The 72,089-nt window shown below is 32.9% G+C and overlaps 2 protein-coding genes across 2 annotated transcripts; one reads left to right on the top strand and one right to left on the bottom strand.

Moving 5' to 3' along the window:
• Nucleotides 1–41,297: 41,297 nt before the first annotated feature.
• On the bottom strand, nucleotides 41,298–54,411 carry LOC133200107 (uncharacterized). Its single transcript, XM_061335844.1, has 21 exons — nucleotides 54,406–54,411; nucleotides 51,288–51,405; nucleotides 50,919–51,113; nucleotides 50,526–50,659; nucleotides 48,282–48,390; nucleotides 47,754–47,914; nucleotides 47,478–47,597; nucleotides 47,167–47,278; nucleotides 46,100–46,281; nucleotides 45,799–45,903; nucleotides 45,329–45,415; nucleotides 44,805–44,928; nucleotides 44,530–44,703; nucleotides 44,107–44,331; nucleotides 43,671–43,783; nucleotides 43,512–43,581; nucleotides 43,072–43,308; nucleotides 42,721–42,963; nucleotides 42,384–42,626; nucleotides 42,195–42,287; nucleotides 41,298–41,597 (listed from the first exon to the last, which is right to left on the bottom strand). The coding sequence occupies exons 1-21, from the start codon at nucleotides 54,409–54,411 to the stop codon at nucleotides 41,455–41,457; spliced, it is 2,994 nt and encodes a 997-aa protein (XP_061191828.1). The 3' UTR covers nucleotides 41,298–41,454.
• LOC133200106 (uncharacterized) lies at nucleotides 54,410–71,868 on the top strand. The gene is made up of 21 exons (XM_061335843.1): nucleotides 54,410–54,427; nucleotides 55,795–55,915; nucleotides 56,379–56,579; nucleotides 56,716–56,849; nucleotides 56,992–57,100; nucleotides 57,475–57,632; nucleotides 57,763–57,882; nucleotides 58,009–58,120; nucleotides 58,232–58,410; nucleotides 59,191–59,295; nucleotides 59,590–59,676; nucleotides 59,946–60,069; nucleotides 60,228–60,401; nucleotides 61,638–61,862; nucleotides 62,183–62,295; nucleotides 64,271–64,340; nucleotides 68,336–68,572; nucleotides 68,799–69,041; nucleotides 69,171–69,410; nucleotides 69,669–69,755; nucleotides 71,670–71,868. The coding sequence occupies exons 1-21, from the start codon at nucleotides 54,410–54,412 to the stop codon at nucleotides 71,795–71,797; spliced, it is 2,985 nt and encodes a 994-aa protein (XP_061191827.1). The 3' UTR covers nucleotides 71,798–71,868.
• The last annotated feature ends 221 nt before the right edge of the window (nucleotides 71,869–72,089 follow it).

Below are 72,089 nucleotides of genomic sequence, written 5' to 3'. Positions count from 1 at the left end.
AGATTGTGAAATATATGGAGATAACGAGCAGTATTCAAGCTCAAAAGTCCATTATACAATACAAAATAGGAGCAGAGCAAACACGGACCTCCAAACACCAGAGGTGGGATCAGGTGCCATGGTATGAAACATGTGAGAAAATACGACACAACGATATGTTGTATTCACAAACAAGGCTATTTTAACGACTGCGAAAAGCTGACTATAAAGGGGGGAGGCTGTTAAAATCCTTGTAACAACAACTTATTTGTCAGAAGCTTGCCTCTGTTTAAATTCTAATCGTATTCAGAGCATGTTCTTGTGTATAGAACCAGTTTGGAGACATAAACACATGCAGGTGATATTTGAATATTGCTACATAAATAAGGGAAGGTGGCGATGGAACAGCTGACGTCTTCCCGTTTGTCATGCAGTTAAGTTGTCATATGGACGTTATCGTCTATAGTCAGTTTAATACCCAAATATGAAATATATGTGGCAGACTTTGTAATGTGTTTTATTTCGAGTTTACCGTGATATATAGAGTAAATATATGAATGAGAGTAATTACTGTTGATTGATAAAACATCGACAGTATATCTAAATGTTGAGTGGAGGTCCATAGCAAGAGTTTTTTTTATCTGAATAAAATCTGCTTCGTAGGAATATAAAATCAGGTCAGTTAGAAAGGTGCACAAGAAGTACTCATCGAAATTCCAACAGATGACCTGGACTTCAAAGACTACATACATGTAGATATTGTCAATAAGACACAACAGCATCTTTTTAATATCAACTTCAGAGTACTTGCATGTAAAATCAGAACGATATTTTACAAAGCACGTGTTTTTGTAAACGACCAATTACATTCTAATGAGGAAGCAGTTGTGTAAGAGTCAAAAAGCCTGCTCTTTAATTTGTAGTGAGGAATGGTTGTATAAAGCGTAGCAAAGTCATATGTTTTAATGCTATTGATGTTTGAAAAGCTCTAAGATATAAGATTTTCCAGAAGTTCTTTGAGGTTTTTTGGATTCCACATTTGTTGTAGAACAATACATCTGAAGTTTCTTCTTCACAGCGGTTAATACTTTGGCGAGGAGTAAGGATAGGGGCTTTGTTGAACATTTACTGGACCCTGCAATATAACCCTGTTTGTAAGGATTTTTAAGAAGTTTTTGAATCCAGTATAGGTACGGTAAATCACACTTAAAGTGACTGGAATGTAAACGGTTATTCTACTGATAAAACACCAGACTGCAGACACAGCATTAATAAATTGTAAATACAGTGTCTACGTTGATAAGCTAACAGAAAAAAAATATTTAGTTTTAAACTGACAAAAATTCAAGCCTCGGTTATGTTCACATACATGTACAACAATAAAACATAACTCAGATGTGGATAATAAATTCGATATCTTAATATTTTTTATTAGAGTCTCAACGAATTTATATTTGACAGAATACAATTTTACATTAAGCAGCAAGAATTCTTTTTTCCCGGGAATTAGGGTATTTCTGAGTAAATTGGTATAGGGGATATTTCTTTCTGAAAATAGTTATTGAATTTGGCAGTATTTATTGAAGTTGATGGCAATTCTTATAAAGGAAGTAACCATTTATGACTGAAATTTTTTTTAACTTTCACACAAATTACAAATAGATGTACAAACATATATATCGATATACAGACGTGTGCCATAATTTAACGGCAAAAATCCCAGATGGCGTCGCTCAAGCGTGAAGCGTAATGTAAACAAGCTCGGTATACATTATATTCTTGGGGAAAACACATTTCTATTTTTAGCTCCTGGTTATTCTTACTTCCGTTTTTAAATTCAAACCGGATGTTTGGTTGTCGTCTGCTTCTGGAAATTTTTACATAGTGTATTTAATCATGGCTGAAAACCGTAAACATTTGTCAAATGACATTAAAAATGTCATCGTAGATATGCAAGAAAAGGGATATAAGTTACAACAGATTGCTGATGATTTGAACATTCCCAGAGGAACTGTTACAGGAGTTATCTCTCGTTTTAAACAAAGAGGTGTAGTAGAGAATTTGTCTCAAACTGGACGTCCGCGTTTACTGTCAGTGAGGGATAGTCGTTCGCTTGTTCGGCTTGCTAGGACCAACAGGAAAACTCCACTGAAAGAAATTACCACCCAGTTTAATACCTTTAGACCTCGGGAAGTGTCTAAAAGAACTATCCAAAGATGTCTTTACCGGGAAGGTTACCATAGACGCATAGTAAAAAAGAAAGTCCGTGTGAAAGAGGTGAATCGTAAAAAGCGGTTAGCATGGTGTCGAGGAAAACTTTATTGGCGTGTGAATGGTCAGTGGGACAGAGTAATTTTCTCTGATGAAAGTCAAGTTGTTTTGGGTCAAAACAATAGGTTCTATATATGGCGCCGAAAGGATGAAGCGGAGTCCCCCGATTGTGCCTGCCCCCCGTCCCAACGAAGAATATCTGTTATGATTTGGGGATGTATAACATATTACGGTGTGGGTACAATTACAACCATAAATGGAACTGTGAATAGACACAAGTATATAGATATCCTTGAGGACAACTTCTGGCCCGTTATAGCTACACATTTTCCGAACCAAAACTTTTTATTTCAAGACGATAATGCCCCGATCCACCGAGCCCAAGATGTCGAAAATTACAAAGCAAGGAACAATATTAATTGTATCAGCTGGCCTGCACAGTCACCTGATTTAAATATTATTGAGAATGTGTGGCTAAAACTTAAACAGAGACTGCAACATCGTGTGGAAAATATCACTACCCCCGATGAACTTTCCAGGGCTATCGTAGACATATGGCAAAATCTCCCTTTGGAATATATACAGGGGCTATATAATTCCCTGCCGAGACGCATGAGGAAAGTTTTGAGGGTCAAAGGTGAAATGACAAAATATTAAACATCGGTAAGTTATTTTTTTTTACTTATTTTATGTTTATTGTTTACATTACGCTTCACGCTTGAGCGACGCCATCTTGGATTTTTGCCGTTAAATTATGGCACACGTCTGTACATGTAATTTAAAAAAATCACAATCCGTGTTAAAGTTTATTGGGAGAAAGAGAGAGAGAGAAAGAAAGAAGAGAGAGGGGAGGGGGATAAGGGAAGGAACAAGATATATTATACAGTTAAAGTATATCTTTGAGGGAGTTAGCAAGATTCCAGTTCCCCAAGGCAAGGACTGTTTCCCGAGGCGAGGCCGAAATCCCGGTCGAGGGGAACTGGAATCTTGCTAACTCCCGCAATGATATACTTTTAACTGTTTTATTATACCGATACAAACGTAAAATTTAGAGGATTCAGATAGCGTGATTTCATAGCAGGGTTTAGCTCACTGAACTAACACACGGGGATTAGTCCATTCACATATCATACCAATGTAAAAGTAAAATCTAAAGGATTACGGATAATCGGGAATTAGCTTTTGATGCAGGGATTAGCTCACTTGACTAACACACGGGGATAAGTCCATTCATAACGATTTCTAGGGAATTAGTCACATCTAACGATCTTATGTTATATAGGGAAAAAATCAGTAGAGGTATAATAAATATATCTAACCTCTTACCAAATTGGAAATGGACGAAAGTTAGTTCGAAGCGATTCCACTATTGCTTGCATCTAAGTCTCTAGTTTAATCTTTTTATTTGTATACATTATTGAACATCTATTGCGTAATGCCGTTAAGAAAACTACAGGAATAGATATTTGGAGATAAAAATTTGTCTAAATCGGAAAGCAGTTACTGTAAGAATGCAAAATAGAAGTATCCTAAATAGTTTTATATCCTTTTATATGACTGATGGCGGTAGCAAAAACAGAATATTGAATGATACAATACTCTGTAGGCGTTAAAAAGCATTAATGAGAGAAAATGCTGATTCATTATTTATAACTTTTTCTGGAAGCACAGTGACATGAATTTCAAGCTAGGAGTACATGTATTTACATATTCAAATTAGCAATTATTATTAATGAGAACCCCCACCCCTTAAAATTTAACTTAATATCAATGAGCAATTTTGAGTTTGTTGAAAGTCTTCGTTTTCTGTTTTATTGCACACTTTCTTTTCATTCCCTTTCAGTCTTAGACATATTTCTATGGACTAAGAGATTTTAATGGAAAGATGACTTAGCACTAACAACATTGTAAAAAGTATTATTCTTAAGAAATAATATTCATTTTAGTTGAATGTTCGATGTCAAATTGCCTTATTGGGCAGCGTGAGTAAAATGTTATTCCATAACTAGACATTTTCTTAACACTCAGAGCAGTCATATATACAGTTCTGAAGACAAGGATGACCAATGACAGAAGTGAAGTACATATATATAGGACACAAAGATGAATAACATTATCTGTATAGGGTAAATAAAAAAATGCGTAATGTAAATGTAAAAATTCTTAAGACTGTCAAAATAAAATATTTTGCGATTCTCTTTTTATTTACACTAAAACTATTGAAAACTTTAGGACCCCCCCCCCCCCTTCATTGGAAAAATTATTGATGAAATATATAGAGATAACGAACATTATTCAAGCTCAAAATTCCATTAAACACTACAAGTTTTGGAGCAGAGCAAACACGGACCTCTAAAACATCAGAGGTGGGATCAAGTGCCATGGAGGAGTTAGCATCCCCTGCCGACCAGTTACACCCGCCGTGTGCTCTGAGCAATATTATGAAATGGAATAAAAGGCAGAAAAGAGATCATTTGTTTCCTTTTGGAATTTACGTGTCCTTCACAAGATTTGAAAGGAATACACTGGGAAGCATTGGTTTTTTACAAGAAGTTTGTTTTATTTTACCATTAAGTGTTTGGATAGGCTCTAAACAGACTTAATTAACTGTTGACACACTCTTAGGACGTCATAGGAAAACAGATAACTATAAAGCACACAGGTGACTCTACAAATTACGCTTTATTTGACCCTGCAGATTACACTTCTTGATATCAAGAAGATTCAGATATTAAGCAATTTTTATCTGCGATGTAAATGACTCATTACTCTACCAATTAATATTAATTTAATGGAGGACAATCTCATTATTCTGAATAAAAATATCAACAAAGTGTGTTGTGATAAACTAATAGTTTTGTAAATAATGCAACTATATAAGGATACTCGCGCTGAAATGTCATAATTGCCCCAACCATTTACAGAAATACCTTGTACCTGCTCCAAGCTCATTTCACAGCAAACATTTGGCAAGGTTAAAAAAGGCAAAACAAAAAAAATCATTTATATGATGCTGGCAATATACTCGTGTTAGGGAAAAATTCCTGAAAGTTTTATAATTTTTTATTTGACTTTGATATCAAATGATTTCTGATTGAAAAAAGAAACAATCAACTGATGAACTTACATATTCTTGTCAATGAAGTCATTAAAATTTTATAAACGTGATTTTACTCTTCCTGTAGTAAAGTAAATATTCAGGTTACGAAATGGTTAAAAAGTCAAACGTTTGTGAAAACGCCATATTTTGGCATTGATTTATGAATTGTCAGTCTTCAAACATTTTACTTTCTTTGATTTAATGTTAGAAAATGATATTTGAATTTTTCTGCACTAGAATAAGATCGTAGAATTATAAACCTATCTCAGTTATTTAAAAGTTTAATTATAAATTGATGCATTTGATTGTACGATACGATTAAAACAATATTACCATGCATGTTAAAATTGAGTGAATACAACTGCATGTCTATACTTTCGAAGGTTTGTTTTTCTTTCTATTTTCTTTTCCTTTCTTTTTTTGATGAACAATAATCCATGAAGTAAAGATAAAGTGACATTCAACGTATATACAATCCACAGTAACTTAGATACCTTAAACAATCACAAATATAGATACAGAGGTATTGCTAAAACAGAAAATACGAAATAAAATTGTACTCTGTAGAAAATAGAAATAACAAAAAGACCTTTTACAGGGATGATTTCCCATATTTGTACTTAGAAAATGTCTTTGAAATGTTGGTATAATTATATAAAGAGGCCTTGTGTACTTTTATTTTTTAGGGTTTTGTTGCATGTGTTAAAATTTAATCACACAAATTCTGAGTTAGAGTTTGCATTTTTTAAAGCACTTTAGCACAGAGGTTACTTTACAAAGCTGAAAAATTATTTATCAACCTCACTTTGAAAAATACTTCATGTAATTACCTTTCTGACATTTATTTATTCTCAGCCACTCATCTGCATTATATACTTAAACCCATACCAATTAAAGAAAATTGTCTATTTTTCTCTTGTGAAAATTTCTTTATGTCTGACATCAATAATTCTAAAAGATCAAACAAAACATTTTTCAGGGTATTAAAAGATATTTAAAAAGCTATGATGTGAAAATGTTTCCTGGTACAAAAGATGTAAGTGCATTGAAAAATGCTTGATGAAATATGACTGTGTCATTTAAATGTTCTGGAGCACAGCAGGAAAGAAAGATCTTTTGCATATATTATGTATATAACAAAGTCTGTAGGGCTCCATTGTAATTTAGTACATCTGTTATAGATTGATTCTGGCAGTTAGTTTGTTTTACGATCAATAAATGAATCATGACGTCACAGAGAACAAATCTGTTACCCATGTAGTAACTTCCTACACTTTGAGAACATAGTCTATAAACTTAATTACATCATTAATCAAAATTAATATCAAATGACATCGAAATTAATAAAATTGTCAACGATTCCACAATGAAAGCTGAAATGACGAATTCTGAAAATGATTTAAAAATACTTTTAAAAGGATCATCTTTTCCCATCAAAGTACGTATGTTCAGGGGCCTGGCAATATTTATCACCCGAGTGGGACGGGTGCAAAAAAAAATTAACAAGAAGTCTGTGAACCAGTGCTCACTTATAATACCCCCGCTCTGATGTGAATACACAAGTTCAGTTATGGACAGACACGGTGATAATCAGGAAATTGACATCGTATTTGTACAAAAATGAATCCCATCATAAAGCATGCCTAACCAAAGAGTGTGTTAAAATTTCAAGCATCTGCGATGAATAGTTGCTGAGAAAAATGCCACCCAAATTTGTTATATATCGTACGGACAGATGCACAGATAAACAGGAAGTTGACATCGGATTCATACAAAAATGATTCCCACCATATGGCATGCCTAAACAAAAAATGTGCTAAACTTTTAAGCATCTACGATGAGTAGTTGCTGAGAAAACTGCGACCAAAATTTGTTATGTATGCTACGGACAGACGCACGGATAAACAGGAAGTTGACATCGGAATTGTTAAAAAAATGGATCTCCACCATATGGCATGCCTTAACAAAGAGTGTGCTAAAATTTCATGCATCTGCGATGAGTAGTTGCTGAGAAAACTGCGACCAAAATTTGTTACGGACAGACAGACACACAGACGGAGAGACAGTCAGACACACAAGGGTAAAACATTATACCCCCCCTCTCCTACGGAGCCGTGGTATAAAAAGTTTTGTCCTCATACATCACAGAATGAAAAAAGTATATATATTCTCCTCATTTTGTGTGAAAAAATTTTAATAACAATACAATTCAAAAACAACATAAACTTAAATAGCATCAACCATTTTGAGAGAGGTAGATGACTCCCATTTGTATGGTACAGAGTTCAGTCCAATAAATGCTGACATTTTTCCTTTTCAGAATATTTGGACATTTTAAGGACATACGCAACGTAGTTTGAACTTTATTGTCTTTTTCCCTGGAGTTGAAGAGTTCCAATACTTAAAGGAACTGTGTGCTACATTTAAATGTCTATATATGCTATTGTACACTTCTTCTAAAACAAGTTTGGATAAACAAAACATCTAGAATATATCCTTAGTAATTTTTGTATATTTTTTTTTGAATTATACAAGAATTTTCATCAATTGATATCTTTTCAAAACCCCTGGTAATGCATGCTGATTTTTTTTCTACGAACATCTGATGCCACTATAATCTTAAATTAAGAATATCTTGAAAAATTATCAGTAGGTAAGGTATGTTGCATATGTCCTTAAATGTGATGTTGGATTACAAGTACCTGAAAATGTATAGAAGTTTGGTTACATGAGTACAATATCAGCCATATTTCATTAAAAAGTTGCAAAAGATGAGGGATATCTCTGAACACTTTAGAATTGAACATAGATAGTATCATTATGGATTGGGCTGAAAAAAATCTGTTTAATAACTTTTTTCTGTATCTATTAGATGAACTGAAATATAAAGTGAAATTCTTTAAAATTACATTTTATCTTAAATATTTTTAACATTCCAGTAAACGAAAGCTTCATATACCTTACCTATACTGATTCCTAATCTACATAAAAATCCTTACAAACAAAGAGATATTGCATGGTCAAGTAATGCTGTACCAGGCCCCTAGCTATCTGTACTCCTAACAAAATATTATCTGTTGTGAAAGAGAAAATCAGACACACTGTACTACAGCATATTCTAAAAGTGGTGTCAATCAAAAATGTATTCTCAAGAACTCCAAACATCGGAGGGAAAATTTAAAATCACATTTTTTTCGATGACATCAAAATGTACAACTTTTCTACACTTTATACCATACCTCAGGATAAATTAAAGACTAGGCTTTTGATATAATAGATAACTGCTTCTTCAATGAAAATGGAACTCGGAAATTTTTGTATCTTTTGATTGGTCATCTTAAAAAATTGTTTTCTTAAAAATCATTCTGAATCTACACACAAATACGCTGAGGTTGAAATTAAAAGAATGCTTGAGTTTCTCACTGATATCAATGTAGTCTTTGGAGACCAGGTATTCCAACAATGTGGTGGAATTGCGATGGGCACTAATTGTGCTCCTTTACTAGACGACCTGTATTTATATTCATATGAAGCAGGGTTTATTCAAAAACTTCTACATGAGAATAAGAAAACTCTTGCTGTGGCCTTCAACTCAACATTTAGATATAACTATGACGGTTTATCAGTTAACAGTAGTTACTTTCATTCGTATGTCAACTCGATATATCCCAATGAATCGAAATAAAGATACACAAAGTCTGTCACATCTTTTTCCTATTTGGATGTTTTGCTGACTATAGTTGATAATGGCCAACTAAAACAAAACTGTATAACAAATGCGATGGCCTCAGCTGTATTATCGTCAATTTCCTTATTCATATAATAATATTCCACTATCACCTGCATACGATGATTATGTTTCCCAACTGATTCGATACACAAGAACATGTTCTGAGTACAATAAAATTTTGAACCGAGGCAGGCTACTGACAGATAAGTAATAAATAACAAAAACATTGCAAAGATTTAAACAACATCGTTTAAAGTCAGCATTTGAAAATTCTTTGGTAGTTATAATGAACTTGTTTGCAAATTCAGCCTATCATTAGGTCGAATTTTGACTGACATGTCTCATACCTATTGTAAAACGAAAGTGTTATACTAAATTTTACTACAAAATACTCTATCTACCTGATAAATACATAGGACTCACAGCGGATGTGACCGGTCGACAAGGGATGCTTACTCCTTCTAGTTACATGTACCTGATCCTTTTATGCCCTTATGTTCACAAATTTGTATTGTTTTTAAAGAATTTGGAGATCGATCACTGCTCGTTATCTCCACCTTTTTCATTCATATGATTTTTCCTTCGCAATTTACATGTTTTGGAAAAAGTTAATTAAATACATGTACATAGTATTTCTGAAATTGTAACATGCTAAAGCAATTGACATCAAAGGCAAATATTCTAATTTTGAACTCTGTATTGAACGTCATTTAGAGAAAAGTTTGTAATCATTTAATCAGAATCATTATTATTATAGAAACATTCAGTAACTTTTCATATAAACAAACTGATGATATTAGGCCTTCCTAGAATTGTTAGTGAATTTTTTAATACTTTAGAAGTACAGTTAATTTTGTAAATAAATGTAATGCATGAAATATATGGGGATTTCTCTATTTCTTATTTGTTTTGCATGCTTACCAGGTATTTATTGCAAGCAAAAAAGATAACTGTTTTAAGAGGATTTAATTGAATAATCCTAAAATTGGTTGATCCTAAGACTCAGGATATTTTTAATGGTTAAAGAGACTGTAATCTTAAATGCTTATATAGATACTCTCTGCAATAAAGTTTAACGGATTCCTGAAAGTGTTGATATTAAAAACCATGTCCTGAGAGATGACTAGACACTGAGATTGCATTGGGAAATGTTTTTGTTCCTCCACAATTATTCTTGTAACAAAAAAATACTCATTGTATAAAGTATCATACTTGAAACATACATGTTTATTTGTACTTTCTATGTTCAAATTGGTCTTTGGACACCGTCCGTGAAATATTATTTCATACTAGTACACCTTTCCTACACCCATAGCATTTGTTTTTGCAATTTTATTCTTGAGCTCAAAATACCCGGGATTACTTTTGACTATGTTTGAAACAGTCCTGTATACAGGTTGGTCATCAAAAGAAATGAAGTATGTAGGAGCAAAACATTACAATCTTTTTTTGAGTAAATAAAAATGCTTGAAATCAATGTAATAATCCTTTATAATTCTTAAGTAAGATATTTTGCAATTCTCTTTTAATTTATACTAACGAAAACTTGAATCCCCTGTTTATTAAGCAAATGACTACCATGTTAACAAAGTTCAGAAAGTTGGGAAGGTACTAATTTACATGCATTTCCACACAATTTAAAAGGAATATGCTGCGAAGTATACAAGAAGCAAGAAGCTTTTTACAAGAATTTTCTATGTGTTAAATGTTTGATTGTCTCTTAACGGACTTGGTTAAGTGTTGACACACACCTAGAAAAACAGGGTTAATCATAAAGCACATAATTAACAATGCAAATTACACTTTCATTGACCCTACAAATTACATTTTCATTTCTTGTTAAGAAGTTATAATATCAAACAATATTTACTTGTACTGCAAATGACGTCATTGCTGTCCTAATAGATATCAACTGCTTCAAAAAATAACAACTTGTTTGTTCTGAATATATGTATCAACAAAGTGAATCCTGCTAAAGAAGAAATGTGAAGAGAACGGATAGTGATCACCCTCAAAATTTAATAAAAATTTTAATTTAAACAATACAAATTATGAGCAGTGCCGACACAGACCACTGAAAACAGTTTTATAGCAAAATATTACTCTATAATTGTTGAACTTATGTATAATGCAATTGAGGGTACTGGCACTAATGCTATCATTGTCCCATTAAATTACAGAATTGCTTTTTCCTGATAAGGCATGTATCTTGCATGTTCTTATCAATGAAATCATTAAAATTTATAAACGTGATTTTTCTTTTCCTGTAGTAAAGTAAATATTCAGGCTATGAAATGGTAAAAAATCCAACGTTTGTGTAAGCTCCAGGTTTGGCATTGAATCACAAAATAGGCAATCTTAAGCGTTTTACTTTTCTGAATTCAGTGTTAAGAAATGAGATTTGTATTTTCTTGACTAGGATAAGATCGTAGAATAACTTTAACTTAAATTAGTTATCTAAAAACTAAATCATATAGTGATGCATTTGATTGTACGATACGATTATTATTGTTACCATGTAAAAATTCTCGAGAGGGACGTTAAACAACACACAAACAAACAAACAAGCCATGTATTTAAAACTTGTGTGAATGTACAACTGCATGTAGTCGCCTGTGTGGTGCAGTGGTTAGAGCGTGTGCCCCAGAGCAGCGGAGTAAGGAGCCGATCCTTACGTTCCGGGTTCAAATCCCACCGCCTACGTTGAGAGCGGTCCTTTGGATGAGACCGTATAAACCGATTTCCCGTGTCGCAGTAGCTGTTGCCTCACTGTTTAAAGGCCGTAAGTGCCGGGTACAGGTCTAAACTAGCAGTCCAGCACCGCATAAGGTTGTGTCTCAATATGAGTGAGAAAATCTCAAGCGACTTTTATCAAACAAACAAAACAAACCAAAATAATTGTATGTCTATATTTTCGTTTTTTTTTCAACAATAATGCATGGAAATAAAGATACATTAAGTGATACTTATCGTATTATATTCTGCAGTATTGTAGGTACCTTAAACAACCACTGATTTAGCTAAGAGGTGAAACGAAATAAAATTGTACTCTGTAAAAAAAATGCAACAAAAACGTCTGTTGGAGATCTTTTACGTGTATGATCTTCAATATTCGTACTATGAAAATGTCCTAAAATGTTGATACAATTATAATTGTAATGAGGCTTTGTGTACTTTTATTCTTAAAACTCATGTTGCGTTAAAGCTTTTCAGTATTTTAAATAAGAGTTTGCATTTTTAAGCACTTTTGCACAGGGGTTACTTTACAAAACTTGAAAGTAATTCATTAACTTCACTTTCAAAAATGCTTTATGTTTTACCTTACTGACATTTATTTACTTTTAATCATTCATCTACATTATACACTCAAACCCAGACCAATTAAAGAAAATTGTCTGCTTTTCCCTTGTGAAAATTTCTTTATGTCTGTTCAAGGTAGAAATCAATTATTTTAAAAGATATAACAAAACATTTTTTAGGTATTAAAAGATATTTAAAAAGCTATGATGTGAAAATGTTTTCCGGTACAAAAGATGTAAGTGCATTGAAAGATGCTTGATGAAGTATGACTGTCGCATTTAAAATGTTCTGGAGCATAACAATAAAGAAAATTGTACCATAAATAAATCTTTGGTATATAACAAAGTCCGTCGTCATTATTTTCACACTGAATTGTCTACTTATTTTTTCGTTTCTCCGATCATGACAAGGAGCAAAGGACTGGTGTGGGTTGATAGGGGATGGTAACTCCTCCATAGCACGTTTTTCTAATTGCTTTTTGAAGAAGACACTTGAGAATGAGAAGAAGAAGACACTTGTTTTGGCCTTCAACTTGACATTTAAATGTATCGACGACGTTTTATCAATTAACAAAAGTTACTTCCATTCCTATGTCGACTCGATACATGTATATACCCAATGAACTTGAAATAAAAAAAAAATACCAGAGTCTGACACATCTGTTTCATATTTGGATATTTTACTAGAAAAGACGTTTATGGTAACCTAACAACAAAACTATAATAAACGTGATGACTTCAACTTTTCTATCGTCAACTTTCCTCCTTTGTGTAGCAATATATATGTACCCTTACCACTGCATACTGTGTTTATATCTCCCAGTTGATTTAATACGCAAGAGGATGCTCCATACACAAACAATTTCTAAAAGCTATAGACAAACAAGATGATGAAATGATGATATCAACAGTCCGGTTTAAAGTCAGTCATCGTTTGCAATTTCTTTGGCCGATACAACAATGACCTTGTCAGCAAATACAACCTATCATCAAGTCAGATGCTGACTGACGTTTTTCATACTAATTACAAGGCCATTATACAGTGATGTGCCTACGGATTTTTCCGTTTGACCGATCATGATAATGAGCACACGGCAGGTGTGAACGGTCGACACGGGATGCCTACTCCTCCATGGCACATGATCCCACCTCCGATGTTTTTTAGAGGTCCGTGTTAGCTCTGCTCCTCATTTGTATTGTTTCAATAGACTTTTGTTTGCAGGCATATTATGATTTGCTAATTGAAGTAATATTTTTTTTATTCATACAGCTTTAAAGAGGAAATATATAAATGCCCTATCAACATTACTGTTATCAAACTCCAACCCTTGTGATAAATATTACTTGGTCCCTAAATGTGAAGGTTACAAAATAAGTGTGTTAAACTTCAATGAGTAATGAAATTTTTAGCAGAGTATTAAGCATTTTAAGTAAAAATTTTAAGTTATCTCTAAAAGTTAAAGTGTATTATTGACAAAAATTGTTAACTAATATAGATATTATGAAAACATACCGAACAACGAAATCCCTTTTGTCAAACCGTGGTTGTAATCAATTCAGATGGACTCTTATTTTTCTTCTTAAGAAACAATTACTTATCATACTCCAACCATATATAACGAAGGTAGATGATGACTTTTGATTCATATACAGGAAATTGACTAGAAATTAGGATACTGAGGGGAGAGTTTAATATAACTATTTTGTTAGGTTTATTAAACTAAAATTTTGAATGCGAAACGTTCATTTGATAAAAATTTATTCTTTTTAGGAGATATTACATCTGCAAATGCCAATGCAATCTACATACATTGATTCAACACAGAGCAAATTTGAAATAATGGAAAAGACATGTGAATTGTCATTAGAGAAATGTCGAAGAAGCGAAAATAACGCTAGAATTGAACATAAATAGAAACATTATGGAGTGAACTTGAAAACGTTTGTTTCATAACTTTTTTCTGTATTATCAAAAAACTGAATTATAGGATGAAATTCTTGAATTTCAGTCTTGAATACTTTTGATTTTCCAGTCAACAAAAGTGGGCTCGATTTACCCTACCTATAAAAGATTCCTTAACTTTATTAAAACAACTTTCAAACAAAGATACATTGCAGCATCAATGCAAGTAAATGCTCTACAAAGTCCCTATCTATATTCCTTATAACTGCTATGAAAGAGAAACTTCAGACGTGCTGTGCTAAAGCATAATCTAGAAGTGGTGTCAATCAAATGTGGTTTCTCAAAAACTCCAAAGAACTTTTTTTAAATTTCACAATCACAATTCTTTAAATGTAAATCACAGGACTTTCTTACACTTTATACAACTATTACTCAGAATAATTTAAATACTAGGCTTTTTGATTTCCTTCAATAAAAGTGGAACTTGGAAATTTCATATCTTGCGATTGCTCACGTACATACTGTACGTGTACATAAATTGGCGTATTCAAAATTTAGCGCAGTCACTGGGTATGGAGTTGTTGGCGAAATCATGAATTAGCGCTATACATGTCCATGCCGTATATTGTATTCATAAATGATTTCTTAGTGGTATTCATGAATTAGCGCATCGTTGTCTGCGCCAAAGCCGCTAAAATATGAAGCCCGCTTTTTTAAGTACACATACAGTAATTACTTTGTTAAAATTCATTCTGAATCTACACGCATGTACTCTGAGGTTGATATTAAAAAAATGCTGGAGTTTCTCAATGGCACCATATATGTAGTCTTTGGAGACCAAGTATTCGAACAATCTGTTGGAATTGAGATAGACATTAATTGTGCTCCTTCACTAACCGACTTGTTTTTATAGTCCTATGAAACAGAATTTATTCCAAAACTTCTACATGAGAAGATGAAAACCCCTGCTGAACCTTCAACTCGACATTTAGATAAATCGATAACTTTTATCAATTAACAATAGTTAGTTGTATTCAAATGTTATATCTGTTTCATATTTTGGTGTTTTACTGACTGTAGACGATAATGGCCAACTAATAACTGAACTGTATATGACAAAGTGGATGATTTCAGCTTTTTCTTCATCAACTTTCCCTATTTATGTAGTAATATCCCATATCCCACTATGCATATTGTGTTTTGCCTTCCAACTAATTCGATACGCAAGAGAATGCTCCGAGTACGATCAAATTTCAAACCAAAGAAGGTTACAAATTAGTAATAAATAATAACAATTGTTTCATGGATTTCCGCAAGCTTGTTTAAAGTCAGCATTTCGGAAATTCCATTATCGTTATAATGACCTTCTTTTTTAAAATTATTTTTAAATAGAAAAAGAGAATCCTAATAAATCCTTACCTGGAAATTCCCGATTATGAAATTTAACGGACTCCTGAAAGTGTTGACAAAAATATGTAAAGAAAAAAAAATTAAAATTTTGGGACCATGTCCTTTCTAAAGAACTTGAGAAAAAATGAATTTAGTGGACATGAAAGGTTTTTCAAATGTTTTTGACGCAGACGATTTTTTCTATATATGTTCTACATTATCAAGAAATACTAATAGCAATGATACACAATACAACATACACAGTTTTGGCTTTCAATGAAGAAAAGCAGAACTTTATAAAATCATCCCTCTTTTCAGGAATGATGAAATTACATTTTGAAGGAAAAAATAACACCAACCCCCTCTTAATGTTCCTTTCTTAATGAGTATACTGAATCAAGATAACTCATTTCTTTAAAAAGCGAACATATATCAAAAATATGTCAATGTTTGACCCTAGTGCTTTATCTGTAACATAAATTTTCTTTATTGTGTCATATATGATCTGAAGCTTGTAGTTAAAGGTTAGGAGTTGATAAAACTACCATTTGACTTGATTTATTGATTCCTATTTGCAGCGATAACCCAATTTCTAACGGTGTCTAAAGCCATTTAAAGACGGTTGTAAAATGTAAATTGTAAAAGAAAACGAAAAGAAAGCATTAAATCGCACCAGGAGCTTTTTACCCTACTCCTGCAGATTCTATTTTAAGAATAAGAAAAAATTGGTATGGGTAAAATGAAATGATTTTTTAAGTTTTTCTAAGCATTAACTGTATCTTAATTTTCATTTCCTTGACCAGAAATATAATTTCAATATTTTTTAAAAGATTGAATGTAAGTAAAAGTACTTATATTAATCTTTTATAATAATTATAATAATCTTTCTTAATAAATCATAATTAAAAGATAAATTAAAAAACCCCCATATTTTTCACTTCACAGTAGTAAAATAAAGATAAGAAACAAATTTTAAAAATCTCTAATACTGCGTTATCGGGTAGAGAAGTATTTTTCTCTGACATAGCGTTTGTAGAATATATTAACACTAAATTTCAAAATATCGTTCTGATTCTTTTCTTCTATGTTTTTTTTAAATGAAAAACTCAAGAAATATAAAGCATTAATGCATTCCTTACATGACAAAAATTGGGAATAAATAACGTCTGTGTTTGTGTTCATATGTATTTCAGTTTGTGTTTTGAATGTTCCACTTTGATGGCGTTCGATCCCCCACATTCTGTTGACTTATCCATTAGTCTAGCTTAAGCGGGAGCTTATAAGGACAATATATCAGAACCTAAGGCAGAGACTTACCCGAATTATTTAACCAACCTGTTTATTATTCTTTTTAAAACCTAATTTTCTTACTGTGTGTCATTGCTGATTTTTTAAATAATGTTTTCATAGCCTTGGTGTATATGCCTTCTGGGATGTGACCTTAAATTCACAAGAAAGTGATCTGAATGACACGGTGCAAAAAAAATATTTAGCTTTTTATGAACTATAAAAAGGGATTAGTTGGGTGTTACATTCATCATCAGGTTGTCCTAAGATATCCTTTATTGTCTTTTGGAAAGCAATAAGTTTGTTATTTTCCAAAATGTATGCCAGATGTTACTGGGTGCTTGAGAATGGAAATGGTCACTAAGTTCAATATGATTCTTATCATAAAAAAATTTACTGTTAAAGTTCCTTTTTCTCTCTCTTTTCTTTTTTTTTTTTTTAGATATTAGGATTAATGCATTACCCTCTTAGAGCTACGGCTATAGATTATACAGCATATATACTTGTCTAGCATATTCTTTAAAATATTTCAAGAGGCTTGTTTGTCCTTGATCGACTGCTTATGAGTTAATATCACATGAGTAGTCACAAAAAAATCAATGATTTTCTACCTGTTTTAAGTATCAACGGTCTTTTATTGCCACTCGTAAATATCAATTATAATGGGGGGAAAACACTTGCCATGATAAAAATACGAGAGAAGTTGTGCATTATTGCAACCCTTTTTACGCCAAACTATCAAAGTGAACGTGTATCATAAATAGCAAAATATTAAGTCATATTAATGTGTAAATATACAGAGCTTTATTTCCTACTAAAAAAATTGCCAATCCTTTTACAGTTTTTTTTAAATTCATATTTTGTTAATATTTTATTCAATAACATGCATTTCACACAATATTTAATGATGTAGGTAGGAGAATATTGTAAATGCATTTGAATATCTTAACATTGACTCGTGTCATTATGCATGTGAGAGGAGCATAAAACTTAGAATATATGAGGATTGTCCATGCCGTTCCTTGGAAGTGGGCGATGATGGATGCTATTGAAGAAGTAGTTAAGCAAATATTGAGAATTTAAATGCATTTATGAATGAAAAAAATGTCATATAAAAATTGATTTCATTACAACATCATCACTGAAAATAGCTTTATATGTATAGAAATTATAGATTGTAAACATCAAAATTGGTACACACTTCCACTAATGAATTTTAATATTTGTCTGATATATCCATCAATGGTGTTTTTTCAATACGAACTGTCATTTCTTTTTCCTTATTGATAAAGTGCACGTTTCAGAATATCAGGAAACTTCTTGTTTCATTTTTATCTTCCATATTAGTTTTAAAGTTTATGATTTATATGGAGCAGGCACAGCCTTTCACGCTTCAGCATAAACACAAAAATATAAAACAGCTATTGATGAAGCCACTTACATGTAATTACAAATGGGTAAGAATAATCACCTTTTTTGGTTTTATATTATATACAATCATTCCCCAACTTTTCTTGTGACGATCTATTTTAGATACTTTTTCCTATATATTTATAATTTTGTAAGACTATAATCCACAGGGCCATGATGTTAACATATTTGAACCTACAGGTTTTGCATTGCTTTTTTCCTATTCTGCAGCCTATCGATTCTTGGGAAAAATTTCAATCGCTCAATACAATTTTCACCATTTTATCTCCTTTGGGTAATTTATGTGACCGTACACATGATGCATTTCAATTCCCTTTATCCAAAGATGTCTCAATGCAAGTTTTGAAGTCTGGAGAAAGAGATGAAACTTAAAAGTTAACATACATAACAGACATTCGTCCGCTGGACAAGCTTAATCACAATAGTTAACCCAGACAGGCTAATGGCAAATAAGTTGATGTTGCAGGACTTTCTACAATATCGAATAAAGTCAGCATGTCGAAAATTGAATGGATTTAATAATGATCTTTTTTGCAGAAACAAACTAGCGGTTAGTCATTTTTGACTGACATGCTTCATACATGTACCAATTGTTTGTTTGTATAATAATTTATGGATGATAATTATACAATTATGAATAATTATAAATATAGATTACTCTCTTTACCTTAACAATTCAGAAAGTGTGACCGATCGATAGGGGATGTTTATTCCTCCAAGGCACCTGATTCCAGGGGTCTGTGTTTTTGCCCAAATCTATTTTCTTGACGTTTTGCAGTACTTTAAGTACATACGGATTTAATTTAGTTTCTCACCAAAAACATTTATGGAAGAGAAGACGAAGGAATTGATTCGTTAACGGACATACTCTCTAATATTCAAAAGATCGGACTACCGATTCACAGTATTCGTTGACTCAGAATTTAAAGTTTAGGAAGCAATAAAATACTTCATAATACAAATAAAGATTACACACAAATTAACAGGAAGCAAAGTAAGATCTTATTTAATGGTCGCATCCATTGAAGGATATTTGACAGTACACGACACTAAATTGAAAACTAAAAGAAAATTTTTGAAAAAGAAAACCAAATGTTGGAAGTACCTAGAACTTCCTAATTTTTTCCCTATCATTGACTTTATTGACACGCAAAATGAAATATGCGTCTCATATTTCACTGGTGGCCTGCATGGAATTGAATGCATTGTTGTTAAACCTTTATAACTTGATACAGTCTTTAATTCCTATTTTCAATATAGATTTTATTTACACAAGAACAAAGAGAGGGAGGAATGCACCTAGAGATCCGATTGATTTCATGACCTTTATTTCTTGTATAAAACATGCAGATTACTAGCTATGAGATAAACGCACCTCAAATAAATTCAATAACATAAAAAGTATATTTTATAACAACGGTATAAGATTCCTTAAATAATGTTTTCACATTTGAAAACTTTTTTAACTGCTGGATTTATTTTAGAATAAAAAAAAAATTCCATAAATTCTAAATGTGAATCAAGTTCACGAATAGCCACTCAAACCCAAACACAATATTATTCTACATTTACTTAATACCTGTTAAAAAAACGGTTGTTGGCTGATATTAAGCATTGAACTCTTATTTTTGGATGTCGTCATTCCTGCAACAGCAACCTGCTCATGCCGACAAATTGAATAAGGCGCGTTAGCAAGGTATTTATCGGCACGGATAGGTGCTATTATAGGACCAACTACATCCAAAAATAAGAATTCAAGCTTATATTTACGTTATCTATTTTTTTTTAGTAGCTAATTTTGTTAATCTTTATGATGAATTTAGCGCCTTTCAGAACTGGTGTTCTTAATAAAGACACAAAAGCCGTTGTGATAAGCAAAGTTAAATATTGCAAAGGGGGGAAAAATTAAAATTAAATTCAAAAGTAAAACAAATATTATATTTTTAAAATATTTAAAAGTGTAATTGTTTCTCATTAAATTGAGCCAAAAGAAATATGTATTTTTTGTGTTCCTAGAGTATTGAAAATGCATATAGTTCCTACTGTGTTTTCTACCGCGTAGTGAGAAGGTTTGGCCTGTGTTATAGGGTATTGAATACTGTCGATTTCAAATGGATTTCATAAATAAAAAAGTTACACCAAATGTAAATATTATATAACTAGGTAGCTGTATTCAATATTTATCATCATTTTAACAGTAGCCAATCGATTGTAACTTTTTCTTACTATTTTTCAAACGAATAAGAAAGCTATGACACACATATCTCTATTTGTTTCTTGTAACTTACTTTTTCATCGTTTGGTGTCATAAGAAAAAAGATCTCTTTCATGATTTGAATATGTGATGTAATTAATAGAAACACACGATGATGCAGCAGGTTTGGGAATCAGTATTGATTTCCTTCCGCTTCAGATTGATAAAAATCAATCTCTATTCATTTACAGTGTTCTAAAGGACGGGTGTGGGCAAACTACACAAAACAGAGCTTCAGGAAATCGTGTTCACTTTTATCAATAAATAAGAACTCTTCTATTTCAATTTTTTTTTTTTTTTTTTTTTTTTTTTTACATTTTTTGAATTCCTTTATTATTCTTTTTAGGATATTTAGTTTGAAATATGATTATCTATTCTTACATTGTACATGTATGCAACAGAATCGAGGAACTTGAAAACTGACAAAGAGAGACCCGATTGGGGCTGTCATTTAAGAAATAAGGTATAATTTTTAAACTTTTATCGGGTTGTAAATACGCCTTGGTCACGTGATGAAAGAATTTATGAGGTTCTGAAAGTATCAGTGAAACTTTATTTAAATCTGATACCAAACAATATATATGATACAGTGTAATTCATAAAATTGTTTTGCATTTTACATGACAACCGAGAAAAAAGTTATTAAAATTACTATTATATAAAGAGAGAGAGAGAGAGAGAACAGAAGAGCACCAAGACTGTTTATTCTAGGAATAAGATACATCACTTGCAGGTAAAACTATGAACCTGTGTAGATCTGACTGTCTAATGTAAGTATCACATTAAGATTTGGAACTGAAATCTGTAAGTGTTGTTAAATTATCAAAGAAAACAGTACGCTGAGTTATTGTTTTTTTCCTGACCAGGAAACAAAAATCGCAAATCTGTACATTTGAAGCGAAGATCATTCGAAATACACTAGACAAAATTGCTAACGCACCACCTAAATAAATTAACATTTTTCTTTTCAAAACTTGTTTATGGTGTTTTTGATATATAATTATGTTACATCAATAAAAAATGAGACATTTAGATGCTTTAACTGAAAAATAACAACAATGTTTACTGAAGCGTAACCACTTCATAGAAAAAATTAAAATCATATCCATACTTTTTTGGTGGAATAAACTAATTTTTTCTTTGTGGTTGTGTTCTTTATGTTTGTACTAATTAAAAACTCAGAAAAAAAGTTACACCGTATGCGGCGTTTGACTCTAGAAGAGCGTGCTAAGGCAGCCAGTATGGTGTCTGCAGGAGGTTCCTTTGAAGAAATTTCTGAAAAATTAAAAGAGTTAAATGATTATGAATTTCTCTGGTGAAAAATTGTTGAAAATGAATTAACGATCATAAAAATGTTTACAATAGATATCGACGGCATTAAGTGAGCACCACACAATAATTTCAAGATTGTTCCACAAAATTGGGGCAACCGGAAGTTGGGTGGATTGGGTAGGGATACCAAGGCACTGGATGACTACTAAGCGATATGGTAGTCAATCAGGGTATATCATTTGATTTTTAAGTGGGAGACTGCTCCGGTCGCAACGTCACGGACCACCATCGGTAATCACCAACTTCATATCTTGGCAAAAAGGGTGCGCAGTGCACGTCGGGAAATTGGTTTTCGGACAAGAAGGTCCTTTAAGGGTCTTGACATGACACCAAGACATTTGTCAATCCAACTGTTTTTGGAAAAGATGGCATATTTTATATAAGAGTACCAATCAGGAAAATGATCAATTCACAAATAAGAATAATGAGTGGTGCGTTAGCAATTTTGTCTAGTGTATACTGCTTGACAACTTACTACATGTCGGGTTCGCGAAAATCTCTTATGGTTAAGTCATACCTCATGTATTGTGCATGTTAATTTCTCTAATGAAAACGATTTCATGCACGCATGACCTTGACCTTTGTTTTAGTGCTCTGTTTACCACCACTTTTAAGGTATTTTATTATTTATTTTGCTCTTTACCGTTGAAACATGATTAGGGATCAGTGCCATGTGAAAGTATCATTTATAAATAAGGAAAAGCTATACTGATTGATGTACTCTCGAGGGGATCTGTGCCAAGTATAAAAAAGAAAGAAAATACAAACTAATTAACACACATACGAAAAAATTAACTTAAGTATACAAACATTAAAAGTAGGGAAGGTGTTATATCTAATAAATTGATACATCAGCTTCAAAATAAAATTTACAAATTTTTGGGCCTCTGTATCATATCTTCTCTGTTTTAAAAAATCTACCAGGAATAAATGCAACTGTTGAATCCTTGTTCGGATGACTTTGTTTATGAATAGATTTGGAGACACAGAAACTATGGACAATGTTGCAAAATAAGATTCTCCGTTTTGATTTGAATTATCAGTTTTGATGGAATAAAGATGTCAACTACAGCGTTTAAAGGCTGGTCTTCAAATAATTGGTTAGCTCTTTGAGTGTTTTTATATTTTCTACAAATGGACTTCTGTTGAGAATAAAATCTTGTAACATGTTAAGTGTTTACAAAGCGCTAGGAAGGGATTGGTACCCCTACGCACACAACTTTCCTTGTTCTCTCGAACACGTCAACTGACATTTTGATCTCTTGAAAGTTATGTGAGTTTACCAATATGATGAACTTTTTGGCAAAAGTAATGACGTCACAGTTGCAAGGAAAGCTACTTGATTTCTTCAGAAAGCGACCGATTGCACAAAGAAGAGTCAACTCTCTGACATGGAGTAGTATGTTTTTTAAATTTAACATGTCTACTTTGCGTTTATTGCAGATTTCTTTTTTTCAGTAATGTTGTTGTTTGTTTGACGAAACACGTTCAGCTGAAACAAGAATTGTATTGAGTATTGTCGAAATTTCAATTGATCCGAAGAATGTTTCACAACGTCGGTGATTTATAATTTTCATTTCAATATCAGATGGCAGTTTTGGGTTTAAAGGGACATAGAATATAGAAATGAAGGGCCAAATATTAAAGTCTTTCGTGTAAACTTATAAGTTGACGTGTTATTACTTCTTGCATACAGAAAATGAAGATTATTAAAATTAATCAAGAAAGTTTAAGTCATTAATCGTGAAAGTTAATAAAGACCACAAACTGGCATTCAGTCAATAAACACCAATTTCAATTTGTTTCTACGTTACAGTTTAGGCAACAGTTTTCTCCTTAGCAAGCAAAGTATTCTCCATACTCCAGCACTCATAGGAAAAATGTATTGCTTCTTTATTTGTTTACAAACGCTGTGTTATGATAGATTCGTTTCCTTTCTGTCATATTAGAGAAATACCGACATCTTACGAACGAACGTAACCAAAAAAGGGGATCGTTCATTGTATTCACATTTGCATTATTGAATTCTTTAATGTTATTGCGATTTCAAAAGATAAAATCCCCGCAGGATACCTCAAAGTTACTTCTTGTCGTAGTCGCTACCGTGACGCTACAATAAATTTCAATGGACATTTAAACGAGCAAAGGGGTTCCGAAAAGGGAAATACATATGTAAAAGGAAAATGAAAAATGTCTCATTTTGAAGCATGAAGTCAAAGATTCTGTCTTACGAAAAAGAGAGTTAAAAAGATAAACAAATGCTGGCTAAACTTTGTACATGTAAATCATATACGGTGCCAATTTTGATGCACCAGATGCACATTTAAACAAATTATGTCTCTTAAGTAATGCTAATGCTGAAACGTTGGAAATCCGAAATATTTATTTTTAAAAAAAAATCAAAAAGCTGAAAGGGGGGGGGGGCAAGGACTGGAGCAAAATTACGTCGAAGGATCGTACGTATCTTAGAAGAAGCCTCATCAACCGTAAAATTACGAACGGGCTTTTTTCCCAGGGATTCATATGGCTAGTATAATACATGTACATGTATATTGAAGCCGGATTTAATTTTATTTTGATAGATTTCTTAGCCATTACAAGGAATTTTAGTCTATAGATTTGTTTGTCTCATCAAGACAAACATTTTGGTACCACGTTCGCCTGGAACTATCACCTCTGACAATATCTGTGTAGAAAATTAATCAATAGCCATTCCTGACGTGACATATATGAGAATGTTTTTGCAACTGAAACTCATGCACATTTCATTCAAAATATTTAGTATTTTACAAATTAAAATGCAATGCAAATCAGCTGAATAGAAATTGGCCTTAGTTACCCCTGTCCACATGAATGCTGCTTCGGTGAATAATTTCCATACACGTGGTATTAGCCAAATTAGGTTAGACCCTCGTCTCTTTGCCCTCACCGGCTGGCTAAAAATGACCCGACTCAAAACTTGTTTAACCCGAGGAAACATTAATTTTTTCTCCTGAATTTTCTTTCTCCATCAATAAGAATGTTGAAATTTTCTGGGAAAAAATTATTACCTGTCTACCGACCCAATTTTTTATATGATAATGTATGAAGAAAATTTTGTCCCGAAAAAAGTTAGAAACACCCCCCCCCCATGAAAAAGTATTTTCGAGTTTAAACCCCCATCCCCCCTTTCTTTTTTTTCTTTTTTTTTTTCTTTTTTTTTTTTTTTGCTTGTCAGATTTTTTCTCGCAAGTTGATTTTTTTTCTCTGGCTCCCCCAACCCCTCCCACTTTTAAAAACGAAAATTATATGTTTCTAATGGTTGAGGCTATCTAGTACCGCTTGCAGGGTGGCTGGTAGGAGTTATCTTTCCATAAATGCGTACGAGTTATCTCGAATTACAACGGTGATAACCATGAATTTGTACCCTTATTAAAAAGTTCCACATCAATCGTTCTCTAGAAAGGTTAATGTTTATTTAATATGCAAAACGTAATAATTAAGAAAGAGAGAGAAAGGGGAGGGACAATTAAAGTCCTCTGATTGCTGATTTGGGAGCATATAGTGCATTCGAACTTGGGGTGGAGGGGATTATCGTCACAATAATTTAACATTCTATAATATTCACTTGAAAAAAAAAAAAGATGTCTTACGGAGCTCTCTCTCTCTCTCTCCCCCCTCCCCCCTTCAAAAAGAAAATGTATGATGTTTATTTTTTAAATTATTTAATTATTTTTTTATATATACTACTTTATGTACATATTTATTTTTATTTAGTTATCTATTTTTGTAAATACATACCTTTTATTTATCACTCGAGACTGCGATGTTTTCAGTTACCTTTTGTTGTTATTCTTTTCTTTTGACAAATGTTCACTCGCTTTGTCATTCTCGCAGACATGGCACGATAACCGAACGTCTTTCTTCTTGAAATTGAGACTCTTATAAATTAAAGTACAAAAAAATTAGGGAATTTTGAATCCCCCTCCATGTATCAGCGAATGCCGGTATGCAAAGACTCTACATGGACCTTTTATTATATACTTATTTACAATTTAATCAAGGGTCGAAAGGAAGTGTTTTTGAATGTCTCTAAGTTATTAACAGTTCCCTCTCTCTCTCTCTGACGGTAGTGAACCCCTGCCTAAATCCGTGCTTGCTGTGTTCTATATTTAATCTAATTTTCAGACACTCTTTGTTAGCTTTCTAGTCATCATCTTCTAATTCTTTTCTGTTTTTTTTTTTAGATATATTTCATCTCCTATTCTCACAGTGAACATAACAATTCTATCACCTTGTACAATTTACTAATAATGATAGGCCCAACTAGTATTTCAAAACTATCCCAAAAATAAAATTCGGCATCTATATGTATGCCACCCCCATGAAAAAACTAAAATTCTGAGACCAGTATTTAATAGTGATATTTATTTTCTTTAATGCATAATATGAATAGAGGAATGTTTTACCGCCGAGAATCAACATTTAATAGTTCTAAATATGTGTATAAAAGTTAAGACATACTAAAGTCACCTCTACCGACCGCCTAAGTTTTGCTAAGATTGTCAAATCTTAGCACGCTTTTAGTTACGGTATTAAGTTCAACACTGTACATTCTCAAGTCCATGGTCTTAGATTTAAGTACTCTTTATGTTACGACCCCCAGAAAATGAAACTGCCCACCTCTAACAGGTACTACATTATGTAGATTATCACTGTAAAAGTACTGTACAGATATCTAGTGATACTTCATACCTCTAACAGGTACCAGATTTTTAAAGCTACCTACCTCTACAATTCGACTAATGATAAATAAATCTGCAGCAATATTACTTTTACCTGAAAGAATTCATGACTGTATTGAGAAATGAAAAAAAAATATCAGTATAAACTACTTGTACACATCAGTGAAAACTCGTCTGTTCTGTTCATTTGCTTGTGAGTGCAGGTACATTTGAAGCATGCTTTGACAACTCAGTAAAACTCAGTGACTTGATGTCTTCAAATTATTCACATTTTGAGAACTACAGTATCTTTTTGTCAGTATACTTGAATCAATCTATGATTTTTTTTCATAGAGATGGCGCAATTTATAACTTCGACTATAGTTTTTTTTTCTGTACATTAGAGCTTTGGTCGAAATTACTCTGAGTGCGGGATCAAAAGTTACCCTTCACGTATACAGTGTATCTTGTAATTTGATATTCTGACGACTAATGCATGCTTAACAAACAAAGACATAATGGAACATTGAGTACAAAGAAAATTAAATAAATATACACCACCCTCATACATGTAGCATCAGAGAGACCTGCCCCCACCTTTTCCACACATTACTTTTTACTGTTGGAAATGTTCATTGAAAGGCTTGTTGCCCCCCCCCCCCCCCTTTTGTTGCAGTACAGTCAAATAAGGCTAATGTAGTAATGTTTGAAAAAAAAATTGGTATCGAAAAGGTTTTTTTTTTTTTTTTTTTTTTTTTTTTTTTTTTTTTTTTTTTTTTTGCTTGTCAGCGTTTTTCAGGTAAGTTGATTTTTTTTTTCTCAAACACATAAATGTACACTTTTAAATACAAGACACTATATAAGCGCATCACCTAGCAACTTGCTGCCTTTGCATGGATTTATACAGAGAATGAGTTTAGATTTCATCCATGCTATAAAACGTAACTTTCCCCAAATGAACACAGCGCACACTAGAATATATACGTATAACCACTGACGCATGACAAATGTGTTTCCTAACCCGTCATAGGTATTTTGGCGTAATTTCCTCTATTTGTCCGCTTTTAATTACATTGTAAGTGATTACAGAAAATAAGACAGGAGAAATTAACATTTTCAATGTGATTAAAATACTGTCCGTTCTATTATACACATATACTTAATTTTTCCGATTTATTAATTTTAAACTAGGTGCAATAACTGGTCCCTGGAAAACTACCGAGATACGGGAAGTTAGGGCGAGTAACGTTCGTTCGTAAGATGTCGGTATTTCTCTACTAAAATAAGGTGTATTCTATTTCGTAAAATCATTATAAAGTTTATGTAAATTATGTCTATATACAAAACCAAGCTTTTCAACTGACAACCTTTTATCCCAAAAATTACCGAGTCTAAATAATTACCATGTTTGTCATTTCGATATTTCCTCTTTGGGAGGGGGTTTTCTATTGAAATTAATACGCTTTAATTATGACATGAACTATTTCGATTAGTAAAAGCCCTTTAGAGTTGAAAAATGATAGTTTTTTAGACCGGTAACGACTTGGATCCTAGCTTTGTTCTAGTGACATTAATCTCCTTCATTATTTACAGTAATTTAGTTTTTGGCAAACCAATCACATATACGTATACAAACGGCAAGAAACCAAATGATTAGAAAATAATTGTGTACTTTAAAAGAATTGCTGGATATATGCGGGAGACCTGACGAACTTGAATGTATCCCCGTTATTTGATTTGTTAATCATTCCGTAGCCGTGTAGAAGTGTTCGATTGGTATTTTTGTGTATGTTGTGTTGTTAAATAATGGTGTTTAGAAGAATGTGCGTTTAAAATTTCCGCAAAATATACTAATATGGACATATTGTCTTGCATCCATTTCCTAAGTGTCAAAATAATTCATGAAAACTTTTCAAATAGATTCATTTCATTATTTTATATTAGCATGTTTACATTATTTAATAATAACCATGTATAATAATTATTTTCTATGTGTTCTGTATGTTTAATTTTGGCTTTAAACTAAAACCTTCTAACATTTTATAACCAGAAAACAATTTAAATCACGTTAAAAGATATGACAATATTGACAACATGTGGGAAACATACAATCATCAAACATGAATTGCTTGAAAACTTTAAACAATGTACCATGCCATGCTGTTTAACCTGGCTCACCGCATTTATAAAGACAAATGTACCATAAATACATCTGTTTACAAACAAGCCCATAAAGCGTATCACTGCTGCAATTAAATACTTAACTTATTGATTGCACTTGGCAACTAGCCTGTAATAAGTTCAAAGAAAGAATCGTAACGTCAAAGACGACAGCTTTATTCTTTTATCTCTCTGATCAGCCTTTTAGCAGGATTACATCATTCCAAAAAGTCAACTATATATATATATATATATATATATATATATATATATATATATATATATATATATATATATATATATATATATATTCAAATTTATAATAAAATCACTTATAAAGATTTCCTATATTGCGTTTACATTACTGCCAGGGAGAAATTCCTGGTAGAAATTTTATTTTTAATTAAATGTCAAAAAATACTACTAGTTGCGTGATCAGTTTCGATTTATTCTGGCCTACCTTAAATTTCCTTCATAAAAAGTTAACCAATTTGGTTAATGTGAAAGGCATAAAGGAAGAAGGTGACTTTTGAATTCTAAGGCCTCATTTTTAGACTGTATGTTACAGGAAACTGTCAACAATACCGTGATAAAAACACAACGAGGAGTCATTTGTTTTGTTTTTTTGTAGAGCTTATCAATAGAAAAGCCTGAATGAACATTGTTCAATTGATCAGAACGACCTAGCTGTTGCAATTTAAAGAGTTATTACACCTGTAAATTCACGCCCATGCTATCCTTCTATTGATTGGGCGCAGCGCGAATAGGAAATAATCATAGCCCAACAACCGAAAGCACGTGGGTTATCAAATATGTAAATAATGTCATATAAGCACTGAAGATAACGTCTGAATCGTTAGAACTTCAACAGAACACGAAAAGAGAAAGACATTGTGTATTAAGTCTAGAGATTTTTTATCGCTCTGAAAGACGGACATAACATTTAATGTGAATATATACTTTTGTGAAGGTAACAAGTTTTAGAAATAATCTTTTCAGTGAGTTCATGAATTAATTCTGCAAAATATTTCACAGAAGAGACTGGTTTTTAAAAATTAATTTTGCTGCAACTAAAAAAGAAATTTTGCGAAAGGAAGGAAGACATTCAATCAGAGAAATGGTGTACGACTGTCGTCACAAAGGCTCAATGTTCGCCACAGGACCATGCGAAGAATGCAAGAACAAAAAGCACACAGAGAGAGTATCAGTTAAACTGGTATGCAGAGAGAAAGAGAATAAGAAGTTGGAATGTCGTGTTCGCTGGTCGGATGACCAAGGAACAGAGTCCCCCAGAGACAGCGACAGTGATAGTGATAAAAAGAAATCCCCACGGTCAATACTCAAACAGCGAGCCAACTGTGTCATTGTCATCCACGACTCCGACTGAAAGAAACCCACTCCAGTCTATGAAGTGCAATTAATAATGTTCAAGACACCTAGAATCCCAGTCAAAACCTAGTCAGTCATGCATTTATGTTCAAGAAAACACTCTTGAGAATTTTTGCTTTTGAAGATGTTCAAGAAAGCATTCTTGAGAACTTTTCCGACTGAAGATGTTCAAGAAAACACTTTTTGAACGGATGGATGTCTTCCAAGCAAGCCCAGTATGTGTTCTTTGAGGAATGTGCAATATCTTGTACTGTTTTGTGACAAATTCCAAGATGAACTGGATTACATGTATGGTTTTCGTTTAATCTGACGATCCTTTGTGTACTGTAAAGTAGCAAAAGACTTGTTAAATCTAATAAAATTAAGATATAAACCTTTAAAAATATTGTTTTTTATGAATTCTGTCAGTGTTGTATACTCAAATAATGTTTCAAATTTCCTGGAAAGATAGCCTAAGGATTTTTTAATTGTTCTTATACTTGTAAATGAGTGATTAGAAGCTTATGACACTATTTTAAAATTTCAGAATTTTCCTTCTATAAGAAGAGAAAACAATTACTTTATATAATATCTTTTGTTTCTTGAATTCAAAGTTTGAGATTCAGTCTTTTCAATACCAATGTAAAGCCAATATTATAATTCACAAATTGTGGTATTGTGCATATTTATGGTACTTTCAAATTAAAATTAATATTCCACCTACAATGATATTTCAATCGTGTGGTATTGATATCATCTAGGAAATGATTTGCCTGGAGACGTTCTACGTTACGATTAAATGGGATTATTTTACCGATATATGACATTACCAAATTCGGAGAAACAAAATACTTACCTTTTTTATCAACAGTATAACATTCTTTTTTGACGTCAGTCAATTGATTAAACAGTCGCTTAGATTAAATTTTGATACATTGGATTGTGTGTGTTTCGTGTTAGACAGATCTTACAAAGAATTGGTTTAATCATTCACTTATTTTGATAATCAAGTCGGTTAAAATGTAATGAATCTCTCTTTTTTTTTCTCTCTCTCTCTAAATATATACACACGATTTGATCACACCTGTAAAGATGCCAATACTTCTACACGACATAGAATCAACATGGAAGTTCGACTTAGTACAGTGTTGTCTTAAAAGTTCGTCTGCGTATTCAGCTGTCCATGGCCAAAGTACAATCCCCATTGTCTCTTTGTCCAGAAGTAGACCGGGTGTAACTTCTAAGGCGATTAAAACAGATGATAATGATGTCATCTTCCTTCGCCGTCTGAACTAGTCATTTAAACAAGATTAACACATTTTCTTTATGTCAGGTTCTTTATCAGATTGAAATTTTGTCTTCATAATATTTTACACGTCACATTCTCATAATCAAAAGACTCGGGAGTATAATATATAATTAAAATAATATCTTTATTGAAAAAATGATCGAAAGAGGCTGATCCTATTGTATGTATACTCATCTATACATCATATTTTAAAATGAGACATTAAAACAGGCGTGTTTGACGATCAAAAAAAGACTCGGGAATATGATATATAATTAAATATCAAAAAACGATCGAAAGAGGCTGACCCTGTTGTATGTTTACTAATCTATACATCATATTTTCATATGAGACATAAAAAGAGGCGGTTCCTTCGACCATTGATAAAATCATGAATTATCATTAATGTTTTACTTGACGAGCAACATGCATTGTGTGTTTATGTATTTCAATAGACGAAGATGACTCAAATCACTACAAAACTGATATTGTAACTACATTGTCCATTGTCTGTAATATAACGTGTAGTGAATCAAATTCTATGAAGTAAAGAGTCAATTTCAGGGTTTGAAAAAAATGACAATTTAAGCCTTAACGGGATATTAACACATGTTTACTTCTTTTGTATTTAAATTGTTCATCTTTATAAAAATAAACTTTAATATCATACATAAAACAGTCTGCTTCTCTCAGTAACAAGTGAGATAGTTTTTAAGAAATTTTCCAAATGGGAATAGGGTTAAGAAACATGTAAATGATGTTGTTATAAAGATTTTTCATTCCTTTTTGCTAAATAATTTTTAAAATTTGCCTTTAAAGGAATTTATTTCCTTGGTTTTTTTTAAAGACCCTCAGGTTTGCTTAAAGGAGACATTCTAGTCATGAACGTATTTTATCCTTTTTTAGAATATCAAAAACATGAAAATATTTTGTTAACTTTTATGTTTTCCATTTGCTTTTCGAAATTTCGAATTAAGGTTCTTGTGAAAATCTTAAAATACTAGGCAAAAGCACATATGACACGATCTTTTCTATCTCTTTATGCAAATAGTCACTGGACAAAATGGGGGAAAAAACCCTTTGTCATGGTTCTTGCAATTCTAACATCAAAGAAACATTAAAAGTACCACCTGATAAAATCTTAATTAAAGAATGATAAATTTAGACTTCAAATACGAAGAACCAGCGGAAACGACCATCCTTTCATAACAGAAAGTCTTCCGAATGTGATTTTAAAAAAGTTCTGCAGTTTGTTTTAAAAGAAACGTGCATTGAAAACGTGTTCATATAAGACTATTTGCTTTATCAATGACATAAATTGTCTTGATTGTGTCATTTACGATCGGTTTGTTTGTAGCTATAGGTTGAGAGTTGATTATACGACCATGGTGACTTGATTTATTGATATTTATTTTCAGCGATAACCCATTTCTCACTGTATTTCTTGACATTTAAAGGTAGCTATAAAATATAAAGCTTAAAAACTAGATGAGAAGAACGCATAAAAATGGTTTTTCTTGAGCTACTCAGTTATATTCACTGCCAAAGATATTTAATTATGTCGCTTGATCTTCTGTATAAATGTTTCATAGTATCTTATTCAACAGCTCAAAACAGTTCCGTCTATATGTTGGCACGATCTAAATGAGATGAATGATATTGCTCATTTCAACAAGACTTGTATCTATATTTTTAGATACGTTTTTTATATTAATGAAAAAAGACTCTGTTTAAATTATTTTTGATATGAAAGTTTAATCCACTCATCAGTATATTTCAAAGTTTGTATTGCAAAAATAACTTATAATAAATAGAATTTAAAAAGCTGGTTCAAAAGAATATGTCCAATTTTTTTAATTAAAAAAAATTAAAAAGCTCTTACTAAAAACAAATTCGTATTACGTTGTAATTTTTATTAACTAAATCGATGTGAACAAATACAGTAAAATCTCTCAGTATAAAATTTACTATATTGTTTAAAGTAGGTTGAATATGAATCCCATTTTAGAAATTGTTGATATGTGCAAAGTATCCTAGAGGTCTATTTAAAATGTTATGATGCCATCTTCATTTCTTTTTCATTTCAATATATAAAATTTGATAGACAACAAAATATTCACAAGTACTCGTCTATTTCTAAAAGATTAGAATTGTGATAAAGGTATTGAATATTGATATGCCATATATGGATCCATTACAAAGCTTTTATCTTTTATTGTATTCAATAAGAAGTTACATTTAATGAATTTTGGAATGCATATCTCTATTATAAAATCGTGTCCTGGATATAATTCCTGAAGCTTTCATTGTAATGTATTCAATATTTTTTACAGTGTTGTCCATAGCCTAGAGATGCATTAAGATTTAGACTCAATCCTACTTAAAGGTCATTATAAATGAAATAGTGGAATCGAGTCTAACAATAGTTCCCTGACCGTTGATTTGAATGAATTCAAACTTAATGAAATGTATGGAGATAACGAACAGTATTCAAACTCAAAAGTCCATGAAACAATACAAATTTGGAGCAGAGCAAACACGGACCTCTAAAACATCAGAGGTGGGATCAGGTGCAATGGAGGAGAATCCCCTGCCGACAGGTCACACCCGCCGTGTGCTCCTTGTCATGACCGGGAAAAAACGGGAAAATCCGTCGACAATTCAGTGTGTGACCTTAAAATTTACCATGAAATATCTCAAAGAGCATTGTAACTGTACCATGAGAAAGTGGAATAGACCACGGCTATAACTCTGGAATACTTCACTGGAATGCATCAGAAAGTACATCAATATCTAACTCAGGGTAATATTGCAGAAATCGAGGTCATTGGAAAATTGCATATAAAAATGGCAGGGCCATAACTCTCGAATCCTTCATTGCAATGAGTTCGAACTGTATTCTTTTGTCTATAACCTCAAGGCTTGTCAGGATCTTTGCTCTGGGTCTAATACCTAAGGTCAAGAGCACATTAAGGTGCCAAGAAATACGACAGGGGAATGGGAGATAATTTTATACCTTGCAAAGTGGGGGCTTATAGTGATGGAGGTGTCCGTCCGTTACGCCTTGGGATACCCATCTCTTATCCGCAACTACTCTTGAACTATTGCATAAAATTTAATGAGAATTTCAGAGAATCTTTATTGCACAGTGCCATTGTGCATCATTTTGTGAGCTTAGTGCTCACAGTACCTCTAAAAATATTTTTTTCACAAATTCAATCTCTGATTTTTCCAGAAGAGAGTTTTGTATTGGTTAATAGTACTAGTACAATCCCCTTCTGAGTTTTAAATTAACCAAATTAAATTGAATGGAGTATTAACAAATGAAATGTAAAAGGTAAAGATAATGAATAGTGATCAATCTCATAAATCCAGTAAACAAAACAAATCGTAAACAGGATAAAAACACGGATCGGTGGAAACACCAGAGGTGGGATCGGGTCCCATGGAGGAGTAAACATCCCCTGTAAACCAGTCACACCCTCGTGAGCCCTGTGCATTGGTTCCATTCAAACTGAAAATTAAATTTACCACGTCAAATGTAAGTAATAACATTAAAAATGCCAGTCGAATAAACTAATGAATATTTTAGAAAAAAAATAAATTGAATATGTTACCGATTATTATTCAAATTTTCAAAATACTTTGATTTATCTGCGCATATCGTAATTCCCTTTTTTTTTTTTTTTTTTTTTTTTTATAAATAAATAGGCAAATACATTGATGAAAGAATAGTCTGAATAGGCGTTCAGTTACACTTCTTTCGCTCAAAAAGCAACCGGGGTGTTCCAAGGAACGAAAGTGTCGCCATCTTTGTCGCATAAAGATGTAAAAAAAAATCTAAGAGTGGTCAGCTATTTATTTGCTACTACATGTATATCCAGCATAGGTACAAAATGGTCACGCAGACTGCCAGTGGCCATGTGGTTGAACATTCACATGTGAATATCTGCCATTCATATATTAGAACAAGCTTTATCCAACAGGTTACCACTGGTTTCAGAAACAATTGCTATTAAATTACAAGATTTGATGATGTTTTAAATAAAGTGATATGGTTCTTTTCATATATTTCAACGGAGTAAAATACTTTGCATACAACTTAACATTCTTAGCCTTTAAGGTGATTCTAAGTGCAAAATTCAAAAAGAACTGAACATATCTACATGTACGTAGAAGAAAAACATGAAAGCAAGGTCTTTACCACAAATACATTCCATATATGAATATGTTCCACGCGACACGTAAGCGTGGTTGTCAAGAATGCATTCACTTCGCCGGAACTGTAGATATTCTAGGCATTTCGATAATAAATTTTTTTTCAAATCCTTGTTTACTTATTTGCTAGTGTTACGCATGTATATCCTAACATACACGACCTAATTAATGATTATAATAGATGATAATAGTTTTTCTGTGAATGCTGTCTTTTACCTTATGTGTTTTTTTTTTCTTTTCTTTTTTTTTTTCAGTTTGTCAAATACATGAAAAAAGTATTGTAAAAATGAATGGATAAATAAATTCTCTCATTTAGCTGGTCATATTTTCTATGGGGAACTCTACAACAAAGTCAAGGTTAATACGGTTCTTAAATAGTAAACAAAATTTAATCTAAAAGTACAAGTTTATCAGAAAATTTAAGATTCCCTTATCAAGTTATTGTCCAAAGCTTTCACTTTCTTTGTAAAGTATATTGATTTTGCTGAACGACTGCCTCAGATTGGAAATAATTTAGGTCAAAGCAATACATCAAGCATCAGGGACTTGGCATCTCGATAAAATATATACTTTTATCAGATTGTAAAATACTGCTTTTTAACTACAGGCCCATTAACCTTGGAACCTAGAAAAATACGCTTGGAAACGAAATGAACATTCTCCAACATTCTAATTCAAACAACAATACAAAAGTAGGCGTGTGATAAAACAATAATGTAGAACAGCCACATATACACACATAATTTCTTACAAACTATAAACAATATCAAATTAAAAAGAAAGACTGTATCCCTGAGAGTTATTTTATTATCTCATGAATGACACTTACAAAACACATTGGTAACAAGAGACACTTTTACTGGACATTCTTGGTTTTAAGATTTTTGTGCTGTTTTCATTCAATTTACTATAAAATTTGTTTCTTTTTAAGGTTATGGTTATTGGAACGTATTTCAAGAGACCTTTATACTAGTAAGTTTGTTTCCGCTGTCTGTAACACTCTCTGCACAAAATGACTGACGTTAAGAGGATAAAAAACACGGATAAAGAAATGAAACCAAAAGTGCTGAAAAAATGCTGAATTTAAGATTGGCTAACCTGTCTATTTTAGGTTACAGTAATCCTACTCAATGGATGGCACCAATCTCCTCATAACTGTCTTAAAATATACTTCTTATTTTTAACCAATGTGGAAAATTTAGTTTTTTTTCTCTTCATTTTCTAGGAATACTTTTCTTTTCCTAGTACCTCAGTATTTTCTGATTTCTTGGCGGCACATTTTTGGATAATTTACATATGAAGAAATTATTCCTCAAGAAATGCTAATTTGCAGAAATCGCGTAAAATTACAAGACGTCAGATGCATCATCTCATTTTTTCATTTAGTTATTTATTATAATTGTATAACATATTAATAGCTAAATTATAAATGTATTCCTCGAAAGAAAAGATACACGTTCTCTTTGAACGTTGATGAAACAAGAATATCAGCTGTCTCGTTTAAAGTCATCATTTCGTAAGTTCTATGGTCGATACAATGACCTTGTCAGCAAATACAATTTTTCATTGAGTCAAATGCTGACTGACGTTTTTCAAACTAATTGTTAGGCCATTATTTACATACTGAATTGTCGACGGATTTTCCCGTTATTTCCCGATCATGACAAGGAGCACACGACGGGTGTGACCGGTCGGGCAGGGGATGCTTACTCCTCCATGGCTTCTGATCCCAGCTCTGATGTTTGGAGGTCCGTGTTTGCTCTGCTCCTATTTTGTATTGTTTAATGGACTTTTGAGCTTGAATACTGTTCGTTATCTCCATATATTTCATCTTAAGGAATTTAGGTGCCTATAGGAGTTAACGATTAAATTTAGCTCAGTATACATGTATTTCCACACTTTATGTCGTATAAAGATTTGTCTGAAAAGAAATTGTGTTTACTTTACTGACGAGAATACGTTCCACATATCTATACAATGAATTATCAAAATGTTTTAAAAATGATCATAGATTAACTTTAACAAGCAAGACCTGCAGTTGTGACCCAAACTTGCCCTAAAATAGGTTAAGAACCACTTAACTGACTATATTAATCAGTCTAATGTCTTTTTTATTGTAAAACAAACACTCCACAACTCTCATATGAGTTGAGAAACATCGCTGAGAGTTTTATGGTCCAAGAATAGTTCTTTCAGAAGGGCTCTAATCTATTAATAAACTTAAACCACGTGTTTCTTAAAAGATGTCCAGGTTGCCTTACGTGCAGTTAGGTCATGGTAAACTTTTCAACTGATTTGTTCTCACGTGTCATATGACAATATTGCTTTGAAAGAACAAAGAAAGCATATTTTGTTTAAAAATTGAATACATTTCACCGATTAAACCGTATCTTAGATTTTTTTAAGATAAAATAAATGCAGCATTTGGAAAACAATTCTATGGCGTGTTTCCCAAAAATTGTGATGAAATAAAGATGTAGCTTACGTACCGGTACTACTGATTTGACTTAAAGTTTTCAAAATGAAATTAGAGAGAATATAAGCTGACAAATATATAAGGAGTTCGTATAAAACAATATTTATTCAAGTCTTCAAAGGTGTTGATCGACGAATGCGGAATGCGTACATATTTTTAGACTAATATAAACGTTGTATTTAATTAAAATAATCAGTTTAAATATATTTACTATATATAAATATGTTGTTTTGTGTCAGATACGAGTAACGACTGATTCTATATTATTGTAATCTTTTATGGTACACTGGTTGAGGACCAAAAGGGATCACTATCGTATGTTGTTGTGTTATTTCATTTGAACAGTATACTCGAGCATATATTGATCACACCTGGATCCTGCGTTCAAGACATGTAATATATATATATATATATATATATATATATATATATATATATATATATATATATATATATATATATATATATATATATATATATATAAATCCACAATACAATAAAAATTCTAAACGGAAGATAAGAAGTCCGACTTTTCATTGCAAAACGTTCGTATAAAATAGAAATAAAACTTATATCCATGCACCAATTGAGTTCTAAAATAAGGTTAAGAACTTTATGAATTCTATTAGTCAGTACGGTGTCTTTTTAAGTATAAAATAAACACTTGACAACTCACTTTAGACTTGAAGGTTTATGGTTTAATAATATTTCTTAAAGAAAAGTTCTTCTTTATCTCTATAAACTTTATTCACGTGTTTCTCAAAAGATATCCAGTTTCCTTTCGTGCGCTTAGGTACTACATAGTAAACCGTTATAATATTTGGGGATATTGAACATATAAGGACACATAAAGCTATTTAAGGTCAAGATCTAGTAAATGAAAGGTGCCTACAGATTTCTCAAATTTAAGAAATAAATTCCTTTAATGGTGCTTCATAACTTTAGCTTGGTCAAATAAGGTGTTTTGGGGCATAATTTGTAGATGAACAAGACGAAAAATCACATTTTGAACTGTCATTTTCAATGAAAAATTAAGAAAACCAGTCATGAATATGGGAGTTTTTTTCCATATCAGACAAAGAAATGCATCCAGATTGCCTACAGTCTCTCAGAAAACGATAATTTATATGTTCTTGGCCTCTTCTTTAAAATAATATTAAATTAAATATAGGTTTCGGGATTACTTTTCACATGATTTCAAATTGAATTCCATGAAAGTACTTTATTTTCTACAAAATTCTACTAGAGCCGTAAAGTACGGGAAAAATAAAGTTAAAATTGATTATGACGTCATAATAGACATAGCACTAAAAATTTATTCTAAAGTCATTTACTAGATCTTGACCTTAAGAACAACGAAAGTATGTACAGTGTTTTGGAAGAAATTTGCACATTTCAACGATCCACATCTTGCGATTTAAATTTTAAAATGTATAATCTTTATAGAAATGTATTTTAAACGTCTTTAATTTTTCTATCAATAAATTATGTAATTCATGGGTTTGTTATTTGATTGGCATACTTCATGCCAATCGTTGGGCCATTGTTGCTCACGGCGGGTGTGACCGGTCGACAGGGGATGCTTACTCCTTCTAGGCACCAGATCCCACCTCTGTATTTCCGGCGGTCTCTGTTTTATACCTTGTTCATAGATTTATATTTTTATAGGTTGTTTTTGATCGAGCACTGTTGGTTATCTCCACTTTTCTCATTACATTTTTAATATTTCACATAATCAGAAAGCACTTCCACAAACAAAATACAGTATAAAAACATAATCATTTGCCGAAAATAATGAAATGAAAAGGTAGTATGACTAGCATAGATTTGTAAATCAAGATTCCAAAAGTTGACTTGTTGACAAGATTCTGTGTTCTGGACAGATATAAATAAACCAAAAAGCCACCAAAAGCCGATTTTTTGCATCAAAGATAAGACTGAGAACTTTCCATCACAAGCATGACAATGTAACTGCGTCTGACGGTCTAGGTACATACACTGTATATGAAGGGTAATTAAAGGTATATTGCGTATTTTTATTGCACTCTTACACTGTCTAAGATTATCTGTACTTAAAAGTACCAAGCAAAATCATCAAGCAAACTAAAACCATAGCTTAAGGTCATTTGCTTAAAACTATTATTTTTAAATAAGTAATAAAAAATTTGGATAGACGTATATAAACGGAAAGGTTAATATTCAGAATTGAATTTGTTTTTATCTTTATTTGTGACCAAAAAAAGTCAAACAATATATATTAATTCATGCATCCATTTCTTGTATGTAGCAAGTGTCCTTAAATACATACACTTGCAATATTAGGAAAACAGGAAGAGGAAATACTAAAGACTCTAAAATATAAAAGGAAATAAATATCGAGACAGCACTAGCAAACGAAAGCTAACTCTTATATGCCATAACAGGAATAATATTTTTTGTCTTTTAAAGACGATAAAAAAATGAAAAAGTTAAATATTTGTCTCCCCCTCCCCAGGTGGAACTATCTTTATATCAGATTTTATGGCTGCACTGCTAGGGCACGTCTTTCAATACATGATAATATTTATCAATATCAATAACAAATGTATCTTTACATGAAAAGGTTTTAAATTTAACTCATTTTGCTCTAGATGTCATACGAACTAACACAATTAAAAAAGAGTAAACATTGATGCTTTTTTTTTGTTTTGTTTTTTGTAAATTTCATAATAAAAAAGCGTTCTTTTTCCTTGTTGGTTTCTTCCGTCGTAGTTGTTGTTTACTTGTTCAGTCTTTTTCTTTCAAAATACATACGTGATCCTAATGACTGATGAATAGAGTTTGTGTATACAAAATGTATAAATAAAATAATTAAGGATTGAAAATATATGCAAATTGGTAAGAAAACTATGTTTCAGTGTCACAATCTAAATCAGAAAAAGCACATCTTGTCTCTTAATTGATCCTTTTTATTCGAATTCCTTTAAAGCCAAAACAGACATTATGAAAAATTAATCAAGGCATCTAACATGTCTATTTAGGTACAAAATGTACATAATTTTATTATAAAACACAAACACATTTTTACACATGAAACCAACATTTACATATCAATTACGTTGTACTCAGTGATATAATTCCAACAGACTACAACAGAATGAAATACATTTATGATATTGCACATTTAGTAATGCTGTGTACGAGTAACATGTGCTCATCAGATACAGAAAATGGTTTATGCATACTGCATCCACTGGGATGGTGAGATTTCGTGAAATGATGAGTATTTATTCATCGTCCACTTGGCGGGAAAATTTGATCGTCATATCGTCCCCTCCTCTGTTGTAGAATTTGACGTACAGGAAAAGAACTAAACCCGTTAGGAAGATCCCTACTAAAATCATCACTATGGCTACGCCTGCTGCGCCACCTAGTGGGAACAATGTCATCATTAAAATCAAGTTCACAGGAAATATAGTTTCATCTCTCACTTTTTTAAAAAAAAAACTTCTTCAAAAAAAAAAAGTCAAAGATGAAATCAAGACATATATCAAGATTTAACAGTGTATCTGACTTGTTGACTATCAGTTATTTGTTAATGAATTGTTTTGTGCCAAATCTATTTCTCTATCGAATAAAAGTCATATCATAAAATTTTTGCCATAAACATAGAAAAATGCCTATACGAACCAATTATTTCTTTGCAGAGAATTAAATTCATCTTAAAATTAATTGATCTACACAATGTAAAATACTTTTGAATTTATTTTCTTTTAATACATATATATGTATCCAAACACCAATGGGCACAAATATTGCTCAAAAACATGGCGGACACCACTTTTAGGTGAAACAACATCATCAATGTTTTATCAACAAAAAAGACATCACTGTGAAGATATCAAATTAAATTCTATGATTAACACCATTCGAAGAGAGAGAAACTTCCAAAATGAACCTAGGGGCCAACTTCTTTTGGGATATGTTTTTCACATAAATCGCAAGGGGATTGAACTCTATCACAAACCTTTAGAGATCCCGCCTGTAGAGGCTTTGTTCAAGTTTCCATAGTATTTCTGTGGATTAGCAATGTATGGCGTGCCGTCAGGGAAAGACTTTCCTTTAAAAATGAATTAATACATTTAATGCCATTTATCAACTACTGAACCTTATATGAATCAATAAAATGCAGTTATTTTGCTATATTACAACTTACTGCTGTAGACAGTACATGTTGCTACAGCCGCTGGTCCAACCTGTCCCACATTACTTAGAGCCGAAGTACTCAATCTGCACTCTGACCCGGTGTTACAAAATGCAAACGACGCGCAACTTCCGCCTTCCATATCCACACAGGATTTTGCGCATTGGTTCACACTTATTCCAGTTATAACACGATCGTTGATCATTTTAATATTCACATTAAGCTTACTTTGTTTGAAGTCATCGATGTACTTCCCTAAAGAGAAAAAGGATAGATTGTACACACATTAGGTTATTTTAAAGCACAACTAATCAATGTCAAGTTCAACAGCTGTTCAACAGGAACTTACTTGACCAGTGATTGCACATGGGATTTAGTTTAATCTGAGCCTTAGGGACATCATAGACGTGCGATTTTCCTAAAAAGCAAGTTCCTATATCTGGACAGAAATCGAAGGATTTGCAGTTGAATCCCTTGTAGTCAACACAAAATTTAGCACACTGGTTTGTGTCGAAGATCTGTTGGTAAACTGCATTGGATGATGAAAGAACTGTTGTTCCGGGAGTCTCGATAAACTTGTTAGAATAGTCACCTGTGAAAAACAAAATTTTTCGTATAATATTTATCATTGCTCGGCTGAATTACCAGTCTCATGTTCTCAGTTAGCCAAACAATTTTTCAATCTTTGATTCTTACTTACGAATAAACAGGTCGACTCCAACATTCGGCTGTATCAAGGAAGGATTTTCATCAGGGTGAAGTGTGGACAACAAACAATAACTTGTTGCATATTGATATTCAAATGAATTACAAACATAATTCAATGCCGTCATACACGCCTGCGCACAGTCGTCTACTGAGATACCAGACAGAATGTCGATGTCAAAATTTTTGACGAATTTGTTTGTCATCAGTTTAAAGTTACTCATAACATTTGCTGAAAAAGAAAACGTTATATTTTTTGTTAGCGCCTTTAAAGCATGCTTGTTTTGTTGTTATTGTTTGGGGTTTTTTAAATTTTTTTTTTATTTTATTGGTTCTTCTTTTTCAGGGGTTTGTTTTTGTTTTTGTCGTGTTTTTTGGCCAATTTTAATGTGCCTCTTATGTGAATTGCATGTGACACTTGATACCAATACTCACTAGAGACTGTGGCTTGAGCTGGATTGTCCAGAATGTTGTTGCTGATGGTTTGAGCGGTATATATCTGAATCTATAATTCAGTAGATAACCATTAAAGACATGTTTTGGCAATGATGTTTTTATTGCATGACTTTTCAAGAATGAGTAAAAGGAACTTACGCTTTTATCAAACTGTACTTTTATTTTGAAATTTTTCTTCACAACTGTATTCCTTAGGTTGTTCCAAGCTGTCTGAAGAGGTGTTTCGGCAAAACTTGGTGTGCCGAGTGTCCCTGTCATGATATTTATTAAACAATTTTCCGTAATATTGACAAAAAATTGTAATCAGATTAATCTTTCACTGCATTGTAAAATTTTAGATCTAACTGATATTTCCTTGTGAAAACTTTCAAAATGAATTCACAGGAAGAGAATGGCATTTGAAAAGAACACCTTGAAATTATAGGTACTCTAAACATCTTAATTGACACATAAAATTATCTCCATGTACTATTCTATCGTATACTATATATATCTTTATTTGCCATTTGAGATAGGGAGTATATATGAATAAAGTAACTAGGTACACAAGGAAAATTTTGTACATTAAACCTACTGTCATAGAGATCACACATCTGTGTAGAATCTGTCACGGTACCGTCAGCCGTGTGAATTTTACTGAGCGTGCAGGTCAGTGACGACGCACAGTACTCAAAACTATTACAGGTCCAATTTCCGAAGGTCTGACAAGTGTCTGCGCAATCGGAAGCGGAAGTAATTCCACCAATAACGGCGTCATTGTGGAACTGAACAACTTTCCCAGGAATTTTCTGATACCTCACTGCAAACATATAGATGTCAGATTATTTAACTGTTTTAATCAAGTTTATTCAGCGATTGTTTATTACTTTATCTTTTAATTCTATAAAAAGTTAAAAATCACACCAATTAATGTGCAATCATTATACAAATGAATTTTTTTTTTACTCGTAGAGTACCCGTATCTAAATACAGATTCAAGACAGACAACTTCAATTACTTATTGCCGGGGCCTTGTCCAGTAAGGTCGCCACGAAATACGCCTGTGACGACTGCATGTACATTGTGGGATTGGAGACTCGTAACGGGGTAACTGCCGCAGCATTTGCCACAGCCGAAATTGTTTGGAATAAAAAGATTTGCTTGTAAGACATCACGTTCGCGTCAAACGTTCCTGGAATATAATTATATAGATAAAAATTAAATCAAATATCAGTTCATTCTGCTTCTTTTTTCATTTGGCAATTTGAATGAAATTTCAAAACTGATAAATACCATAATATGTCAGTTTGAAAGTAATCTTTTGATCGGCTGCAAAACAAGTGCTGACGTCAAAGTTAGTGACTTCTGGATCCTCGGGGTCAAAGTTGAAAATGTTATAGGTCAAAGTAACAGATTCCTATCGGTAAAGTAAAGAATCAAGTGTTATCTCTATTAACACCAATCTAAAACAACACATTTTTTCAATGAACAATATAATAGCAATGTCTTTGTAAGATTTAGGTTTTTTCAGTCCAATTTTCAAACAACTCAATAAGGTTTTCTTCAGTAATCATAAATGCCTTTAGTTTAAACACTTATATTTAATTTTCTATGGACACCTTTCTACTGAATTGATTTGAGAGCTTGTCTAAAATAAACTACACAATTAAAATTTACCCGAAGTCCTTATTGGACTCAATTAAAAGTATATACATTTTCAACAAATAATGGAACAAACAATAAATATTGCAAATACATAATGTATATACATCAATCAGAATTCACACCAATAAATATAGAGTAAACAACTATCTAACCCCTGGTATGTTGACATTAAGTTGAATTGGAACATCCTTCGAGGATTGAGTTAAGGCTCCGGCGTTATTCTGTTCTGTCTGGTCATTCTAAAACACATCAGAATATTTCAGGAATAAGTTCTGATTTTACATGCAGTTATTAATTATTACAGTGCAAGCAAACAGAAATTCGGATTATTTTCTAAATTGAAATTTAAAGATGATTTAAGAGCATTTAAAATATCTGTTCTAGGAATTCGAATTCTTAATATTTTAAATAACCAATTTCATAGCCTATTATATCCAGAACAAATAATGATGCAATCTCAGAAAATGATAGAGAAACCCCAATATATTATAAAGCAAAGAAGAAAGCTGTGGTGTATTCAATCTAACCAATCAGAATACATTGAAAAGCCAAATAGATCTTCAGTATACAGTGTATCACCATACAAACAGGCTGACTTTGTTATTATATACTGCAGTCTTACAGCGAGGAAATAAAATTCCAATATCGCATGAACTTTGAAGGGTCCCAAAGGATAATCATCGCGAGTGCGAATGAAAACGTCACAATTCAAACCACGGGCTTTACGCTGTAATATACAAAAAAGTAAGATGTTTATGAGAATTAAAATTCACTGAAAATTACGTTATTTTTTTTTATGAAAAGGACACAAAATGTGCAGAACTTTTCAACAAGTTTTCAAATAAAAGTTTGCGGATGTTGTCATTTTGAATTAAAATTACATTTTCCATGTTTTTTCCCTTAAAAAATTACTAACTACTCACTCTCCCAGTATATGTGTAGTTATTGTCAAGGAAAAACAAGTCATTTGGACTCTTCATCTTGAGAATAAACTGCTGTTTGGTGGCACCAGTTGATACATTAGTAATAGAGGCATCAAATGAGGCGTTCTGTATAGGAATGATCGAACAGTTCTGCATCACCTTGTCCATAGCGTAAGCCACTCCTAGAAAGGGAGTAATCATTTAAATTCATATAATATAAATAATATAAATTAATATAATATAATAAACAAATATTTTTTCATACTAATTGTCAGGCCATTATTTACACACTGAGTTGTCGACGGATTTTTCCGTTGGTTCCCGATTATGACGGGGAGCCCACGGCGGTGTGGCCGGTCGGCAGGGGAAGCTCACTCCTCCATGGCACTTTAACCCATCTCTGATGTCTTAGAGGTCCTTGTTTCCTCTGCTCCTATTTTGTAATGTTTATGGACTTTTGAGCTCAAGTACTGTTCGCTATCTCCACATATTTCATCTTTATGTATATAATAAGCAATCAGAAGTTTGAAACGTATTCATTTTTCATTATTCACGGGTTAGCTATAGCGGTTGCATGTCTTATAAAACCATTTCCTTCTACGGGTCAACTTGCAAGTCCAAGACCTCTCCTCTGTTGAATTATGGGATTTTGGATGACATTCAGCCCCTTGTACAAAGTTCATCTTTTAAGAGTAATGTAAGCACGGCCACCATTCTGGTTGGGCTAGCTAGTTTTGGGGTCATGAGTCTTTTTTTTGTAAGTGAGGTATTTGATTTGCTTCTGCTACATGTAATTAATTCAGTCGATCTATAGTTTCTTGAAAAAAAATTATTAGGACACTCACGGTAAATTGAACAGTGAACCCACCATACAATACAGTTCGCTATTCGAAAAGTGAATAAAGAATAGTGAATAAGTTTCTAACTTCTGATTGCCTATATAATACCATCTCCTAAAGAAACACTTTACGGCAGATTTTCGTTATTTTTAACATAAATAATCAAACATTTTTCTGGCTTTTTACTCATGTAGTGGTTCATACTTGTCCAATAGATGTACGTTTTACCTATGGTGTAGTCGTGTATCTCGGTGATTGTGTCGTTGCTGTAGTAAGGTGGGGAACCAGAAGGGGGCCGATAATCTAATCTCATCAGTTTGAATTTGGAGTCAAACCAAACCTGTATTTACATATATTCTTATAATTAACTGTACAAAGGATATCAATTTTAAGTGATGAATGTAAGGAATCCTTTACTATGATTGTAAGATAACGTGTTATCATCAAACAATTTCTCTGCTGAGAAGTTGTGCTGAAGCCTGGTGTTCTAAATTTTATGAATTGAATTTTATCCTCGGAAAAAAGAATTGCTGACTCACGTCTGAGTTACTTGTAGTTCCTGTCGACGATATTATTTCTTCTCTGTACGAAAAGGCGGACTTCAGCGAGGGTACGCTTCTCAGCTGAATCCGGTTACTACAGGTGACAAAATGGGGAGTCTGAAAACATTTCATTTAAAGATTTCATTATTAACCTTTCTATAGATGAACTATACATCTAGGAAATATTTTGATCCATATCTACATCAGAATAAGTTCATTATAGATGAGGGGAAAATTAAGATTTTTTTCCGTAAAAGCCCTTAATTGTTTTACCTCAAACACTGTTGTTTTGGGATCCAGTGTTGTCGTGAAGTCTGTGTAGTCGTATATATGATGGAACTGTCTGGGATTCGCGCCTGATTGTTGTTGTATCCCAAATATTTCAGCTCGGACAGGAACTTGAGAGTAGCCAGAGGAGGACAACCAATTCTGATCTGGTTTTCAAATAAAAGGTTAATGCTTCTAAACTATATCCTACTAGCATGCAGTAGGTTTGTTTCGAAATAAACTTTAATCTTTCAACAATAACAACATCAAAAAATAGAAAATCATTTTGCATTACCCTTTTACTCAGAGATCTTAGAAGTGTACATTGTATATTTCGTAATTTACACATTATACAAGAGTTCTTATGACCAAAAATTGTCATGAATCTGATTCTTGTAACTACGTGCTGCAAGTTGGAAATTGGGTAATGGGGAATCATACAAATATCAAATTAAAAAAAAACAAAGTGAGCTTTTTATCATGTACACTTAGTAAAACTAGAACTCGGATGTTTTATCAGAGGTAGGAGCTAACCTGTGAAGTAGTAGTCCAGAGTAAAGGTGGACTGTAGTGGTTGCCAGGTGAGACACGTTCTCCACATATCACAGTTTATTCCTCGTATCACCTTTTTACCCATGTATGTCTGCATGTGTATAAAACATAAACTTTATAGGTTAAGGTAGGTCACTACTCGAATGACGTCATCATATGTAGTAATTGTTTCACTGGATTAAAAATATATAATGATCAAAATTAGAGAATAAAAGAATTACAGTAACCCCAGATCTTGTTTTCACCATTTTGCATAAGTGGCAAGTCTAAAAAGATTTTGATTTCAACTACATTTACATAACAAAATGATGATTTATACATACATTATAGCATTTACATATACATGTAATATTCATACGGTAATTAGAAAGTATACACATTTCATAATTTCTTATAAACAGTAAAGAATTTTATTGTTTTTCAAAGGAAGTAATTTTAGAGTTTTCTGAAGAATAATAATTCAATAATTCAATAACGTTTTAAAAGGTGAAGATGATTGATCAATAATTATGATGATATAACTATAGGTTATTGTGAAATATATGGAGATAAACAGTATTCAAGCTCAAAAGTCCATTTAAACAATACAAATTATAGGAGCGGAGCAAACACGGACCTCTAAAACATCAAAGGTGGGATCAGATGCCATGGAGGAGTGAGTATCCCCTCGTCATATCTGCCATGTGTTCTTGTCATGATCGGTAAATAACAGAAAAATCCGTAGACAATTAAGTGTGTAAATAATTAGTATGAAAAAAGTCAGTCCGCATATGACTCAATGATAGATTGTATTTTGCTGAAAAGGTCATTGTATCGACCATAGACCTTACGAAATAATGACTTTAAACGAGACTGTTGATATTCTTGTTTCATCAACTTGTTTGTCAATAACTTACCTCGTTTTAGAAATTGTTCGAATAGCATGCTCTTACGTATCGAATCAACTGAGAAAGAAAAGAGTCTGTGAACTGTTATATTTCTGTATATTTTTAAATGCAACTGGTCTTAATTTTAACATTCTAAAGAAAAAAAATAAAGTGGTAAACCACTTAAATATAAAAATGTGCCCATGAATGTCAAATGTTGTTATAATTTTGAATTAGTTATCATTTAGTTATCATTGAATCATTTAGGTTACCTCCCCTCCAATTTTTATTTTTTTTTTTTGTTAATTAATAAATAAATGTGACATTTTAATGACTACAGACGATAAGGTCTGACAATTTAACTGTGTGGCAAACGAAAAGACTTCAGCTTTTTCGTCGTCAACTTTTCTTATTCATGTACATGAAGTAATATCACATGCATATGGTATATATGTCTCCCAGCTTATTTGATACTCAAGAGCATGCTCTTATCACTACGATCAATAATTCTACACCGGGCAGGCTACTGACAGATAAGTTGATGTTACAGGGATTTTAACAACCTCATTTTAAGTCAGCGTTGCGTAAATTTTATGGTCCTTCTAATGATCTTGGTGGCAAAGATAATCTATCATTGGGTCGTATTTTGACTGACACATTTTACACCATTTGTTTTTATACTTAATATGACTACGGAATATTCCTTCAACCTGATCAAAACATAATGCTCACGGTAGGTGTGACCGGTCACTGGGGATGATTACTCTTCATAGGTACCTTATCCTTCCTCTGGAATTTCCGGGCCCGTGTTTTATGCCTTGTACACAGATTTGTGTTGTTTGTTGGCTTTTGTTTTGAGATCGATCAATGTTTGTTATATCTTCACCTTTTTTATTACTGTGAATTTCTAACCTAATATCTGATAAATAAATAGATTTGGAAATTGATTTGCTTAAATATTGTTTTCAGAACTGTCAACTATTGATCTTGGAACTATTGATTTTCGAGTCAATTGTGTGATGAAAGTATTATATAGTACGTCTTTAAGAGATTCTGTTCATAAAAGTAACCAGTCCAGATTTTATGTGCTTTGTAATTACATATGATGTTATTCTAATGTTTCCAAGATATAAAACATTGTATTAACCCAGAAAATGTAGAGCTGGGACCTTACTTAACACTTTAAAACATGTATAAAAATTATTTTGCTTTATTGCAGCAATTGAAAACGTCTCTTTAGTGCATAATGAGTAATTACGAAGCTAATCTGACTCTACCGTTAATAAATGTTGTAATACTAAGCATTCTTCTTTCAGTATTCTCATAAACATCTATACAATATTCTCACTGTAATACCTACCTGTCCGTATTTTTGTGAGAAATGAATGGCGCCGTTTGTTGAGAACACGTGTAGTCCCCCTTCTATTTTAACGTTTCCAAACAACAGATTGTTGTCGTCTGTCGTCAGATTGGTGGTTTTACATGTGCCGTTAGCTAGAATTAACGGTCTGGGTTTTATTTTTATTCACTTTCCTTTCATTTTCTATATACTTTTTTTCCAGATTAACTTTTTTATTTACTGTTTTTATAAAAATACCAATTCTTTTTTCAACCTTTAGGAATGACGTTAACTCTTTATCTGTTATTTGTAATACGATGAAATTTTTCAGAAACATCAAATTTCACAAGGAATGTTTGTTTTCCTTTTTGGAATACAAGTAAATGTAACTGACTTCATTTCATTCTGACTTACGATAGACGTAAAATAGTTCCTCTGTGTTGTAATCAAAGATAAGTTTGCTGATCTGATCATTTCGTAACATAAAGAGAGCGGCTCTGTTGTTGTATTCGTCGAAGTATTCTTCCGCAGAGACCGTCTCATTGCCATCCACAATAATCGCCTCTAGTTTAGTAGAAAATGTGTTTGGTACAACAGGAAATGGGGGCTCTATATTCAAAGATGAAGAGAAATGGACGTAGTGTTAATTAGGCACACTATCACTTCCAACAGAATAAAACATTTTAAATGGACGATATTGAAGATAAGAAGTATTAAATAAGGTTCAAAACATTAATATTTCATCATTTCTCCGTAATACTACGCGTTCTTCCACTGACTTACCTGAAGCCGCTGTAGGGCGAACACCTGGCTGAGGGGTACATGTGTAAGAAGGTGTTTGACTGTGGCTCCCGCAGACGATCAAGAGTAGAACCACCACGTATAAAGCAGGAGCTCCACGCTGCGGAAACCAAAGAAAATGACATATTCAATTCAGAATTGTCCTCTTACAGAATGATTCGTGCGTGTAGTGGCATTGTGATCCATATTTGAAAAACATATGTATTTCTTACATTTTTACAGTAAAATAGTCAACACAACATTATTACATTTGATTTTGACGAGACTGGATTATAAATCTTTATAACATGTTATGTACTTATCATCTGTATTCGGCATATATAGTAAAAGAGATTTGATTGTAAGATTATTTATGTATGCTTTATTTTATTTATTTATTATATGAAAAATATATACAACTTATTTCAGTAATTGCTATTTATTTTGCAACAGTATACAAGTTTACATTCTTTATTACTTTAATTTATAGGCTCTTCTGTTCTTTGTACGTGATCCTGTATTACCGGTATATCGACCATGTCACATTAACAATAGAAGAGTGATTTCATGTACAGGTAACAACTAGTATGTTCAATGTTGTGAGATTTCAGATTTCAACTGTAATGGCTGGGGAGAAAACAGTACGTCAGATTTGTTTATTAGCTCACCTGAACCGAAGGCTCAAGTGGGCTTTTCTGATCTAAGTGTGTACGGCGTCCGTCTGTCGTGTGTCATCCGTCGTCTGTAAACTTTTCACATTTTCGACTTCTTCTAAGAACCAGGGGGGCAATTTCAAGCAAACTTGCCACAAAGCATCCTTGGATAAGGGGTATTGAAGTGTTTGTTTTTTTACAAGAAGTACCACGCCCTCTTTCAAGGGGAGATAATTAAGAATTAGTGAAAAATTCATGTCATCTTAAAAAAACCTCCTCAATGACCACTGGGTCAGAAAAGATGAAATAGTGTAGATTCAAGTTTGTTCCAATCATGACCCCCGGGACTAGGATGGGACCACAATTGGTGATCAAAGTTTTACATAAGAATATATAGGAAAAAATCTTTAAATATCTTCACAATGGGTGAAGAAAGTTTTACATGGAAATACATATTATTTTTTTTAAAATCTTCTCAAGAACAGCAAAGCCATGATTAGTTATAATTACATGAAAGCATCCTCAGGTAGTGTAGATTCAAGTTTGTTTAAATCATGACCTCTGAGGGTAGGGTGGAGCCACCATGGGCAATCAAAGTTTTAAAAAAGGAATGTATAGAGAAAATGTTCTTCTCAAGAGCAACTAATCACGATAATATATATTTATATGGAAGCATAGGAAGTGTAGATTCAAGTTTGTCCAAAACATGGCCCCTGGGGCTAGGTTTTACATAAAAGTTTTACACAGGAATATATAGGAAAAACTTTAAAAATCTTCTCCTCAACAGCAAATTAAGCAATGATTGGTGATATTAATATAGAAGCATCCTCAGGTAGTTAAGACTCAAGCTTATTCAAATTATGACCCCTGGGATAGGGCTGGGCCACAATAAAAGATCAAACTTTTACATTGGAATATATAAGAGAAAAATCTATAAAAATCTTGTAGAGCCACATTAGTCTTATGAATATGGAAGCATCTTTAGTTAGCGTAGATCCAAGTTTGTTCAGATCATGACCCCTCCCCTGCCCCTCCCGGGGTAGGGTGGGGCCACTTATATATTTAAACTTTTCAATACTGATTTCTGCTTTTCACTAACTAAGTGCTCAGGTGAGCGATGTGACCAATGGGCCTCTACTATAAGAATACGCCATGGCAACCATTTTATCAAGATATATAACAAGCCCTTTTATTATTTAGTCAAAAAAAAGAAATTGCTTGTTTTTAAATTTCATTCCACTCACATCAATTTAACGTCTTTTAATATTTCACTTTTTTGTTTTTCATGTCGTATAGAAACATTTATATTAAGGGATAGGAACCAGTTAGTTGTAAGAACTCGCTTGCAATCCTTTTGATTTATATTCAATAAAATCTGAGATCTGTTCAAAACAAATATCTCTCTAATTTAAAGATGTATCTCTTTTTTTAATAAACGCTGCTATCCATACATTCATTGATAAAATATCTGTAGGTTTAACCTATGAATGTGTGGACAGCAGCAAAAATAGTGTTATTAATTTTATGTCACATTGGCGGATCTAGAGGGGAGGTTAGAAACCCCCCTCCCCCTTATTTTTTGCCAAGTGGAGAGAAAGATAGAGAGGGAGGGAAGATAAAACGTTTTCTGGAATAGACATTTTTACGTTTAGTACGTTCTGAATATAAAAGTAGTTCAAATCAGCTCGATCGACCGAAAATGCTCATATTCCATAGACTCACATATCATCACAGTAAATTAATGCTTTGTTTTACGATCGCCGGTGGGTTGGTTTTCAAGAAAATCCAGTTTAAAAAACAAACAAGTCTGTCAAATTCTCAATAGTTTTTCTCTGTATATTTGGAAATATTGTAAATCCATTCAAATTTAAGGCAAAAATATTTTTTAGAATGTGTTTGTGGAGGGTATCCTTTCAAAGAATTAAAGGACTTGAAACGATGATCGTATTATTTACCGCGGCCTAAGATGATTTTTCTCTCCCTGTGTGTGTGATTCTATGTTTGAGTGTGTGAGGGTGTGTGTGTGTGTGTGTGTGTGTGTGTGTGTTTGAGGGGGGGGGGGCACCACCCTGTCTCCCCTTTTCAAAAATTGCTGGATCCGCCCCTGCATTACCCTATTATAACAGCTTTGTATTAAATGTGACCAATTCATCAAACATTAACAGGCAATAAAAAAGGTTATTTCTAGCATTAGAATAATTTCTGCAATATAATTGTGTCTTTAGAAAAGAAAAGAATACAAATCATACTTCAGACTAAAAACAGAATAACATTTTAAATGATACTTTACAATGAGGATAGTTTTCCTCTCTTTTATATATTCATTTATTTTTTAAAAAGTAAAATTCAATTGGAAATCACGCTTCTCTTTCATCGTATTTATTCCAGTCTTTTTCTTAATTATCAATGAATACAATTTCACCAAATTTGATTTAAAAAAAAAAAGCCTATAAGGCGTGGTTACTCACCATCATGACTGTCTCTGGGGCGGTACGCAGAGGGACGGTTAAAATCGGGGTGTCTGAACTCTGAACTACTCGTTCTTGCAGGGTTTTGTAAGGTATCGATAGATAACGTAGATAAATATTTCAGATGGCAGTACGAATAGATTGTACTGGTTTCATACGTATACTGGTGTAAATTACTGTAACGTACTCTTATATCACGTATGTAAACAAACACAAGATTAATGATTTATTTAATTTTTCTCTCAATTAAATGCTTAAAATATTTTCAAAGTGATAATTGGGTGTAAAGAAAATTAAAATAGATTTGTTAATGACTAATCTCAATGTAACTTGACTACGATATCTCCATATTTTTCTTTACATTGTACACTGATTACTATCAGAGGCTTCTGATAAACCTCGTTTGATGGGAGAGCAGAGTTCAATATCTCCGTCCTCCCTGTTAAGAATATTAACTGTACCCCAAAACACATAACTAGGTAAGTTTTATTTCTTTCTATATGTATACCACACCCTTACTACTCAAATCACAACCCCAAATCCACCCTACTGTATTAAGTATGTATCTTGTCTATAAAATACCAAGTTTCTTTGGAATGACCAATGAAACTTGTACTACATATCTGTTACGTAATCTTCATTATAGGATGGAGTCGGATTGACTGTTTATGATTTAGATCTAGTTAAATCATCAAAAATGAAACGAGAAAACATATCGCACACTTTATGAAAGTTGATGGCTTTGCTTGAAAAAAGTGTGTGCTTTTTTTACTGATAAGATAATACTTAATCGAAGTAGCAAAACATTGCTTATCGGTACGAAATTTAAAATTTCTGTCCTTAGTCACTAGTTGTTTATTTTCCCTGGATCTGTTTGTATTATCATTTATGATTAGTTGATTAAATATCTTTTCTTTTTTCCATTTTTCCATTTTGTACAAAGCTTCTTTTAATGATACGATACAGTAACTTAATTTTGATTCTTTGTACGTTAAATAAATGTAATTTCCTGGATTTAAACGCTTAGTATGCCAAAACGTCACTGAATTTTTTGTGATCAGCTTTGGCCGATCATAGTTGATGCCATGTAAATCACCCGGCAAATGTAACCATTTGCGCACACATGACGCGAAGGACTATGTCGTTTACAGTGCACTGACAACTGTAAATCATAATATCATATAAGATTCCCTTTAGGGTGAAGTTTATTCCTTCATTGGTGTTTCGAATAAGTCTAACTCGTACATTAGTTTATTCTTCTACTTGGTAATTGATTGATCTGTACATTCCGTGCCATTTTTTTGACATCTCAATTTTACATTTCCCGATCACTTCCTTTAAAACGAAAATTTGTTTTCATAAGAAAAAAAATATTCATCTTTTTTATAGATGAAGCTTTGGTATTTAGTTTTGCTGCTGTTCCTTGTCACGTGTGTGACGTCAGATGACAGCAGCCTCTACACATGTCACCCAGGAGTCCGTGCCCCCGGTGTAACGCCAGCTGCAAATCGTAACATCAGCATTTTAAAATAGTTGATTAATTGATTGATTGACCAGCTGAATAAAATTCACAATGTGTGATTAATTGATCAAAAATCATTTGTTTTAATTCTCAATTTTGAGTCAAATTACACGTTTGGTTACATTTTCTTAACCCATTTCATGAGAAGACATCACAAGATTCTTCTAAATGGAATTTAATGATTCATCTTAAATTGAAATTATCATAACAATGGTCTTTCCCTTAATTTGTAGATTGAATTAAAGATAACCTAAAATCACAACCATTAATGAAATTTTAAAATAAACTGTTAACTATGGTGATTAAACAATCGCTCACTTAGAGACAATAGAATACGAGCGACAGTATAAGAATATCCCTTTATTGATCTAGAAAAATTTTGAATTTATCATTTCTATAAGGGCGTAAAGACATTCTAAAAACTTATTTTACATGTATATATTCTACTCAGCGCCACAAATGCCATCATTAGCTGGAGTCAACACGTTTACCACAAAGATAGAAGCCGTTATAGGCGAAAGCAACATGACTGTGTCGGCGGAAGAATACTTCGACTACGGCAACAACCGAGCCGCACTCTTTATGTTAATGTCTGGCTACCTCTACAAACTTATTTACGACTACAACACTAATGAGCTCTTCTATGTCAACCGTGAGAACCTTGTAACATAAGAAAGATAATACTTTAATTTTTGTAACATTTAATGTGGATTCATGTTACTGTGGAAACACTGGCTTTCCACTAAGCCTGTTCTTATGGTTAAGATTGATGTTTGTATTGTTTGTAGCGGATCTGTCATGTTATACCCACAACCTTACAACAGACACCAATAACGTGTTCTTTGGAAACATCAAGCTCTCCAACCATCTCCATGTCTTTAACACAATGGATGCTCTGCAATTCGCCGCCACTCAAGGACAGGTATCACGTACAATAATCCCTATTCTATGATTGGATAATATGTTCCGCTCATTTTCGATGTCGATTGAGCAAACCATTTTGAAATCAGATAATTCAATGACTTAGTAAGATAACAACCCCGATCCATGTATAATGTTTGCAGACTTATATGGGCCAGGCAACTGTCCGTGGAATTCTCTGTGACTACTGGAGAACGTGCCTAACCTGGCCTCAGGTCAACTCCACATTCACACTGGATTACTACTTTACAAGTAAGAACAACTTTACCACCCTTTATGGAATTTCTCTTTATATTGATTGCAAAACAATTTATGGTTTATAATGATGTAAGATCATAAGGGAATTGCCAAGATTCTGGTTTCCAACATCAGATTTCCCGTGGCGAAGTAGAACTAAATATATGAGAAAAAGAAGAATGTAAAATCTTGTTTGCACTTTCATTATATGCAGTGGAAAAATCAGAAGATATTTATTTATCGTTCATAAAATAGGCAAGAATAAGAAAACAATTATATTAACCGATCGTAGCATTTAGTTTTCCTGGGTAATCAGAACACAGGAAAAGTTTTTGTTATGTGTCTGTAATGACAGAAGGCTTTTATGGAATCCTAAAATTACATTATAGCTAAAAACTGGGTAACCCCTGCTGCGATTCCTCAAGTTCCAGTCCGGGCTGAAGTCTTCGGCTACAGACAAATGGCAAGCGGACCACATAAGTTCCACCATGTCTATGACTACACGGAATTTCGTACGGCACCACCGGATGATACAACTGTTTTTGAAGTAATAAGTTCTTTAGTTTCTCAAAACTCTGTTACGAGGATAGAATTTTTCCGGAATCGAGAATTTGTTGTTTGAAATCTGCGAGGAAAACGCATTACTGTTCTATGAAAGGTGAATTTTCTTTTACCAGACGCCAGCTATGGTAGTGTGTGCTAACCGCACACAGGTGCGCCCTCCCCCACAACTCACTCAGGCCTTTGTCTACCGAGAGGAGATTGTTCCTAAATCAGGTGTATCCACTACCGCTGATGTAAGTTACGTGGCGCCAAATTTTCAAATGTAGTCTTACATTCATAAAGTTGAAGTCACCTGAAAATGCATCTCAACAAATTCTGTACGTAATAAACCTGTCTTTTTGTCTTTTTATTTTCCTTAGGTGTGGTATGATAATAATCTTAAGCTTGTAAGATATGATTTTCGACCATCTTCCCCGGCAGCTCCTTACCACAACACAGATGCCGTCACGGAAATTCATGATTTTAATACAGGTAGGCATAATAGCGGAATTATAAATAAAGCAATAGAGAAACTTCACTTCATCTTTGACACGGTTGAGGTTCCCTCCACATTATTTACAATAGAAATTTATTTGAATTTAGGTGTAGCTTACGTCATCGATCGTATCATGGCTAACTGTTCTATCATACCTATCATGAACGTCTCCTTTGACACCTCCCTAAACGTCAGTGTGGCAGCCAACCACCAACAATTTGTCCTCAAGATGAAGAGCCCACAAGATCTCTTTTACATCGACAATAACTATACATATGCCGGACAGGTAGGATATCTTTTATATGCAAACAGTAAATGAAGTGATCCTCCTTATATATCATGGAGTCATTGTGTAATTTCTGCTGTATCCTTGTGGAAATTGTTTTCTAACTATAAGATTAGCTCAATATATCTACAGTTTACTTTATTCTCGAAATGACACAGGAACTAACTTTAATAATTGTGAAAAAAATCTGACAAAATCTTTGAAGGAGAGAGTCAGTGTGTGACTTTTTGTTGTAGAAGTATACGTCCGTAGTGAGCAGTTGATGTCTCTAATTTACTGTTCAAAAATGTCTATGTGTGACTTTCTGTTGTTAAGGAACGCCAGCAGTGGGTTGTATGATGTCTTGAGTAACTTATTGTTTGAGTGTGTCTGTGTGACTTTCTGTTGTAGAGGAACGCCAGCAGTGGACAGTATGATGTCTTAAGTAACTTACTTGTGAGAATGTCTGTGTGTGACTTTCTGTTGTAGTGGTACGCCCGCAGTGGACAGGGATAAGTCTTTGGTTACCTACTGTTTCAGTGTCCTTGCTTGACTTTCTGTTGTAGAGGTACGCCAGCATTGGGCAGGGATAAGTCTTTAGTTACTTACTATTTCTGAGTGTCTTTGCTCGACTTTCGATTGTAGTGGTACGCCCGCAGTGGACAGGGATAAGTCTTTAGTTACCTACTGTTTCAGTGCCATTGCTTGACTTTCTGTTGAAGTGGTACGCCCGCAGTGGACAGGGATAAGTCTTTAGTTACCTACTGTTTTGGAGAGTCATTGTTTGACTTTCTGTTGTAGAGGTACGCCCGTGGTGAGCAGTGTGATGTCTTCATCAGACAGAGGTCAGACTTTATGTTAGGAGGTGTAGCCATCAATGCCACACTGGAGTTCTACTTTCTTTCGGTAAATCATTTCCGTGTGAAAATTAATCATTTTTTTGACAAATAGAAATTTAGGAAAGAATGATCAGTTTGCATCTCATGATTACACTATCCATTAAGAAAAGAAAAGGTACAAAATTACGAAAAAAATGTTTTTGTGTTCTCTTGAATATCATCTATGCTCTGCAAAAGTGTTTGAAAATAAATAAGATAAAGTAAATATCGTATAGTTGTGTTATTCATACTGTGTGTTCTATCCTCTACAAATAATTAAGTAATGTTTACATCGATGATGAGACTTAGAATTTTTCTATAGCAAGACCAGATACAGAGGAATAACGATGGAAATCTGGTTTCTCAAGTCAGGGACATTCCAGTCCAGCTAAACGTTAATGTTCCAAGCGTGAGTACACTTCAAAGTAAATCAATTTCAATATATGCTTTAAAATCAGGTCAAGCCATTCCATTCATACTACGGAACATTAAAACAGGAAAAAAACGATATTCAACAATACCTCATTTTTACAATTTTATATGAGCTTAAACATAATAGATTTGACTGTAAAGTTTGGTCTTCAAAATACAAAAAGGATTTGAAAAATAAATATCATGACTTTTTAAGATGGGGATATTTATGACTATTTTATCTTCTTGACTAGTGCTTATTTACAGATTCCCTATATGGTGACTTACAGCATTTATGACTATGATCCAGAGGAACCCGCCATTACTAGCTATGACGTCAGCACATGTTACTCCATTCAAAATAAAATGGGCTTTAGGATAACTTTCTATGGTAAGTAATGTGACTTAGACTAAATTTAGATATTTAAAGGCTAATTAGAAAACAATCAGTACGCTTAAATACATTCCTTTGTACTTTGTACTGATACTTTTGAAAAAAGGATTAATTACAATTTGTACTAAAATTAACCAACAGAAATTTGTTTTAAGGTAATTTTGACAGAAAGGTCAGGACGTACAAGGACATCTTCCTGTATCAATCCATTTCTCTGGCAGCAAGTATAGCAGGAGTAACTCCCATTAGAATTACAAAACCCAGCTTCCATATGGAGTCCGGCAACGCGTATTTCATCGCTACTTTGGTGGACAGAGCCCCAGTACTAAGTACGTTAATCTATTTTTATCCTTTTTTTAATTTAAAACATTTATTGTTAATGTTTGATCATTATTAAAACAAAATATAAATACAGAGTATATATATCCAGTGAAATGAATTAAGACAAAGAACCGTTATTAGATCAATCTCACAAATATTATAAACAATACAAATCGGAAAAACAGGGTGAAAACATAGATCTCTGGAAATACATAAGTCTAGAAGGAGTAGGCATCCCCTGTGGACCATTCACACCTGTCATGAGCCCTTGATCTGAATTAATCGAAAGTAGTTTGAAAACAATAGCCTAACATTTAGTATGAAGTATGCCCAAACAATTTGGAGACATAAGCATCATAAGCAGAATATAATGGCATGTTGCATCATAAATATGGAAAGAGGTGAAGTCATCCCTTTAGTCATATAGTTTAGTTATTAGTTTGCCATCAACGTCTATATTCAGTTAAACATTCAAATAAGAAACAGATCTGGTAACTCTGTTGCGTCATTTACTTGGTTATATCGAGTCGATATATGAACAAAAATTATTACTATATGTGTTAAGAAATAAAGCGTCTCATTGTTTAATGGTCATATCTCAGTGTAGATGTTTGCTAATTTTTTCTGTTTCATAAGAATATAAGAAACTGATCGATTAATAAAGTAAATTTAATCAAGTACAATAGTTTGTGCCCATAAGAATTTCATGAATTGTTGGGAGACCTAGTTTCCAAAAAATACAACATAGATATTGTCAATGGCGAAGTACAGATTCTTTTAAATATAAATTTCAGAGTATGTGTATGTAGATTCAGTCTGATTTTTATCAAAGAATATTTCTGATGATTTAAAAGAAATTATGAATATTTACGAGTTCCATCTTCATGGAAGAAGCAACAGTTGTCTTTCATATCAAAGAGTATGATCTTTAATTTTTCGTGGGGAGTTAGTGTATTAAGTAACAAAAGCCGTAAGTTTGATGCTACTCATTTTTGTTCTTTGGACTTTTGGAGAATGCACATTTGATTTATACCATTTCTCGAATATCTTGTAGCACAGCACATCTGAATTTTCTCCTTCTTAGAAGTTAAACTGTTATGAGGAGTAAAGAGAAGGGCTTGGTAGAATATTTACAGGACCCTAACATATATGTATACATGTATCTTTATCAATAAGGGTTTTGTTATGTTTTGGAATCCAGTGTAGGTACAATTATTCAGTGCAAAAATTTAATTTTTGTATAGAGCGGTACCGGAAGTTACCGGGAAAGATGGTTCAGTACAACAACGACGCTGTTATTCAGAATATCATGACACCGGATATGTGTGCTTCCCTCTGTAGTCAAAACACCAACTTTACCTGTAACAGTTTTGAGTACTGTCCCACATCCAAAGTGTGTACCCTCAGTAAGATCCACACCTCAGATGGGACCGTCGTCAGTTCTACACAGTCGTGCGATCTATACGACCGTAGGTTCTAAGCCGCCATTATGAATTGTATATTACATCAACGAAAAGATATTGTGTGCTTGAAAGCAAACTCCTTCTTTACTTGCAAATAAAACTTGCACATTATTTTGAATGGTTGAGAATAATACGATGGTTTTGGTTTAGTTTATTCTTTAAAAAGAGTAAACAAAAAAAGAAAGATTATATACACCTTTAATTGAAATGTTAAGTTGCAGAGTAATTATTTTTTAAAATGATTTCAAAATTATCAGACTTTTGAAGCAATATATACGTTAACCTTCGGTCTCAATTACTTTAAGTATTACCTTCTGGGTCAACAGGTTCTCTGGGAAGCAATTCATTCGTCGAGGTATCACTACCGGACGCTTGGCAGAACCTGAAGAATGGAGTCATTAAACAGCTCTTCCAAATTAACATCAAATACAACAAAAATGCAAGTCTAATCATCGTACTTTTATTTTCAATTAAAATTCAGATATATAGATTTGAAAGGCTTTTTTGTAAAATTTGGATATTAATACTAATTCAGTTTCACAAGAAGTATTTAATTATACCCCACGCAACAAGTTGCGTGAGGTATAATGTTTTTGACCCGTCCGTCAGTCAGTCAGTCAGTCAGTGTGTCAGTCAGTCAGTCAGTCAGTCCGTCAGTCCTGTTTTTTTGTCAGCGCAACTCCTCATAAACCGCTGCACAGAATTTCGTCAAACTTTGCAGATATTTAGGACACAATGTATAGATGTGCATATTACCAGGAAATTCCGATTCCTTTATATTTTCTGGGAATTTCGGCACTTTTCAACTTAGATTTTTGGCCATATCTTGAATATGGAGATGAACAGTTTGTCAGCGCAACTCCTCATAAACCAATGCACAGAATTTGGTCAAACTTTGCAGATATTTAGCACACAATGTATAGATGTGCATATTACCAGGAAATTCCGATTCCTTTATATTTTTTGGAATTTCGGCACTTTTCAACTTAGATTTTTGGCCATATCTTGAATATAGAGATAAACAGTTTGTCAGCACAACTCCTCTTAAACCGCTGCACAGAATTTGGTCAAACTTTGCAGCTATTTAGGACACAATGTGTAGATGTGCATATTACCAGGAAATTCCGATTCCATTATTTTTCTGGGAATTTCAGCACTTTTCAACTTAGATTTTTGGCCATATCTTGAATATAAAGATGAACAGTTTGTCTGCGCAACTCCTCTTAAACCGCTGCACAGAATTTGGTCAATCTCTGCAGATATTTAGTACACAGTGTGTAGATGTGCATATTACCAGGAAATTCTGATTCCGTTATTTTTTCTGGGAATTTCGGCACTTTTCAACTTAGGTTTTTGGCCATATCTTGAATATAGAGATGAACAGTTTGTCAGCACAACTCCTCTTAAACCGCTGCACAGAATTTGGACAAACTTTGCAGATATTTAGGACACAGTGTGTAGATGTGCATATTACCAGGAAATTCCGATTCCATTATTTTTGCCTTAAGAGTTTTGCCTTTTATTGAAGAAACTTTCCAGCTAGGAAATAAGAAACTCCACTGGAATCAGCTTTTTATAATGAAATTCTATGTGAAATATTTTATGACCTTAAAAGACCCCTATTGATTTTGAGATCAAAATATTAATGGTTTAACACAAACACACATTCACACACACACCATCTTCGATAGTTCTCTCTCTCCCCCCCCCCCCCCTTCAAATTGGTGTGCTTTGCCTTAAATAATTTCATAAGTACAGTATATAAACAGATTCATATGACTACATCATAATTTTGCTTCCATCAATTATTTAAATGTGTAAACTGTCATGTGTTGGACATGGACTTACACTCATTAACAAATCGAAATCACTGAGGAATTTAAATAACAGTTTGTCAGCATAATTCCGGCACTGAATTTCCTGAAACTTTGTAGGTATTTCAGAATAATGTATAGATTTGTATATTACCAAGAAATTTTGATTCCATTATTTATCTAGAAACTTCAGCCCAGTTAAATTTGTAACATACAAAGATTTGAATGTCCTTATATGCAAGAAGTTTTGATGTGATGATTTTTTGCAAGTAATGCCCCTTTTTTGAATTATACTGTGTATTTAAAATGCACTGTGCCATTCATTACGTGTTGCATTGTCGAGTTTTGGGGAAGCGTGGGGTATGTGAGCTTGCTCACTTTTTCTTTCATTTAATTGAGTATTTAGGTGCTATATGTATATATATACAATCACAGCAGAAAAAAAATCGGAATATCGGCTTCAAAACGTGTTTATTAATGTTGAATGATTGTAACCAGAAAAGTCATCACTTAGTTTCAAATGAAAATAAGAATGGACATTAAGCGGGATTTACCTATGACTAAATTATATCTTTGTTTTATTTTTTAATCTAACTGCAGACCAAGACCTATACAGCACAAGACATCTCAAATGATGTGATAGACAGTACAGATCTCCCACCATCATCCAGTACGTACTCAATAGGGTTAAAAATACATCATTGAGAAAATGTTCTAGCCTATTCAAAACCAGTTAATCCTTTCAATTAATCTAATGCTAATCAATCCTATAATTTTCAACCAGTATCTTACAGTCCTTTAATTTTCAACGGTAACCACTACTATTACATGTATCCCTTACATGCTTCTTTACTTTTTTCCCGGTATCTTGCAATTATTTGTATCTTGCAAATCTTTAATTTACATCTGGTTTCCATGCAAAAATTCTTTTATTTTAATTTTGTACAAAAAAATTATTTGATTTACAATCCTAAAACTTCAATCAATGCCTTATATTTCCATTAATTTTCAACTATTTGACATTTAATCTTTATTATGAGTATTCATCTATTGTTTTATAATAGCCTACTTTACTGATTAAAATCTCTTTGTTTTCTACATTGTCTAACAGTCCTTTAATTTTCAACCATTGCCTAACAGTGCTTTAATTTTCAACCATCGCTAACAATTTTTAGTTTTCAACCATTGTCTTACAATTCGTTAATTTTCAACCATTGTCTTATAATCTTTAAATTTTCAACCATTGCCTTACAATCTTTTAATTTTCAACCATTGCCCTACAATCTATTAATTTTCAACCATTGCCTTACAGTCTTAATTATCAAGATTGCCTTACAATCCTTCAATTTTCAACCATTGTCTTACATGCAATCTTTTAATTTTCAACCATTGCCTTACAGTCTTAATTATCAAAATTGCCTTACAATCCTTTAATTTTCAACCATTGCCTTACAATCTTTTAATTTTCAGCCTTTGTCTTACAGAATCCTTTCATTTTCAGCCATTGTCTTACAGAATCCTTTCATTTTTCAATTATAAATCAACAATCCTTAATTTTTCAATCAGTGTCGTACAAACCTTTTGAACCAGTATATTATATTCTTTAATAAACACATCATATGCAAACTTATTCTGTTCAGGCATAATCTTAAATTTTGCCCACGGCCTTACAATCCTGCAATTTTAAGGCTGAACATAATGAATTTACTTCATTATGCTCATTGCTTTATTATTCTTTCACTTTTGCCACTACTTAATATTTCTTTTACATAAACTCGGTTGTTTATATTTTAAAATAGCACAGTTCCCTTACTTTTCATTTTTACCAAGCATTTGTTTTATATTCAATTTGTATCTTGCGTTTTTCAAAATTTTCAAACAATTTTTGAATATATGTTGCAATTCTTGAAATCCAAACTTACTTTTCACAATTCCTGAATTTTTAGGTCACCTGAGTCACTCAGGTGACCTATTGCTATCTGTTTTTGTCTGTCGTCGTTCGTCGTACGTCGTTCGTCGTCAATTGGTCGTAAACTTTTGAACATTTTTAGCTTCTTCTCTGGAACCACTGAACCAATTTCAACCAATATTGGCATGTAGCATCTATGGGTGAAGGGGAGTAAAAATTGTGAAATTCATGGCCCCTGCCCCCCTGGGGCCTGAGGGGTGGGGCTAAAACCATCAAAATTAATGCAATCTTTAAAAATCTTCTTCTTTACTCCTGGACATCAAACAGTCAAACTGTTGGCATGATTGTAATAAGCATTGAGCTCTCTACCAAAATTGTGAAATTCATGGCCCCAGGGTCAGGGGTTCTGGTGCTAGGGCGGGGCTCTAATGATTATATAGTGAAAATGCATTAATTCTTTGAAAATCTTCTCCTCTGCTCCTGGGTATTAAGCCAATGAATTAAGTACATACTCATGATGAGCAAGAGTGCCTCTTCCAAAATTGTGAATTTCATGGCCCCTGGGTCAGGGGTTCTGGTGTTAGGGCGGGGCTCTAATGAATATATAGTGAAAATGCATTAATTCTTTGAAAATCTTCTCCTCTGCTCCTGGGTATTAAGCCAATGAATTAAGTACATACTCATGATGAGCAAGAGTGCCTCTTCCAAAATTGTGAATTTCATGGCCCCTGGGTCAGGGGTTCTGGTGTTAGGGCGGGGTTCTAATGAATATATAGTGAAAATGCATTAATTCTTTGAAAATCTTCTCCTCTGCTCCTGGGTATTAAGCCGATGAATTAAGTACATAGCTATGATGAGCAAGAATGCCTCTTCCAAAATTGTGAATTTCATGGCCCTTCTTGGTGAGGGGTTCCATGTTGGGGGGGGGGGGGGGGGGCTTATTTATTATATACTGAAAATAAATTAATGCTTTGAAAATCTTCTCCTCTGCCCCTTTGTATTAATTAAACAAACTAAATACATAGTTATGATGAGAAAGGATGCCTCTTCCAAAATTTTGAATTTCATGGCCCCTGGGTCAGGTGTTCTTGAGCTTGGGTGGGGTTCTATTGATTAATTAGCAAAATGCATCAATGCTTTGAAAAACTTCTCCTCTGCCCCTGAGTACTAAGCAAACAAGCTAAATGCAATAATATCAATGTAAATACATGTATTAAATTTAATTGTAAGTAAATGTGCCTTTTCTTTGCTTGTGGTTATCTAGGAGACAGAGTACACAATTGTGATGTGAAGCAGAGTTACTCCCCTTTGCTAAATATTGTTAATCAAGAAATCCTTGTATATAATTTAATTAACAGGTTATTTGATTGAATGAGAATACAAGAAAGAATGTTATATATATATAGAAACAAAATAAAATGAATGTTTGGTTTAAATGAGCAAAGCATGCTCAAAGTCAGATTCTTGCCTGGAAAGCAGTATAAAAGATTGACATAAAGATTATTTATATATGTTGCAAAAGTTGTAATTGTACACAGTATGTATACTATGTGGTGATCTAAGTTAGTGTCACTTGTAGAGGAGTTGTGGTTGACAGGAGACTGGATGTTGTTTTATACTTTATCAAAGTGAACAAAGAATCGCAGAGGGCCAGAGTGACTTATTGTAATTAGTGACAAGTGGCAAATAACCACGTTGTATATACCCAAGTCTGTGTGTACTGAATTGTAGCACTAGGCAAGTGACAAAAAAATATCTGTATATATTGAATACCTTACACAATAGGCAAGTGTTCTTTGTATTTGTATATTTTGCATTCATTATCATCCCTGTAAAACTTGGGAAAACCAAGTATGATCCAAAGGAGATCAATCGGGTCTAGCACATTACAATAAGCAAGGGTATTTTTACCAGATTTTTAGCTCACTTCAACGAAGTCGAGATGAGCTCATACTATACCTCCGACGTTGGCGTCCCGGTTAAAGTTTTAGGAGCAAGTCCACTCCCAAGTAACTATAAGCCCTACCTGAACCAAACTTGCATGGATGATGCATCTAGGGATGGACACTACCACACTTGCTTCGGATGCTGGATCTGACCTAGATTTTCCAGATGAGTGACCAAGTTAAAGTTTTTGGAGCAGGTCTTTTTCCAAGTAACTATAATTCTTACTTAAACCAAACTTGCATGGATATTGATCTTGGGATGTATACTAACTAGAAAAAAATATGATGTGAGATTTGCCTTACTTATAGATAACATTTGTCGAGGTGAGCTTCGTAATCTTAGATTACCTATGTTTGAAATTCTTTAGCAACATTGCTTCGTCTATCAGTTAATTTTGTTTTATACTTCCATAGATCCTTTAGTGTTGTATTATACTCAGGTGACCGTTAAGGCCCTTCAGCCTCTTGTTATCTTATACAAAACCTTTCTTTAGTTTTTATCATGTACGCTCTAGGTCTTCAATTCTCGTGTCTATGTGTTCTTTAATTTACGTCTTGTATATAGAAAGTCTATCTTTCTATTAAAATATTACATCACTTGGCTTTACAATACTTGAATTTTCAGTCAACAATTTACAATCTTTAAACCCTGTTAAAATATCGATCACATTTACATATATTTGATTTCCACTACGCACTGTTTGATTCTTTAATTACTGAACATTTCTTCGCCTGTAAAATCCTCTAAATTCAGTAAGTCATTACAGTTATCTTTGGTCTTGCTTAATATAATATTCTTGTAATTTTCAGCTAAAACCCTACAATCCTTTAAAAGTATGCCGAATAGGTATGTTCCTAATTTTGACGACAACATCCTAAGTGGTCAGTCCATTGATGACTGCGCCCAAGCATGCGTAGACCAGACTTCCTTTGTGTGTCAGTCGTTTGAGTATGAATTGTTAACGGGCACCTGCTTCCTCTCTCATCTCCATCCTGACGAACACCCAAGAGTCATAAAAGGCATTCAAGGGACAGATCTATACATAAGTAAATAAATAATCAAAATCTTCATTATCATTTGTAAAACACACTTCTAACTATTTCAGAAATAGTATAAATGAATGGGACATGATATCAATATGCAAATATATATATTAGAAGCAACTTTTCTTTTGTTTAATATCAAAAAGATACAGGCTGATTGAACATTTTTAAAAATATCTTCGTTGAAGGAGACTACACCAGTAAATTTTTCAAAATATTTTCATTGAAGGAGACTATACCAGTAAATTCACTAAGCTTCCTGGACAGACCGTGCTATCTTCCTCTAATGTGATTTACCAGCAAATATATGACACGAATCAGTGTGCTAAGCTCTGCGACAACTACCAAGCTTTCAACTGCAAATCATTCGATTACTGTTCCGATATTGGAACATGTTTTCTGGGGAAAACACATGTGTTTGATGTACCAAAAGCCGATATTATATCCAATCCTATGTGCAACCACTACTCAAGTATGTCAAGCGTGTTTCTTAATGGGAGTATATAAAATTGTTGAATTTTTATGATGAGCATATCTTGCTGTGTTCAAAAGTATGAGGGGGGTGTTCGTTTTTTAACTAACAACGTCTGTATATTTTTAGGAAATTACATCGATGATTTCACGAGGACAGCACTCAAAACAATACAACTTGTAAATGACCGAGTAGTGACTGGTGTCACTTTGGCTCAGTGTGCTAAAAGTTGTGTTGATACAGAGGCGGGAAGTTGTGCCTCGTTTTCATACTGTGATATGCAGTCACTGTGTCGTCTGACCAGTGCTTCCTTAAAGAACGTTGGTCAGGTATCAGCAACTGCTAGTGCCACCTGCGACCTGTATACAAGTAATTAATATCAAATGTTTTTTGTTTTTTTTCACAAAGAAAACCAACAGAGCTAAATGTCTTTTTCAATCTTATAATAATATTTTTGTTTTATTCTACATGTATATAATATTCTGATCTTAGGTCCTCATATATTCTCTTTTTGATCAATTATAATTACATTGCCTCTCAAGTGTAAGCTTTACAACATTTATATATCGATATTAGAAGTCAAAATCATTTTATGTATAACTATGTAATTCTCGGACGCTGTTACAGGACAATATTTCCCTGATGGAACAGGATATGTGTCCAATCCTCAGCAGTATTATTCCCAGAAATCAACCTCTACTAACATGTCCTCAAGTAAGGATATCCGATCCTCAACCAGAAAGGATAACTCTTAAATTTATTATTTTATTTAAAAAGTCTCAAAATGAAGCTTGAAATTGAGATCTTTTCGTGCAACAATTTTCATTTTATGCATCTTAATATGATTCAAGGTTATTTGAAGTCTTAGAAACGGTCTTGTAAATGTTGACATTTGTACCCCATAAAAAAATGAATTCATGTTCAGAGAAATCGAATTTCCTTTAGTCTAGCATTAGATACTACTGCTTATTAGCATGATACATGTATGAAATTAGATGTGATATGTGATGTCTAGCAATGATAGCACAAGCTTTTTACACTATGTATTATATGAGATTGAAGTAAAAAGAACTAAAATACTGTATAAGCATAAAAAAAAGATGCAATTTTCTCCAAATGCCTGGATACCTATACATGTACTTTCCAATCCTAGATTATATTTGTTGACCAATTTTCAATTCGAAAATGCATAGCTGGTGTTTTTATTCGCATTTCTTGAAAATATATTTGAGATTTGATAATTTTCCCTATATAATATGATTAACTATAATGATGAACTTTGAAGAAATTCCATGGGTAAATTCAAGTTACTATGTGAAATCAGACATTTTTGTGAGCATTTCAATTACTTAAAAGCTGATTTTCAGAACCTGAGGATCGGACTACCTTAACCATTGAACATTAGACAGTGGAACTGTCATTCCATGTCAGAATACTTTGTCATGAAATTGATGAAAGATATGTCATACAGCTCAAAAAAATTTAACCTAACGTGCTTTCTTTATTTAGTTATAAGTATATTCTGGAAATGAAGATATTGCTTCCAAACAACGGCACAGACAAAAAATTTGTAGACTAGTAATTTTATTTTTTTTTTAATTTAAGATGATAATAAACTTGCTCACTTTTTGCACGAGTAACAACCTAAATGTAATAAGACATGTTATGAAATTTTCACAGATCCTTTTTGAATTGAGCACCGTCCTCACTAGAGTACTTTCCACGTATCTTTAAATTTATAAGTTGTAAGCATGTTTTGCGTAAGGTCGGATCTATTTTATCTTACCCCGATTGATTTTATTTGGTTTAAATCAGGACTATTCCAGGACAAAAAATTGTTAAAACTACATTTCGTTTTAAAAAGTCTCTTGTGCTTTCTATGTTATGATATGCTGAAACATAATACGTGCAAATCGTTTTATAGGGAATATTAAACAAGATAGTGGATATTAAGCCTAGCAGTTAGGCTATCTGCTAGGTCTATTGAATGCATGAATTAATGCTTGTTATTCCAATGTATTAAACAAGCACAAATGGTGTATTTTCTGATGAGCACAAAAGAGTTTCTCAATTGCTGGGAAGCAATCCCGAAAGAAGTCGAATTTAAAGATTTAAAGCAATTTAGTGTGGAATAGGAGAGGGGGGGGGATACCAACGGCTAAAAGACGTGTGGAAGATACTTCAGCGGGAATGGTATTCAATTAAAAACGTTCTGTGAAAAGTTAATTACTTCGTAACATGCCTGATTGCCTTTAGACTGTTTTCTCGTACAAGAAAGGAGAAGAACTAAGTACTACAAAGTAAATATCATGAATATAAAAACTTAAATAAAATTGGAAAATTCGTCATATCTTTTCTTTGCTTCTAGCAATATACTAGTAATTTTTTCCAAAATGTGTATTCAATTGGTGCAGAAAAGCACGTTAAGTTTAAAAGTTTTTTTAAAGCTGTATTCAATCTTCATATTTTTTAAATACATTTTGTAACTTATGTTAAGCCGTTCACCCCATGCTCACGTTAAATTAAACACTTACCAAATATTCGTCTTACACTTTATACATTGTCAGACTCTGCTACATTGATTCCATTTCAAAATTTACTTTATTTTATTATTTCTTTACTTTTTAGGTTCTGTAGCAGGTATAGCCGTTGCTATGGTGATTCTAGGAGTCCTTCTTACAGCCATAGGAATTTTTGCTTACCTTAGGAAAACCAACAAACGGATACAAGATATTAGAATGCCATCACGTGACTAGAGTTGCTCCTATCACCTCATCAATCTCAAAGCATAAAATGATATCACTTATCAATTACCATTGTGGATTTTTTTTTACTTTTCGGGTTTACAGTTTTCATTCTTCCCCCTCTCCCTCCCCCTTTGCTAAAATAAACACTCACAGTTGTCATTTTCTTTAGGTAGATGTGAAATATGTTTGAAATGAATTTAATATGAATATTCAAAATAATTAATAGTATTTAATGTTGATTATATATTGCAAAAGCAAACAAAATTTGGTACCAATTTCCAGATGTAATTTTGTTAAAAGT

The sequence above is a fragment of the Saccostrea echinata genome, unplaced genomic scaffold (assembly GCF_033153115.1).
Source record: "Saccostrea echinata isolate AGI-Se365-2 ecotype Australia unplaced genomic scaffold, CSIRO_AGI_Sech_v1 ptg000037l, whole genome shotgun sequence".
NCBI classification, from domain to species: Eukaryota; Metazoa; Mollusca; class Bivalvia; order Ostreida; family Ostreidae; genus Saccostrea; species Saccostrea echinata.
Note: the sequence above shows the minus strand (reverse complement) of the source record. Positions and strands in the feature narration are given on the sequence as shown.

Excerpts from the sequence above, each read along its gene's own strand:
- LOC133200107 (XM_061335844.1), bottom strand. Across the intron at positions 46,282-47,166 it reads GATACACGACTACACCATAG|GAGTGGCTTACGCTATGGAC; the intron begins GTAAAACGTACA and ends CTCCCTTTCTAG. Across the intron at positions 44,332-44,529 it reads GGACAAGGCCCCGGCAATAA|TGAGGTATCAGAAAATTCCT; the intron begins GTAATTGAAGTT and ends ATATGTTTGCAG.
- LOC133200106 (XM_061335843.1), top strand. Across the intron at positions 56,580-56,715 it reads TGAGCTCTTCTATGTCAACC|CGGATCTGTCATGTTATACC; the intron begins GTGAGAACCTTG and ends TATTGTTTGTAG. Across the intron at positions 64,341-68,335 it reads AGATCTCCCACCATCATCCA|CTAAAACCCTACAATCCTTT; the intron begins GTACGTACTCAA and ends TGTAATTTTCAG.